The 72,089-nt window shown below is 47.8% G+C and overlaps 2 protein-coding genes across 13 annotated transcripts in view; one reads left to right on the plus strand and one right to left on the minus strand.

The window, feature by feature from the left end:
* The first annotated feature begins 20,564 nt into the window (after nt 1-20,564).
* Nucleotides 20,565-32,899, plus strand: srp14 (signal recognition particle 14). The gene is made up of 5 exons (XM_038784124.1): nt 20,565-20,679; nt 22,107-22,179; nt 27,141-27,253; nt 27,634-27,666; nt 31,796-32,899. The coding sequence occupies exons 1-5, from the start codon at nt 20,656-20,658 to the stop codon at nt 31,883-31,885; spliced, it is 333 nt and encodes a 110-aa protein (XP_038640052.1). The 5' UTR covers nt 20,565-20,655; the 3' UTR covers nt 31,886-32,899.
* A 14,988-nt stretch (nt 32,900-47,887) lies between these two features.
* LOC119956761 (pleckstrin homology domain-containing family G member 3-like) overlaps nt 47,888-72,089 on the minus strand; it is a 299,355-nt gene continuing 275,153 nt past the window's right edge. For 9 of the 12 annotated variants that reach the window (XM_038784155.1, XM_038784182.1, XM_038784138.1 and 6 more), the window contains 7 exons: nt 70,525-70,626; nt 68,502-68,540; nt 66,177-66,187; nt 60,993-61,328; nt 58,215-58,325; nt 51,568-53,374; nt 47,888-49,256 (listed from right to left, as the gene is read on the minus strand). In XM_038784155.1, coding sequence (XP_038640083.1) covers nt 48,112-49,256; nt 51,568-53,374; nt 58,215-58,325; nt 60,993-61,328; nt 66,177-66,187; nt 68,502-68,540; nt 70,525-70,626 — 3,551 coding nt within the window. In that variant the 3' untranslated portion in view covers nt 47,888-48,111. The remainder of the gene's footprint in view (nt 49,257-51,567; nt 53,375-58,214; nt 58,326-60,992; nt 61,329-66,176; nt 66,188-68,501; nt 68,541-70,524; nt 70,627-72,089) is intronic. The other 3 variants (XM_038784145.1, XM_038784165.1, XM_038784216.1) reach the window with 3 other exon arrangements.

The raw sequence follows: 72,089 nt of genomic DNA on the forward strand, positions 1-72,089 counted from the left end.
TCCATCTGGATCACGGAGAAATTTGCCACCCTTACCTGGTCTGGCCTACATGTGACTCCAGATCCACAGCAATGTGGTTGACTCCTAAATGGCCACTCGGTTCAATTAGGGATGGGCAATAAATGCTGGCCTAGCCAATGATGACCACATCACATGAATGAATTTTTAAAAAATCAGATTGCTCTTTCAACCGAGTGGCCTCCTTCTGTGCAGTTTAATTTCCTTTCCTTTGTCTTGTGGGTGGTTATTTTCACTTAAACACATTGGCCTCAGAGCCCTGCATTTAGGCAGATGAGCTGCTGGTGCCTGAGAAATTATACATGTCCGGCAGCAAACTAGAACAGCAATCATTTTGACTTTGGGCATGAGTGTGACTAAGGTTTCCAACCCTTCAGGATTGCCCTGGCATCCCAATGTGCTGTACTTTGAAGTGTAGTCACTGTTGTAATGCAGGAAATACAGTAGCTAATTTGCACACAGCAAACCCGCCCCCAAACAGCACTGTGATAATGATGAGATAATCTGTTTTTGCGATGTTTATTGAGGGATAATTAGTGGCCAGGAGACCAGGGCGAACTCCCCTGCGCTTCGTCAAAACAGCGCCGTGGGATTTTTTACGCCCATCTGAGAGAGAGCAGCCAGGGCCTCGGTTTCAACAGCCCATCAGAAAGAAGACACTTCTGACAGTGCAGTGCTCTCCTGGATTGTGAGCCTGGCATTCTCACCCAGAGTCAGGCTTGAACCCAGAATCTTCTGATGCAGAGATGCGACTGCTACTAATCGAGCCAAAGCTGACAAACAATAAGGGACTCCAAGATGTTGCTGAAAAATCATATGAACACTTCAAAAGTTATGTTTTTTAAAATATATTTTAGTCATAAAAAACAAATTGGACAAATGGGAAGAAGGGCTGTTTGGCTGTCGTTGAGAATCATCCAATGAGTAATGAAGAATCAGTTTGCTTTTCAATTGATGGTGGAAGGTTCCTGGGCATCATGGGTCTTGGCATGTTGGTCAACCAACGGTGGGAGCACAGGGCACTACAATACATGAGGTCATGTGGCAAGTGGTGTTAGATCTGATCGGTTGTCCAGATTATATTTCTCCCATTGACTTCAATGTAAATTAAACATGGGACAGTTGTGCAACAGGCAGCTGATTGAATCTCTCCTTTTATACTGTCACCCAAAGTTAGAATGATCCTAAATGAGTTTCAAACACACGTGTGGATGCCAAACACACCTTTCCCTTATCACACCACCGCTGGCGTCAGCTGTGCGTCACTGGGTGGCACTGGCCTTGAGACAGACTGGCAAGGGTTCGATTCCCAATCCGAACACTTCAGCACAAAATCTAGACCAGCACTCCCAGTGGGGGACTGATGGAATGCTTCACAGCCAGGAGGTGTCACCTTTTGGGTGAGGTGTATGACATTTGTCCGCTCAGGGGTGGTGGTGAAAGATCCCACAGCACTACTTCAAAGAAGAGCAGTAGGGCGTTCTCCCCATGGTGAACTTCAACCAATATTGCTGAAACACAGAGGGTGACCTAACCAACTAAAACAGAGTGCCGGTATGGGCGGGATTAATGGGGTCATTCCTGGTGCCGTTATCTACTGGCATTCTGTCCTGTTTTTGGAGAACGTCCCGCCGAGTACGCACTTGGCCGTATTTGCTGCTCTGAGAAGCTCCGACGAGAGGAGCTCCTTGGTGCACGAAGGGATCAGGATGCCATTTTTAAATGGCACTCCAATCTCACAACCCTCTGGCATAACCCCCGCACCCCATCCAGTGCCCCAACTCACCTTTGTGGGGGTCCTCGGGCCACACACACCCCACCACATTTGGTCAGGGTACCCTAGGGCCTGGTTCCCTGCATGGGCACAATGCCAGCTTGACACCTTGGCACTGGCACCCTGGCACTGCCAGGCTGGGAGTGCCATGGCACCTGTGTAGCACCAGCAGTGCCAGGGTGCCATCCTACCCAGAAGCCGACCACCCGATCTCCTGGGAGACCCACACCCCCACCCCCCAGGTACAATTCTGTCTAGTCCCCATTTGTGGGGACCAGTACTGAACGGTGCCTGGCTGGGGCCTCCGTGTGAGGCGGTAGATGCTGGCTGGTCGTTTGATCCGGCAAAGTCAGCCTCTAAGATTTTTTTAAAATAAATTTAGAGTACCCAATTCTTTTTTTCCAATTAAGGGGCAATTTAGCATGGCCAATCTTTGGGCTGTGGGGGTGAGACCCACGCAGACACAGGGAGAATGTGCAAACTCCACACAGACATTGACCCAGGGCCGGGACCGAACACGGGCCCTCAGCGCCGTGAGGACGCAGTGCTAACCACTGAGCCACCGTGGCACCCTTAGCTTCAAAGCTGACTTCATTCTGCGAGACTGGATGCCGCCCACTATGGGCGGGATTCAGAATGCAACGTTTCGCGAGATGTGGCTGGATCTCGTGAGGCGCCATGGCTGTCGTGAAGCCCGGGGCCGGACTCTCCTGGAATCTACTGGCTGCGTCGCGCCCCTGTTCGGGTGCAACGAGGCCGGTACATCGCACCCAGATTTTATGGTCATTGTCATGTTACTTTAATGTGTGGGACCTTGCCCTGTGTAAATGGGCTGCCATGTCACATTACAGTAGCGACTACATTTTAAGGAAAAACTTAATTGGCTGTAGGGAGCTTCAGAGATTCAGAGAAAGGTGGAATCTAAATGTAAGCTTTCCTTTCTTTGATAACATCCTTTCTCACTTTCAATCGCACCTTCCCCTCCCTTCCAGCTTGATAGCTGAAGGAAAATTGTGAGCAGCTCGTGTGTAAATCCAATATAAATGGGGTCTTGAGATCAGGACGTGCCAGTTCTCCATCTTCTGCTTCTGCAACATCTCCATTTGCATGTCGCCTGCAGCCATGGCATCACAGCGTCAACAGGTCTTTCCCGGCATTCACATCGGGGTTCTAATCAGAAGGAAAGCAAATTCCTTTGAACTAGGAACTGCGCACAACTCCATGTCGGTCACCTCCCTGTCACCATGTGGGCCAGAGGCAGCCTGACTGAGCACAACAATTGATATCAAATAGGATTGCTAACGAACAGAGTTGTCTGTGGGCATTATTGGTGGCCAGGGGTCTCTCATATTGAGCAGCACTTGGAGTGCCTGCACCAGTATCAACCCTCCAGTAAATCTCCTGGGAAATGAGAGTTGCTGTCCTGGGCATTAGTCCAAAAGGTGGAGCCGACAGTCCCTCAATCCTGTAATGAAGTGTCATCTTGGATTATGCCTTATCCTCAGTGTTAAATAAAGACTTGTATTTATGAAGTGCCTTTTCTAACCTCAGGGTGTTTCAAACCAATGCAGTATTTTTGTTACAACGTAGGAAACACAGCAGCCAATTTGCGCGCAGCAAGCTCTCCACAAACAACAATTAATGACCATAAAATAGGCTTCTTCAAACAATATTGGCAAAGGGATAAACGTTATAGACACAAAAGAATTGACTTGGGATTTAAATCTGATGCAGTGTAAAAAATAGGTGGCTGATTAGTGCTTGTTGGTTTTGCCCGAGGTGAATTTGATGCCCCAGAGATTTCTATTCATTCTTGGATTTGACAGGTTGGATCACGCAAGTCATCTGAGAGTCAATGAAAGGCAACATCTCCATCTTGTGTCAAAACTTAAAACTGCACATCATCCACAAAGTTCCAGCAAAGGCTGACAGTGTCCAATGGTGCACATTTTAAACAAACATAGAGATGGCTGCATCAAAGCATTTGCCCATTTTGCCCGCACTGATGCCAGTGTTCCTAGTACATTCTGCCTTTTACAAATATGTTCCAATCCTATTTGTTTCCCAACAGCTCGCTGTTTGATTCACTGCTTCTCCAACCAACTCACTTGGGTTAGATCCCCTTTCACCCCGATAATTGGTCCAGTCTAATATTTTTTTTTGGACCCTTTTTGTTTCTCTGTTTGTAACACAAACCCCATTATCTTCCAGTTACTAATTTCCAGATACCCACCTACCTAAATTGAAAAGATAACTTACCCGGAATGTGGCGACTAGGGACTTTTCACAGTAACTTCATTGAGGCCTACTCGTGACAATAAGCGATTTTCATTTCATTTCATTTCATTTTCATTTGCACAGCAACTTTCATATTGCATTTTGTGTGAAGGACAGTGGGCGGGATCTACTGGTCGCGCTGCACCCGAAAAGCAGCCCGGTGTGGCGCAACGCAACCGGTAAATGCCACTTCTGGGATCATCCCTGCTTGCCACGCATCACAGGATCTAATGCAATACCGTGAGATGTTGCAATGTGAATCTTGCCCATTGTGGGAGGGATCACTTTCTGGCAATTCTGCATATTAGAGTGAGATAGCTAGTCTCACTATGATGAACATTCCTTTTTTTTTCTTTTTAAAAAATAAATTTAGAGTACTCGATTCATTTTTTCCAATTAAAGGGCAATTTAGCGTGGCCAATCCACCTACCCCGCGCATCTTTGGGTTGTGGGGGCGAAACCCATGCAGACATGGGGAGAATGTACAAACTCCACACGGACAGTGACCCAGAGCCAGGATCGAACCTGGGACCTCAGCGCCATGAGGCTGCAGGACTAACCCACTGTGCTACCGTGCTGCCCATGATGAACATTCCTGAGATCTACCCAAGGTGTGGGATTTACCTCTCTTGCCCTGGAGACCTCAGGTGAGCACCTTTAGTATGGGTTTCCTATGCTGCTGGAAGGTCATCAACTCGGTGAAAGATGTTCTTTGGTCTGCCCTAAACTTGCTGATCTTCCAGTGCAAAGAATTGTCCTCGACCGAGTGTTGCCCATTGGTACATTCCAAGGTCCAGGACTACGTGCTGAGGGACGCACTCAAGCTTGGGGAGGCTGCCGCCAAGGTGCAATGGGGAAAGACCACTGTGTAAGGGCTCACCAGCAAATGTACACCGAGGGGTGGGTAACAGTGTAAAACACCTCGGTCCGGGTCTTCAATACTCCAATGTATAAAAGAAACATGACAATGTAAATATTTAAGAAAGAATTGTAACGCGAAGAGGGATATGTGTGTAATGTCATCCCAATTGAATGGAATAAAGTCAAGGGAATGTGTAATCTTGATGGAAATGTACAGTCAAGACAATTAGGAATGCTCTGTAATGTTTATTAGAGCATTTATGAATTAAGTATATTTTTTGAAAAAAAAATGGGCCTCCTCAAATGGGGGCCAGATGGAATTGCACTCATGGGGATCTCCCAGGGGTTTGGAGGCCCTCTGGTGCTAGCCCTCTAGGCAGGGTGATATCCTGGCTTGCTGGGCCAGCTGGCCACCCTAGCAGTGCCAGCCTCCATTTGCATCTTGCCTGTAGCTGTGGCATTCCAGAGTCAGGTGGCGCTGCCCAGGTGGCACTGCTAGGTGCCAGGTTGGCATTTTGTGTGTGGTGGTGATTGGGCTGGGGGTGCCCTGTGTGGGTGTTGGGGGTGGGGTTCCTGGGGACCCCTATATAGTGAGTTGGGGCTTGGCGGAGTTCAGAGGTCACTTCAGGGGCTCGAGAGACTGGGGTGCCATTTTTAAATGCGTCCCGATCTCTCACTGCACTGAGTTCCGGCGAGCGAAGCTCCTCAGTGCAGAAAGCAGGGCTAAGTGCAGCCTTATCGGGGAGTTTCCTGCTGAGGTCTCCGATCTACCCAGATGTGTGTTGCATAGCGGGGTGTTTCTGGGCGCTCCAAGCGCCGGAAACACCCGGCTAATCTCGAACACTACGGGACTCTGACCCTGTTAGGTTAGACCATGCCCAGTATTTAGTTATTTTTTGAGACCAGAGTTAATCTGATGCATATCCAGCACTTCACTGTAGTTGTACAATTTGCATTCTGTGAATCCCTCCCTATTCAGACCACAAATCCCACTCTCCTTTGGGTAGTCATTGCAATACTGATTCTACTGCCAACTTCTTTAAATTGCAGATCAATTGCTTCCTCAATTTCTCTCTGGCATTTTCATGATCTATAATGTGCTCTCAATATAATAAGTATTATAATTTAAGTAAACATAGACAGGGGTGCTGGTCAGCACAGCTAGCATGTGGTTCAGGATAGCATCAGCAGCATGGGATTTGTTCCCCTACCAGATGAGGTAGGCTTGGGGCCTGCCTCCTCAAACTGCCCCAGGACAGGATCACACGAACATACCAATTAGCAGCATGGCTGATGTATTGTAACCTCAACACTACATTCCTGCTGACCCCTGATAACCTTTCACTCCCTTGCTAATCAAGAATCTATCCAGCTCTGCTTTAAAAATATTCAAAGACTCTGCTTCCGCTGCCTTTTCAGGAAGAGAGTTCCATAGACTCACGACCCTCCGAGAGAAAAAAATTCTCCTCATCTCTGTCTTAAATGGGCAATTCCTACAGCGGGATTCTCCGACCCCCCCCCCCCGCCGGGTTGGAGAATCCCCAAGGGGCGAATCCCGCCCCACCGCCTCGACGCTGGCTGCAGTATTCTCCGGCGCCGCTTTTCGGGCAGGGTTCACGCCGGTTGGGGGCCGTTGGCTGTGCCCCACCCCGGCAATTCTCATCCGTTTTTGGCCAGTCCCGCCAGCGTGAATCACTCAGCTCATGTACCGGTGTGACCTGACAGGCAAGTCGGCTGGGGCGGTCATCGGGAAGGGGGGGGGGGGTGGATCCAATCTCGGGGGCCGTGGGGACACTCCAGCCCCTGTAGGGCTCCGCCATGGCCAGCGCGGAGAACAGAGAACCCCCTGCGCATGCAGCAAAACAAGGCGGCGGTTCCGCGCATGCACGAGACCACGCCGGCCCTTTGGCGCATGCGCGAACTCGCACAGTCCCTTCGCCGCCGGCTAGAGCGCCACCAACCCCTCCGCCGTCCAACTAGCCCCCGGGAAAGTGGAGGTAAGTGGAGAATTCCTCACTCTAGGGGCCCGCTGACGCCAAAGTGGTTGCCGCCGGTTTTCCCGCCGGCGTGGGGACTTAGTCCCTGGAAAGGAGAAACCCGGCCCTTATTTCTAAACTGTGTTCTAGATTGTCCGACAAGAGGGAACATCATCTTCACAGCTACCCAGTCGAGCCTCCTCAGTATCTTATATGTTTCAATGAAGTCGCCTCTTTCTCTTCTAAATACCGCAGGTCCAAGCCTATCCAAGCTTTCCTCATAAAACAATCTGCCCATTCCTGGCATTAGTCTGGTAAACCTTCTCTGAACTGCTTCCAACACATATACATCCTTCCTTAAATACAGAGGCCAAACAGTGCTCCAGATGTGGTCTCACCAATCCTCTATACAACTGAAGTATAACCTCTCCGCTTCTGTGTTCAATTCCCCTCACAATATTAGTTTTCCTAATTACTTGCTGTACCTGCATATTAGCCTTTTGTGATACAAGCACTAGGATACCCAGATCCCTCTGCATCTCAGAGCTCTGTAATCTCTCACCATATAGGTAATATGCTTTGTTTTATCTTTCCTGCCAAAATGGACAATTTCACATTTGTCCACATGATACTCTTTGCCTTCTCCCCGTGTCTGCATGGGTTTCGCCCCACAACCCAAAAATGTGCAGAGTAGGTGGATTGGACACGCTAAATTGCCCCTTAATTGGAAAAAATAATTGGGTAATCTAAATTTTTTTTAAAAATGATACTCTTTGCCCACTCAACTAATCGATCTATATCCCTTACAACTTACTTTCCACCTAACTTTGTGTCATCAGCAAATCTAGAATCTTCAGTCCCTTCGTCCAAGTCATTTTTATAGATCATGGCTGATTATTGAAGCCCTAGCCCTGAGCCTACTGGGAAATATGGCAAAGTTAAAAGAGACACTCTAGCCTGATGGGTATTCAGAAATGACCCAGCAAAGTGAAGACACCAGCAAAGCCTGATGGTTAAAACGGCTAACTCTGTATCAGCATAAAAAGTGGGGGTCTGTAGTGAAGAACAGAATGTGCAGTCAGGGAATGAGCAGAGGACTGATTGGACAATTGCTCTTGCTATGCCTTGGACAGACAGATTGAACACAGACCCTGTGTGTCATGCTCCTGAGGAGAAATACAACCCCTGAGTGAGTCAAAACTCTTTGAACATTCGTAACTAGAAGACATTGATTGATCAGTGTTGTCCTGTGAGCACATGACGAGAAGCATGAGATCAGTGCCTGCAAGATCGGTATAAGGTGGAGAGCCAAGGGCAGCACGGTGGCCTAGTGGTTAGCACAACCGCCTCACGGCGCTGAGGTCCCAGGTTCGATCCTGGCTCTGGGTCACTGTCCGTGTGGAGTTTGCACATTCTCCCCGTGTCTGCGTGGGTTTCGCCCCCACAACACAAAAATGTGCAGAGTAGGTGGATTGGCCACGCTAAATTGCCCCTTAATTGGAAAAAATAATTGGGTAATCTAAATTTATTTTTTTTAAAAGATGGAGAGCCAAAGTGATTTTGCCAGGGAAACCTTGAGGATCAACACCACAGAAGGAAGAAGCCTCAAGCCTCCAGCTTGAAGACGGAGTCCGATTCCCACTTGTACTTAGTCAAGTGCGATTGGGTAGTGACATCCTCCACAAATCCACTACTAGAAGTTAGATAAGTACGAACAATTTAACCTATGCTTGTGAACTTGTAGTGGTAGCAAAGGAAGATAGAATCATTTATGTGTAGGATAGAACCTCTTGCGTAGTTATGTTAAACATTGGGATCTTATATTGTGTTCAATAAAGATATGATTTGATTTGAAGATAAAGATTTTGTGTCTATCAATTGACTGGAGCAAGGATCCCGATCAACATTGTCTACCTCAATGCTACAGAAACAATTACTGAGTCAGCGTACAAAAGAACATTTAGTTCAAGTCTAATTAATTTATTATAGTATAATAAACTGTGGGTAGGAAACTAATGCTCTAAAACTGGAACGAATGCAAACCCGACTGACCACAATGACTCCCCCAGGCTAAAGTGTTACTTGCCTGACACCCACTGGTCGGAGACTATACATATTTACACATGCACTTGTTAATGCATATCACTACACTGCCCTGCACATCTTTGAGTTGTGGGGGTGAGACCCATGCAAGCACGGGGAAAATGTGCACACCCATATGGACAGTGATCCAGGGCCGGGGTCGAATCCTGGTCCTTTGCGTCGTGAGGCAACGGTGCTAACCACTGAGCCAATGTGCCGCCCTCATCTGGCATGTTTATGCATACCTTTACTGAGACAACTTTTCACCTCCAGATTATGGAGAGGTTATATTTAAGAGGGTAGAGGATAGCCAGATGAGTATTAGATAGAGGAACCAAAGGAGCAGGCATTCTGGTAGAGCAATTCCTCAGAATGAAAAGTGTTTTCAAGAGGGCAGAATGGGAAAACCTTCGTAATAGAATTAGACAAAAAATGGTGAGTTAGATAATGGTACAGAATCCCTATGGAGGTCTTGTGGCGCAGTGGGAGCCTCCCTGTCTCTGAGCCAAAAGCTCCGAGTTCGACTCTCACCTCAAGACTTGATGGCCAAGGAAGGTGTCTTTGTAACCCGGTCAAACAGTGTGTCAACCTGAAAATCCTTGCAAACACGCCAAAGACTGGCGGTAAGACCGGGAGAGATTCCTGGTCAGCCACATTTGATCAGCCTCTGGTGACAATTACTAGCTATGAAAACAGACAAAACCACTTGGTGTGGGTAGAGAATTGGAATTGGACAGAGTCCCCATGGACTTGGGGAATAATGGATGCCTGGGATCATGGTGGCAAATTTGGGAGTAACTGCAATGTGCCTTCATCTGAGAAAACATAAAAATAAGTCAATGAAAATACTGGGCCCTTAAACATGTTTAGACATGTATAGTGCGGTGCAGCCTACATATACTGTACACAAAGAGCTGTATTGTACCAGACGTAACTGAAGTACAGCCTGTTAAGATAGTAAGAGGATAATAGAAAACTCAATGGCACATTGTTGTGCTAGTTTGTTCCTTCCTTAATGCTATTTACAAAGGTTTTCCCACTCTGCTCTCTTGAAAACACTTTTCATTCTGAGTTGCTCCACCAGAATTCTTTCCTCTGGTTCCTCCATCTAATACTCATTCTCCACATGTAATGACTGACAACTGACAATTCCTTCACGAGCTGTATCGCCCTCATCTGATGCTCACCCATGAATGCTTTTGAACTGGGGAGCAAAGGTGAGCAGAAGCCCTGGCAGGATCTGTTGCTTTACCCTTCCCAGCCCAAAGGAAATGAGGGTTTACACTTCATTTGAATTGTGAGTTCAGATCAGGACTTTCAACAAATGATTATCTAGCAGATCAAACAACTTTGCAATTGAGAGGGGATTATTAGCAGCAGTAGTGACTAAGTTGGGAAATAAATGAGCAAGACAAAGCCACACAATCATTGGTTTGAGCTAAGTGGACCTCAGTAGCTTTGGGTTGGGGAAGTTAGGTGGGAATGTAAGCTGTGAGGAGGACACATAGGGCGCGAGTCTCCAGCCTCCTTACGCTCTCGCTCAAGCAAAACAAGGCCGGTAAATAGCGGGAGAAACCAAAATCGTGAACTGCGCCCGGCCCTAAATAGTTTGCGTTGCAACCGACACACTGTAGGTGAAATCGGGATCTTGCCGCATCGTGGCGGGAAACCAATTATCACCACTTCAGCCCCATTTCCACACAATTAACAAGAGCCACCCCATATCCAACGGCCTCCCATCATTCAGCAGCTTCCCCAGCAAGTGGTCACCCTGGTGCTGATTAGTATTCCTTTTGACAAACGTGAACCTGGCGGAAGTGAGGAGGTGGGTAGCCATTTTTGCTCAGAGGTAAAGAGACTGGGAGTGCCGGTCTTGCCACCCCGAAGCTTGGTGAGGGGTGGGGTACCCTTGGCTGGGGGTGGGGGTCCCTCCACAGGAGTGGGCCACCATGGGAGGGTGGGGGGTGCACTGGGGAGGGGAACCAGGGGGCAACAGCTCATGGCATCACCATGCCAATCCCTAGATTATGTGTACCCGTCCCTGCCTGTCTGCCCCACCGACCACCCATAACCACCACCGACTGCTGAAGCCTCTGGCCATGCGGCTGAAGGCTATTGCTTATAGGGAATTGGCAATAATGATCACTTCACACAACCCAAGTGGATTCATGTGGGTGGGCAGGCCATGTAGCATGTGGGAGTTATTGCCAAGCCTCCCAATCACATCTTGATGCATGGACACTGTGAAAATGAAAATGAAAATCGCTTATTGTCACGAGTAGGCTTCAATGAAGTTACTGTGAAAAGCCCCTAGTCGCCACATTCCGGCGCCTGTCCGGGGAGGCTGGTACGGGAATCGAACCGCGCTGCTGGCCTGCTTGGTCTGCTTTTAAAAGCCAGCGATTTAGCTTGGTGAGCTAAACCAGCCCCTGTGGGAGGCAAAACCACAGACGCAACATCTTAACACCCAGGGGATGGAACACAGCTCCGGGGACATGTCCATGATGGGAGTGTGGGTGGATGCAATGGGGAGGGGGAGATGCCTAGAGAAATGGGCCAAAGGTTCGGAGGTCAGCCCGCATTGCGGAAGAAAGTGACAGAGGCATCATATTGGTTGTGCACAAAGGTGTTTATTGTGTTCAACAATTCCCCACCCTCCCGAAGGTGGTGTCCCCTCCCCCACCTCCTCACCCCCTACCTATCCCTCCGCACCTGTGCCCTTCCTCCCCCAGTGCCCTTCCTCCCCCAGTGCTCTCAGTGATCCTCGATGTGCTTTGCTCTCCTATGTCTATGTCACTATATCTAGGTGTGACCCCAGGATGCATATCTAAGGTGGAGTGGGAGCTGCTTACCATGTCCCGTGGCCTTGATGTTCCTGGCAGGCGTCCTCTGGTGGCCAGAGGCCTCGGCTCACTTATCGGGGGCACATGGAAAGCCGTGCCACCCTGTCCCATGTGCTGGCTACGAGATGCAGCCTCATCAGATGGGTGGAACTCAGGGGTGCTAATGGCCACCATCCCCATTCCATTGGAAGGGTCTGGTTTAGCACTCAGCACCCCCTCCTCCCAGTCGGTGCCCATAGGGCCCTGGGGTTCACCTTCAGATGGAGGGGAAGCTGGTTCGAGCCCCGGCTGCCCCTGCATCATCTGGCTCTGCCAGCCCTGGTGGTTCCCCATGTCAACGCCCTCAGCGATGATCCTCAGTGACTGGGACATGTTCTGCAGTGACTAGGCCATGCCCATCTGAGAGCGGGACATGTCCCCCATTACCTCATCAAAGTCAACCTAGCACTGGGTGACATCCCTCAGTGAGGCGGACATTCTGTCGAGACCCTCAGCCATGGCCATCAACAACTACACGATGCCTTGGACACTTTCACTAATGGTGCTGATGTCGTGCACCAGGCTCTCGACTGCGACCACCACCCTGGCAGTGTTGGCCTCAGTGCCACATATTGCCGGCGAAATCGCTTTCTCCTGTAATCTCTGGGACTTCTCTAATCGGCTACGGGCCTGCTGGAGTGTTGCTGACATCTCACTCTGAATGTCCTCGGCGCTCTCTATCGTCTCCATCAGCTCCGGGTAACCCACTTCCAGAGGCTCAGCACCAGGCTAGGACCCAGCTGAAACCTGGGGTCCAGCAGCCCTCTGACTGCTGTCTCATCTGGGATTCCACCTCCACCTGATGTACATCAGCAGCTGTGCGGTGCTCACCAGATTGTGCCCCAGATGCCTGACCACTAACATTTCGCACTGAGGTGCGTGTATCTGCGCTGTTGGAGGGTGCGGATGACAGCTGTGACGTGACTATTGTGGTGGCATCCTCAGAGCTCTCCTCCGAGGTGGTCTCTGAGGAGGCTGGAGAGGGAGTTGCCCGGGATGGGCCGGTGCCGTTGGCTGGAGGACCTGCGGGAGAATGGACATGTGGTCAGTGGGAGGGATGGGTCAGTCAGTAAGGGAATAACAACTCACGTTTGACAGGTCCTCTGGGTGGTGCCATCCTCTGTGTTGGTGACTGCTCTGTCCTTGGCCATACCGGTCACCTCCAGGGCACGCCACTGCCCGTCTGGGCCCTCTCCTGGCAATTGTGGGAGAGCTTTTTCTGAGGAGACAATGAGAGGGCATCGTTAACCACACGTGTGGTTCACAGTGGTGGGAGGCAGGGGTGTGTAGGAGGGGTTGGGTGTTTTGAAAGGGGAAGGGCTGGGGGTTGAAGTGGGATGGGGGTAGACACTCGGTTGGGGGCGGAAAGGTCTCACGGTGGGTGAGGATAGATCGGAGATGATCAGCAGCACCTGAGGAGGCATTGCTAAAGGTGAGGCAGAGGCTTCTGTTGGAGTTTGGGCTGGTGTCCATGGGAAAGGTGGTGGGGTAATTGTGTAGAGCCGGAGGGGTGGTATAGGAGTATGGGGAGAAAGCCAGCAGGATCCTTGCACATCAGTTGAGGAAGCAGGGAGTAACGAGGGAGATTGGGCGGATGAGAAATGATAGGGGCATGATGGTATCGGAGCCGAAGAAGGCGAACGATGTTTTTGAGACTTTTTACTGGAAATTGTGTGATTCGGAGCCTCCGGTGGAGGATGAATGGATGAGGTGGCTTTTGGAGAGATTGGAGTTCCCGAGGGTTAAGGAGGTGAAGGTACAGGGGTAGGGGTCTCTGATTGGGCTGAGGGAGGTAATGGATTGCATGGGATCCGTGCAGGTGGGAAAGACCCCTGGTCCAAATGGGTTCCCAGTCGAGTTATGTAAGAAATCTGTGTTATAGCTGGGCGCCCTGCTAGTGGTGATATATAATGAGTTGATGGTGAGGAGGTAGCTTCCCTCCATGCTGTCTCAGGCTTCAATATTGTTTATTCTAAAGAAGAATAAGGACCCAGAGCAGTGTAGTTGTACCACCTGATCTTCCTGTTCAATGTAGATGCAAAGTTGTTGGCGATGGTGCTGGCGATGCGGATACAGGATTGTGTGCCGGGGGTGATAGGCAGGGACCAGATAGGACTTGTGAAGGGCTGGCAGTTGTCAGCGAATGTATGGAGGTTGCTTAATGTTATAATGATGCTCTCGGAGGGCCAGGAAATGAAAGCGGTTGCGGCAATGGGCACGGAGAATGCATAGAAGCATAGCATCGAATTTACAGTGCAGAAGAAGGCCATTTGGCCCTTCGAGTCTGCACCGGCCCTTGAAAAGAGCTCCCTACTTAAACCCACACCTCCGCCCTACCCCCGTAATCTCACCTAACCTTTTTGGCACTGAAGGGCAATTCGGCATAGCCCATCCACCTAACCTGCACATCTTTGGATGTGCGAGGTAACTGGAGCACCTGGAGGAAACCCACGCAGACACGGGGAGAACATGCAGACTCCTCACAGTGACCCGAGACCGGAATTGAACCCGGGGCCCTGGAGCTGTGAAGTAGCAGTGCTAACCACTGTGCCACCGTGCGTACAACTGTGTTGAGTGCACGTATTTGTTCGAGGTGGTGGGTGATTTTGGTATAAGGAGCCCAAGGCGCATGTTCAGATGAACAAGGTCAGTTTGGAGTATCTTGGGTTGCACCGGAGGATAAGGCAGACGTGTCTGCTCTCTCCTCTGCTCTTTGCCCTGGCAATTGAGCTGCTAACAGTGACACTTAGGGGCTTGATGGAGTGGTAGGGTGGGGGATGAGCACGCGGGTAGAGCACCGAGTTTCTTTGTTTGTGGATGATCTCTTGTTGTATATTTCGGATCCAGTCAGGAGCTTTGATAAATTCTTGGGCATTTAGGGGGAGGTCGGTTGCTTTTCGGGGTACAAGCTTAGTATAGGGAAAAGTGAGGTATTCCCAATTAATGCATGGGAAGAGAGGAAGTGGGTGAATTGCCGTTTCTATTGGCGGGGCAAGCTTTCGCTATCTTGGGATACAGGTGGAGCGAAGTTGGGTCCAGTTGCATAAGGTGAACTTGGCACGGCTGGTGGAGGAAATGAGGGCAAACTTTGAGAGGTGGGACATGTTGCTATTGTTGTTGGCAGATCGGGTCCAGATGGTAAAGTTGACCGTGTTGCCAAAGGTTTTGTTTGCGTTTCAAAAACCTCCCGATCTTTGTACCTAAATCCTTGGTTAGGAAGGTTAATGGGATGATCTTGAGGTTTGTGTGGGTGGGGAAAGCTCCACGGATTTGGAGGGTGTTTTTGGAGAGAGATTGATGTGGGGTGGGTTAGTGTTGCTGAACTTGCTGAACTACTACTGGGCAGCGAATATTGAAATGGTTTGGAAATGGACGGTGGAGGAGCGGCTGGTTTAGAGGCGGATGGAGGCAGCCTCGTGTAAGGAGATCAGCCTGAGGGCACTATTGATGGTGTCCATTCCGTTCTCGCCCATTAGGTACTCCATGAGCCCGGTGGTGGTATCAGCACTGAGGGTTTGGAACCAGTGTTGGCAGCATTTTGGATTGGAAGGCATGTCTTTGCGGCCGCCAATTTGCGATAATCATAGGTTTGTCCCAGTGGGGTAGGATGCCAGTTTTGTTGCCATCGCTGGGAGAAGCTGCAGATTTCTGTGGAATGACAAGGTGGATGAAAAATAATCATGATGCTCTCCTCTTCTGCTGCTCTTTGTGGCGGCTTGATCCAGACTCACTACTACATGGAATCTTACAGCACAGGAGGCCGTTTAGCCCATCGTGTCTATGCCGACTTTATGGCCAAAATTCTCCATCCTCATTCGCGGCTGGGAATGCAGCTGACGGTGAATGGAGTTTTGGCTGGAGCACCAAATTTTCCGTTCTCACTCGCAATGGTCCCACCACGGACCAGGCCGGAGACTCCCACCCTTCGAAAGAGCGAACCAAGTAGTCCAAAAAAAATTTTTTTCCAATCGTTCATTCAATCAATGTGGGTGTCATTGGCAAGGCAAGTAATTGAGGCCAATTCCTACCTGGTCTCGAGATGGTGGCGCTGAGCTACCTAGTAGAGCTGCTGCAGTTAAGCGATGCCGGCACTCCCTCAGAGTGTTCAGCTAATTCCCCACAGCTCTCTTCATTTCCCCTTTTCAAGGATTTATCCAATTCCCTTTGAATCTGTCTTTGGCATCCTTTCAAGAAGTGGACGTGAGATAATTTGAAATAATTTCTTCTCATCTCCCCTGCTTCTTTTGTTAATTATCTTAAATTTGTGCAGCCTTAGTACCAAGCCTACAGTGAGCAGAAACAGTTTCTCTTTCCTGCTCTATTAAAAACCGTCATGGTTTTGGACACGTCCATTAAAGCTCCCTTGAACCCATCCTGCTCTAAAGATAGCAATCCTTTCGTCAGGAATCTACATCCGTCAGGTATATTTTAATTATTTACTGATGAGAAAGAATAAGTATAACGTCAGTAGCCGTAATTATCTCTCATATCTTAAAGGGACTTTCACATCTGACTGACGTCCTTGTAATTAAAACAAAAGCAGTCCGTGCATATATCGTGGTTTAATAGGACCAAGAATTTCAACGTGAACTACCAAGCAAAATTACATTGAAAGGTTATTAAAGTTCATGAGGTGCATGTTGGGATTCTTGTTGTTCTACTTTTGCCCCTTTCTTCCCCTGTGGGAGCTGACTCATGCCAAAGTCTGGTTTTGCAATTGCTAACAGCACCACTGCACCACACCCAGGTACCTGTTCTCAATGGTTCGACTGCTTCCATCAATCCTTGTTTTTATAACAGTGGCTTTAAGGTCACTTTTCAGGCAGTTGGGATTCCAAGATACTGATTGTCAATCCTCTGGGATCCTGGAATCCCCTGTATTAAAGATTACTCGGACACCAGTGTGAACAAACGGTGGTGGGGTGGGGGGGGGGGGGGGGGGGGGTTGGTTGCGTGGATATCACAGGGGCGTTAAAAAGATGGTACTTGGTTATTGTGCTACCTTGAATTGTTTTTACTTGTCAGTTATAAAAATATCAGCATTGAGCGGTTCGGTAATTCACGAGGTCATGTGATGAAGCGGCCAATGTCCAATCAGAGGGGCAACTCTGAAAGGGTGAAGAGTCACATTATAACTCCATGGCCTGCAACAACCAGATATTGGCCAGGGCTGCAAGAGGAACTCCACTAGAAGAGGAGCATCCTCTACATCAACTGAAGGAGAGAAAAGAGACCAGAAAGTAAAGGCTTGGTGTTTATTTGGTGTTTTTCATGGCCTCATGGTATCCCAAAAACCTCATGGCAATGCAGTGCTTTTAAAGTGTAGTCATTTTATAATTTATCTATGTTTTAATGATTGTCTATAACCATGCTATGGATTAATATTACTTTTATTTATAACGTCATCAAAACACAGCACCTGCTGCAATGATTTTTTTCAATAAACCAATTTTTAATCTAATTATCTAAATGGTTCAATTGAAGTGGCATAACAATGAACAACAAGGAACTTATCATGCCGTCCTTATTCCATCCTCAACTAATACCACTCAAAACAGCTAGATCACATGGATGCTAGGTGCATAACGTAGGCTCACTTAAATATGTTGCAAACTGACAGACAAAGTCAGCCCCTAGTAACCTAACATTAATACCATAAACCTTAATCCAAAACATACCCTAACACACACAAAGCCTAATGCACTAACAGGAAGCTTAAACCTAACCCAAACCCAATCCTAAACACCTTAACCTAACCCTAAACCGAACTTAACTTCCAATAATAAACACCCTGACCCTAAACCTACAACTCCAATAATAAACACCCTGACCTTAAACCCTACTCCGATAATAAACACCCCGACCCTAAACCCGACTGCAATAATAAACACCCTGACCCTAAACCCCACTGCAATAATAAATACCCTGACCCTAAACCCCACTCCGATAATAAACACCCTGACCCTAAACCCCACGCCGATAATAAACACCCTGACCCTAAACCAGACACCGACAATAAACGCACTGACCTTAACCCCGACTCCGATAATAAACACCCTGACCCTAAACCCCACTCCGATAATAAACACCCTGACCCTAAACCCGACTCCGATAATAAACACCCTAAACCCGACTCCGATAATAAACACCCTAAACCCGACTCCGATAATAAACACCCTGACCTTAAACCCCACTCCGATAATAAACACCCTGATCCTAAACCCGACTCCGATAATAAACACCCTAAACCCGACTCCGATAATAAACACCCTGACCCTAAACCTGACTCCGATAATAAACACCCTGACCCTAAACCCGACTCTGATAATAAACACCCTGACCCTAAACCCGACTCCGATAAGGAACACCCTGATCCTAAACCCGACACCGATAATAAACACCCTGACCCTCAACCCCACACCGATAATAAACACCCTGACCCTAAACCCGACACCGACAATAAACGCACTGACCTTAACCCTGACTCCGATAATAAACACCCTGATCCTAAACCCGACTCCGATAATAAACACCCTGACCCTAAACCCGACTCCGATAATAAACACCCTAAACCCCACTCCGATAATAAACACCCTGATCCTAAACCCAACTCCGATAATAAACACCCTGACCCTTAACCCGACTCCGATAATAAACACCCTGACCCTAAACCCGACTCCGATAATAAACACCCTGACCCTAAACCCGACTCTGATAATAAACATCCAGACCCTTAACCCGACTCCGATAATAAACACCCTGACCCTAAACCCGACTCCGATAATAAACACCCTGACCCTTAACCCGACTCCGATAATAAACACCCTAAACCCGACTCCGATAATAAACACCCTGACCCTAAACCCGACTCTGATAATAAACATCCAGACCCTTAACCCGACTCCGATAATAAACACCCTGACCCTAAACCCGACTCCGATAATAAACACCCTGACCCTAAACCCGACTCCGATAATAAACACCCTGACCCTAAACCCGACTCCGATAATAAACACCCTGACCCTAAACCCGACTCCGATAATAAACACCCTGACCCTAAACCCGACTCAGATAATAAACACCCTGACCCTAAACCCGACTCCGATAATAAACACCCTGACCCTAAACCCGACTCCGATAATAAACACCCTGACCCTAAACCCGACTCCGATAATAAACACCCTGACCCTAAACCCGACTCCGATAATAAACACCCTGACCCTAAACCCCACTCCGATAATAAACACCCTGATCCTAAACCCGACTCCGATAATAAACACCCTAAACCCGACTCCGATAATAAACACCCTGACCCTAAACCTGACTCCGATAATAAACACCCTGACCCTAAACTCGACTCCGATAATAAACACCCTGACCCTAAACCCGACTCCGATAATGAACACCCTGATCCTAAACCCGACACCGATAATAAACACCCTGACCCTCAACCCCACACCGATAATAAACACCCTGACCCTAAACCCGACACCGACAATAAACGCACTGACCTTAACCCTGACTCCGATAATAAACACCCTGATCCTAAACCCGACTCCGATAATAAACACCCTGACCCTAAACCCGACTCCGATAATAAACACCCTAAACCCCACTCCGATAATAAACACCCTGATCCTAAACCCAACTCCGATAATAAACACCCTGACCCTTAACCCGACTCCGATAATAAACACCCTAAACCCGACTCCGATAATAAACACCCTGACCCTAAACCCGACTCTGATAATAAACATCCAGACCCTTAACCCGACTCCGATAATAAACACCCTGACCCTAAACCCGACTCCGATAATAAACACCCTGACCCTTAACCCGACTCCGATAATAAACACCCTAACCCGACTCCGATAATAAACACCCTGACCCTAAACCCGACTCTGATAATAAACATCCAGACCCTTACCCGACTCCGATAATAAACACCCTGACCCTAAACCCGACTCCGATAATAAACACCCTGACCCTAAACCCGACTCCGATAATAAACACCCTGAACCCTAAACCCGACTCCGATAATAACACCCTGACCCTAAACCCGACTCCGATAATAACACCCTGACCCTAACCCGACTCCGATAATAAACACCCTGACCCTAAACCCGACTCCGATAATAAACACCCTGACCCTAAACCCGACTCCGATAATAAACACCCTGACCCTAAACCCGACTCCGATAATAAACACCCTGACCCTAAACCCGACTCCGATAATAAACACCCTGACCCTAAACCCGACTCCGATAATAAACACCCTGACCCTAAACCCGACTCCGATAATAAACACCCTGACCCTAAACCGACTCCGATAATAAACACCCTGACCCTAAACCCGACTCCGATAATAAACACCCTGACCCTAAACCCGACTCCGATAATAAACACCCTGACCCTAAACCCGACTCCGATAATAAACACCCTGACCCTAAACCCGACTCCGATAATAAACACCCTGACCCTAAACCCGACTCCGATAATAAACACCCTAAACCCGACTCCGATAATAAACACCCTGACCCTGGCGCCGATCTGAAGACTCTGATTTAAATACCCAGGTGTCAATCACCACTATGACGCCATAACGCGGCTGGCTCTGCCCTCTGGTGTGCGGCCGGGCTCAGAAATCTGAAAATTGTTGCGACCCCAAGAAAAACACGGGCCGCTGCTGGGCCGCGGGGTTGCTCGGTCGGGACGTGGGTGTGTGACGCTTTTCCGGCGGTGGTGCAGCTTCCGGTGAAGAGGCTGAGCTGTAATACTGAGACAGATGGTGCTGTTGGAGAGTGACTCGGTGAGAGATTGGGGAAGCGGGAGGTAGCACTGGGGAGTGGGGTATTCTGGTGCTGGATAGTTATATGCGCTGGATGTTAACATTATGACACTGGGGAATGGGAGTGTGTAATGTGGCTTGTGCTGATGTCTCACAGCTCCAGGGTCCCAGGTTCAATTCCGGCCTTGGGTCACAGTCTGTGCGGAATCTGCACGGAATCTCCAGGTGCTCAGGTTTCCTCCCACAGTCCAAAGATGTGCAGGTTAGGAGGACCGCTAAAATTGCCCCATAGTGTGCAAAAGGTGTCCAGGTTAGGTTAGTGCAGACTCGATGGGCCAAATGGTAACTTTCTGCACTGCAGGAATTCTATGAGGAGGTGGGGGAGGTTGACAGTGGGGGAGGTTGACATTGGGGAAGTGGGGATGAGGTTGTCATTGGGGAAAGGAGGGTGATTAGCGTTGGGGAAGTGGGGTCATGAGCGTCACAGATAGGGTAACACTGGTTTTAGGGGTTGTAACATTGTGCCAGTGGGAATTGATGCAGGAAATAATTGGGGCTGTGAGGGCCTGGGGTGGGTGGCGTAACACTGGCAGCGGGGGTGTAGAACATAGAACAGTACAGCACAGAACAGGCCCTTCGGCCCTCGATGTTGTGCCGAGCAATGATCACCCCACTTAAACCCACGTAACCCGTATTACCCGTAACCCAACAATCCCCCATTAACCTTACACTACGGGCAATTTAGCATGGCCAATCCACCTAACCCGCACATCTTTGGACTGTGGAGGAGGAAACCAGAGCACCCGGAGGAAACCCCACGCACACACGGGGAGGACGTGCAGACTCCACACAGACAGTGACCCAGCCGGGAATCGAACCTGGGACCCTGGAGCTGTGAAGCATTGATGCTAGCTACCGTGAGGCCCCAGATACGGGTGAAGTAATTGGGGATTTGGGTAGATGGGAGTGTATTAACTCTGGAGTGGTGGAAATGGGAGGATGTGGGATGTGGTAGCACAGAGCAATTTTTCATGTGTTCTTCATTCTGACCTAGCACGGTACGATTGTACTGTGAAGCACAATTGCTTCACAGCTCCAGGGTCCCAGGTTCGATTCCGGCTTGGGTCATTGTCTGTGCATGCACATCTCCCCGTGTGTGCATGGGTTTCCTCCGGGTGCTCCGGTTTCCTCCCACAGTCCAAAGTGCAGGTTAGGTGGATTGGCCATGATAAATTGCCCATCGTGTCCAAAATTGCCCTTAGTGTTGGGTGGGGTTACCGGGTTATGGGGATCAGGTGGAGGTGTTGACCTTGGGTAGGGTGCTCTTTCCAGGAGCTGGTGCAGTCTCAATGAGCTGAATGGCCTCCTTCTGCACTGTAAATTCTATGACCTCTGATGCATGGTGCTCGTGTAGCGAATTGATACTGATCACTTTCTATCCCCTCTAGTTTCTGACTGAGCTGACCCGGCTTTTCCAGAAATGCCGAAACTCTGGGAGTATTTACCTCACCATGAAGAAATGTGAGTTTAAATGTGCACACGGTTTGCTTTGTATTTAAACAGCAGGAGGTGATTCAGTATTAATTGTATATTAACTTTATAGATTTACCAGGCTGCTGCCTGGTTTGGAGGGTAGGTCTTATGAGGAAAGATTGAGGGAGCTAGGGCTTTTCTCTTAGGAGTGGAGGAGGATGAGAGGCGACTTAATAGAGGTTTATAAGATGATGAGGAAGATAGATAGAGTTGACGTTCAGAGACTATTTCCTCTGGTGGATGTAACTGTTACAAGGGGGCATAACTATAAGGTTCAGGGTGGGAGATATAGGAAGGATGTCCGAGGTAGATTCTTTAATCGGAGAATGGTTAGGGTGTGGAATGGACTGCCTGCTGTGATAGTGGAGTCGGACACTTTAGGAACTTTCAAGCGGTTATTGGATAGGCACATGGAGCACACCAGAATGACAGGGAGTGGGATAGCTTGATCTTGGTTTCGGACAAAGCTCGGCACAACATAGAGGGACGAAGGGCCTGTTCTGTGCTCTACTGTTCTATGCTCTACTGTTCTATGTTCTATGTGTTAACTGGGGATTCACCAGTCCCCCTAATAATAATCTTTGTTAGTGTCACAAGTTGGCTTACAATAACACTGCAATGAAGTTACTGTGAAAAGCCCCCAGTCGCCACATTCTGACGCCTGCTCGGGTACACAGAGGGAGAATTCAGAATGTCCAAATTACCTAATGGCACGTCTTTTGGGACTTGTGGGAGGAAACTGGAGCACACGGAGGAAACGCACGCAGATAGGGGGAGAACGTGCAGACTCCGCACAGACAGTGACCCAAGCCAGGAATCGAACCCAGGTCTCTGGCGCTGTGAAGCAACAATGCTAACTACTTTGCTACCGGTGCGCCGTATAAGTCGACACACATTGAAACTATGGTTATTGGGTTAGGAGATTTACTTATGTCTCACTTTGGAAATGAATCTTGAAAGATGTATGTAAAGATTAGTTTCAGTTCAACTTTGGATTTGAACATTCAGCCGCTTGATCCTGCTCCGCCACTCAATTTGATCATCCAGATTCACACCGCAACTCCACAATACGTGCGTATCCTGTGATGTTACAAGTCTAGCTTTTCCCTTTGAGGGACTGGTTGGTCAGAGGAGAGAAAATGTGTTTCAGGTTACCACTGCCTTATGTGTAAAAAAAATTCCTCTTGTTTTCCTGAACCGGCTAACTCTTATTTTCAGATTGTGCTCCCTTGTTCTGGATTCCCCCACTGTTATTCACTGACGACGCAAAATATTGCTGCAAGGTAAATAAGCTGCAGCGGTGCCCATTCCAAGCTAAGTATAAGCTCCAAACTAGGAACAGGAGCAGGATTCAGCCCCTCGAGCCTGTTCCGTCATTCAGTAAGATAATTTCTGATCTGATTGTGCCGTAAGTACACTTTGCTGCCCCCCCCCCCCTCCCCACCCCCCCACCCCCAATTACTCTGCACTCCCTTGGCAGTCAAAAACCTGTCTAATTCCGTCTTGAATATATTCAGTGATCTAGTGTCCATTGCTCTCTGTGGAAGAATTTCTAAGATTGCGACACGGCACGGGAGCACAGTTGCTTCACAGCTCCATGGTCCCAGATCCGTTTCCTGGCTTAAGTCACTGTCTGTGTGGAGTCCGCACGTTCTCCCCGTGTCGTGTGGGTTTCTTCCGGGTGCTCCGGTTTCCTCCAGCAGTCGAAACGTTAGGTGGGGTTACAGGGATGGGGTGGAGGTGAGGGCTTAAGTAGGGCGCTCTGGTGCAGACTTGATGGGCCGAATGGCCTTTGCACTGTAAATTCTCTGATTCTATGGCGATTAGCCTGTGGGAGAGCACAGGTGAGAGGATATGGGCCTCAACGGCGTTTATCCAACATACAGGGTCAAGCTTGTTGGACTCTAAAAGAAAGACTGGTCTTTATATAGGAGCTTTCACAACCTTTGTGCCAAAGCACTTTGCAATCAATTAAGCACTTTTGAAGTAGAATCACTAACACTGGAGGTGACCAATTTGCATACAGTAAGACCTCACAAACAGCAATGTGATAATGACCAGATCGTCGATTTTTCTTTGAAACAGTGCCATGGAGGACTTTGGTTTACTGTGTTATCTGAAAAACCTCACCCCGACAGCGCTGCAGCCACTCAGCGCTACACTGAAAGTGAGCCTAGATTGTGTACTCAAGTCTCTGGTGCGGAAGGTTCTTTACTCAGAGAGTAGTAAGGGTGTGGAATGCCCTGCCTGCAACAGTAGTGGATTCGCCAACATTAAGGGCAGTTAAATGGTCATTGGATAAACATATGGATGATAAGGGAATAGTGTAGATGGGCTTTAGAGTGGTTTCACAGGTCGACGCAACATCGAGGGCCGAAGGGCCTGTACTGCGCTGTATTGTTCTATTGACACTCTGAGAGAATAAATTTCTCCTCATCGCTGTCTTTTTTTTTAAACCATGGCTCTAACTCTAGATTCCTTAATGTGGGGAAACATTCTCCCAGCATCTATCCTGTCCTGTCCCCTCCAATCTTATTCAATAAGATCACCTCGCATTCTTCTATTTTATTGAGTCATTTATATATTTACACAGTAAACAACCATAAAACAAAACAAAAGCCAACAGGGCTGCAAATATACAAACCAACTAAATACCTAACACCCCAGCATCCCGCCTCCCGCTCCCCAATTCTGCTACCTCCTTTTTTAATCCCCCCACCCTGTTGACATCTTAACTGTTCTCAAAGAAGTCGATGAATGGCTGTCACCTCTGGGCAAACCCCTCCACAGACCCTCTCGAGGCGAACTTTTATCTTCTCCAGCCAAAGAAACTCTGCCATACCCCCGGTTTCGGCAGCCCTGAGTCCCTCCATTCCAATAAGATCCGTCTCCGGGCTACCAGGGAGGCAACAGCCAAGACATCGGCCTCTCTCGTCCCTTGTACTCCCGGCTCGTCTGACACTCCAAAGATCGCCACTTCTAGACTTGGAATCACCTTCACCTTCAAGACCTCCGACATAACGTTGGGGAAACTCTGCCAGAATCCCCCAAGCTTCGGACAGGCCCAAAACATGATTTGCAAGCCCACCCGTGCACCGCCCACACCTATTCTCCATCCCTTCAAAATACCTGCTCATCCTGGTCACAGTCAAATGTGGCCTGTGGACCACCTAATCTGTATAAAGCTAAGCCTTGCACACAACGAGGATGCGTTCACCCTCCTCAGAGCTCCCTCCCACACCCCAGCCTCCACCTCCCTCCCCAACTCTTCCTCCCACTTAAGCGTCACTACCCCTATCGTGGCTCCCTCACAATCCATCAACTCCTCATAGATTTCGAACACTTTACCCTCACTTACCCCTGTCACCTCACATTCTTCTAAACTCAAATGTGCATAGATCCAACCTGCTCAACCTTTCTTAAGACAACCTCTGCATCCCAAGAATCAGCCTAGTGAATCTTCTCTGAATAATAATAATCTTTATTGGTGTCACAAGTAGGCTTACATTAACACTGCAATGAGATTTCTGCGAAAATCCCCCAGTCGCCACAGTACGGCACCTGTTCGGGTACACAGAGGGTGAATTCAGAATGTCCAATTCACCTGACAAGCACGTCTTTTGGGACTTGTAGGAGGAAATCGGAGCACCCAGAGGAAACCCGCGTGCAGGGAGAAAGTGCAGACTCCACACAGACAGTGACCCAAGACGGAAATCGAACCCGGGTCCCTGATGCTGTGAAGCAACAGTGCTAACCACTAACTGTCTCCAATGCAAGTCTATCTCTCAAAGGTTATCAAAGCTGTACACAGTGCTCGAGGTGTGGTCTCATAAAGCTCTGTACAGCTGTAACGTGCCTATGTTTGTATTCATTCGCCCATGCAATAAAGACCAATATTTAAGTTACATTTGTGATTACTTGCTGTACCTACATGCTAACGTTTTGATGCAGTCACAAGGACAGCCAGATCGCCTCTACCACAGAATTCTGCAGCCTCTCTCCATTTAAATAAAATTCTGTTCTTTTGCCAAAGTTGACATGTTCACATTTTCCCCCACTATGCCAGATTTTTTGCCTACTCAACCTATCTGTATTCCTTTGCAGACTCTGTGTCTACCTCATAACTTTCTTTCCTACCTATCTTTCTACCATCAAAGTCTGGCTATAATACAGTTGGTCCCTTTATTAAAATAGATCGTAAGTAGTTGCAGACCCAGCACTGGTCCCTGTGGCACTCCATTAGTTAAGTTCAAAATGGCCCATTTATTCTGACTCCCTCCCTGCAGCATGGTAGCATAGTGGTTAGCACAATTGCTTCCCAGTTCTTGGGTCCCAGGTTTGATTCTCGGCTTGGGTCGCTGTCTGTGCGGAGTCTGCATGTTCTCCCCATGTGTGTGTGGGCTTCCTCCGGGTGCTCCGGTTTTCTCCCACAGTCCAAAGATTTGCAGGTTAGGTGGATTGGCCATGCTAAATTGCCCTTCGTATCCAAAATTGCCCTTCGTGTTGGGTTGGGTTATGGGGATAGGGTAGAGGTGTGCGGTTGGGTAGGGTGCTCTTTCCAAGAGCCGGTGCAGACTCGATGGGCCAAATGGCCTCCTTCTGCACTGTAAATTCTATGTAAGTGAGCCAGTCCTCTATCCATGCTAATACAACACCCCAACATCATGAGCCCTTCTCTTGTGCAGTATCGGATGCCTTTAGGAAATCCAAAACATCTACTGGTTCTCCATTATCCACCCTGCTTCTTACATCCTCAAAGAACCCCAATACATTTGTCAAACATGACTTGCTTTCAAAAAACCCTGTTGACTCTGCCTGATTGTAATATGATGTGGAAGGGGCCAGGATTGAAAGACCAGAAATCTTGAAGGGCTGGTAGGGAGAGGCATAAACTGTGGAATATATGAATCAAAGAGACTGAGCAAAATGTAATAGCTACATTTCTGCAGATGATGGTCGGACAAAGCCAGTTCCACGGAAAGGAAATCCTGATACCTTTGACCCCGCTGACAACAAGTGTCTACTGAGGGCAACTGATGGGAAGAAGAAGATCAGCACAGTGGTGAGTAGTGAGAGAAGGATGACCAACTGGCTAACTTTACCTCATATCTGAATAGGAGAAAGAGGCTGCTCAGGCCTGATTTTTCCCCCCACGCCCCTCCCCTCCTCCACGCCCCTCCCCCCCCCCCCCCCCTCCCCCCCTCCATGACCCCCCCCCCCTCATTCCCTCTGCTCCACGACCCTTCCCCCCCCCCCCCCTCCCTTCACCCTCCCCCTCCACGACCCTTCCCATCCGCCTCCCCCATTGTTTATGTGCTTCGGTCTGGAGCTGATTACCCAGATTGAACTGTTCAGGCTGCAGTACAGATTCGGTAGTTGGCAGTAACTGTTCCCTGGATAATACATGTTTGCGTATTTAAATTACTTCTTTTTAACTTCCAGATAAGCTCCAAAGAAGTGAATAGGTTCCAGATGGTAAGTCTGTAAACTCGCTCTGTGCATAGTGTTCCATTGCAGTGATTACTTTATTGGCGCAAATCCTGAATGCATGTAATTTGAAAGGCTAACATGGCTAATGCACTAGCTCTTTAACAAATGGTGAGAGTCACAGCTATGGATTATTAACCTCTCCTTCTCACAAACTCCTGTCTTAAACGGACTGTATTGAAAGCTTCAGAGGTTGCAGTGGGGAAAAGAATGAAGTTCGGAACAGTCCCTCAAATAATCTGCTATAATCTCCCAGGGTTTTACCAGCTGCAGAATGTCTCGATGCCGGAGACTGTCCCTCTAAACTGAGACCGATATTTACATTGCAGTACAATTGGCCATTTTGATGCGATTGACCCAACAAAACTTTATGCACACACTGTTCTTCAGTCTTGTCTGCCTAATGAAACACTTATTAGCTAAGTTGGCCAGCAACCTTTGGTAACTCTAATAGGAACAGGTGGAGACTGTTCAGCCCCTCTAACCTGTTCTGCCATTCAGTTAGGTCACAGCTGATCTGTGCCTCAACCCCATTTACCTGCTCGGGATACTTTTGGTAACTCACCAAAAATATATCTAAGTTTCGAAAACCCGTTATTTTGGCCTTTTGAGCAAGAAAATTGCATACTTCCATTGCCCTTTGTGAAAAGTACTTCTTGATTTTACTCCTGAATGGCTTAGCATTTTGTGTCCCTTGTTCTGCATTCCTCACCAGAGGAAACAGTTACTCTATATCCACCCATTCAATCCCTTTATCATTTTAAACACTTCAATCATCTAAATTCAAAGAAATAGAATTCAAATGTTTATGTAGCCGGTCCTCATCCTCTGCCCAAAGCCCTGGTATAATTCTGGTCAATCTGAACTGCAACCCCTCAAGGCCAGATGTCGGGCGGTATTCTCTCTTTCCCCCCCCCACGCAGGGTGGGTGAATCGGCGTACGAGTCGCGCCACACCGCCCCCAGAATTGGTGCGCAAATCGCGCCACGCCACCCTGACACCCACACGCGATTCTCCCCCCCCCCCCCCCCCCCGAAACCAGCGGCGTGCAAATCGTGCCGGGCCGCTCGGAGAATCGCCGCAAACAGAGGATCCCACTGGCACCGTCCACCCCTGGTTGCTGCCAGCGGGAACTGTGCAGGAACGCTCGGCGGGGGGGGGGGTGGGGGGGTGCAGCTTGTCGTGGGGGGGGAGGGGGGCTCCTTCACCAGGACCTCCAATCGCGATCGGGGCCCACCAATTGGCGGGCCCGCCTCTTTTCTCCTCTTCCCCCCCCCCCGGGCCTACCTCCTTCCACGGCCAGCCCCAGAACACCGCCACCACGTTGGTGAGGGGCTGGCACGCGTAAGAAGTTCCCCGCGCATGCGCAGGAATTAGCTGCCCCAACTGCACAACTGGGTTGGCGTGGCGGTAAGGAGGCTGGAGCGGTGTGAACCACTCCAGCGCCATGCTGGCCCCCTGTGGAGGCCAGAATAGGTCATGCCCGGGCATTTCACAAATTATAAACGTAATTTTTTCCAATTCAGTGGCAATTTAGCGTGGCCAATCCACTAAGCCTGCACATTTTTGGGTTGTGGGGGTGAACCCCACGCAAACACGGGAAGAATGTGCTAACTCCACACGGACAGTGACCCAGAGCCGGGATGGAACCTGGGACCTCGGCGCTGTGAAGCAACAGGGCTAACCCACTAGGCCACTGTGCTGCCCCTCCCTACCTAATTTTGCATAGAAACTATCAACTCAACTGGCAATGGTGAATGAAATGAAATGAAAATCGCTTATTGTCACGAGTAAGCTTCAAATGAAGTTACTGTGAAATGCCCCTAGTCGCTGCATTCCGGCGCCTGTTCGGGGAGGCTGTTACAGGAATCGAACCGTGCTGATGGCCTGCTTGGTCTGCTTTCAAAGCCAGCGATGTAGCCTGTGCTAAACAGGGCTAAATCAGCTGCAAACCAGCATGGTCTTTCCCTGGTCTGTTCTGAATTACCTGAGTCTAGCCAGGGTCGGGATACCTCTTGATTGGGAGAGGAGAATAGACCAAGGTGTCTGCTCCTTATCAGTTGATGATCATGGACATCTGGTGAGGGTGAGATTAGACGTAGCAAATTTGGGTGTTTGTTTTTCCCCCCTTTTCCTGTTGGTCTTTCTTGGGATGACGCTGGCAAAAGATGAACAATGTACAGTACTATTGCACACCACTTGATGTCGCCATGCCCCCTCTTCTGAGATGGCCACTATTTGGAACTGAAATGTTTCTTTGGCCGGTTTGCTTTTCCACAAGCATTTTCCCATTTTTGATTGCTAATCATTTAGAATAATGGAAGAGCTACCTTCCAACCCCTGTATGAGATGTGAAGTTTAATGCGGATGTAAATCCATAACAACCTGCATTTTATAGCACCTTTAAGGTTCCAAATCGCCTCAAGGCGCTTCACAGGGCAGAGTTGACACACACGGCCCAAGACAAACATTAGCAGAGTTGGCCAAAAGCCTGGTCACAGGTAGGTATACGGAACTTTGTAAGATGGGAGATCGAGCCAGGAAGGTTTAGGGAGAGAATTCCAGAGCTTAGTGCCCGGGTGGTTGAAGGCCTGGCCAGCATTGAAGGATGTGAAATTGGACCAGAATTGGGCGTGCAGTTTGAGGAAGGAAGTGGTGGAGGTGGTTACAGAGATACGGTTGGGGGTTGGTGGTGGAGAAAGACCTTGGGGAGATGGTTCTAATTGGAATACAGGATAGAATGCGTGAAGATTGGAGGCTTGCCGGGGAGCATTGGAAAAAGTGAGTCTGAAGCAAAGTAAAGCATCAGTGGCCATATTATTCCTCTTTGTGCTTTCATTAAAAACAAACTACTGTCAAGTTTGGGTCAGAGTTTAAAATTTGAACTTGGAAACTGAGAAGTCTGTTTGATTCCAAGCACTTATCATTGGTCTCATTCAAGATGTAGGAATTTTGAATAGAGCCATTGAAATCAGATAAACTGTTAAACAACAACCTCCATGGACTCCACACCCCAATACAATATGGAAAGAGATACACAGATAGTCAACAGTAGCGCCCTGAAATCAGCCAAATGCCTGGTTGTGGGGTATGCACTTGCCAAGTCTGTCACATGGTTGACTTGCTTCCTATTGACCTTTTCCAATGGGTCACTTTGCAGTAGAGAATTGGTGATGATTTGACACTTTGAATTCCATTTATTGCAGTGTCAGCCTAGGCTCTGGGTGGTGAAGTAGAATTTCACTTCTGACACCATGTGGTATGTTGGTGGAATAATTGCTCTGACTTTGGTATGTTCAAACAATAACTAAACTATGTACAGCTACTCATAACCAGGTTGTTACAGTGTTGAAGCCATGGACATTCTCCTTCTCGACTCAGTCATGTATTCTCTTACATCATCATTATTGTATCATGTGATGTCCCACACATTAACGCTTACAAACCCTATTACTACAGGTGGCACTTTTAGCCGGAGTCAGAATGTAATGTGTTCAAGGCCCATTTGAAACTTCAGCACATAATCCAGCCCGACACTCCTAGAGTCAGCATTGAGAGAGTGCTGGATTGTTCAGTGTCATCTCTTGGATGAGATGCTAAACCCAGGCCCTACGTGCCCCTCGGTTGAATGCAGATGGAGAGATCTCCCTGGTGTCCTGGACAATATTTTGCCCCTCAACCAATACCATTAAAACGCTTGATTTGTTCATTATATCTTTTATTTCTGAGAGCTTTCTGTGCATAATCTATTGCATTCCCTACATTGCAACAAATGACTACACTTCAAAAGTACTTAATTGGCTGTAAAGCGATTTGGGACTTTGTTAAAAGTGTTATCCAAATGTTAGTTTTGTAGGTCAATACTATTAATGAGCAGTATTGATATAGCCCAGAAACCGACCCATAAAGAACTCCACGCACACAAGGTCTGTCAGTGCTGCCTTTTAGGGAACTGCTTCTAAGGGGAAGTTGGTGTCAAGCCAAATGACTTTGATTCATTATTTTCTTCCCTCCCCAATGATTTCGTTCATTTAGCTAGAAGGATTAGGAGCTGTCTTTTGCTTTAGGTTGATATATATTGTCCATGGTTTATTTTAACGGTTTCTGTTTCTTTCAGGCGTATTCCAATCTGCTACGGGCGCACATGGATGGCTTGAAGAAGAAAGACAAAAAGAGCAAGAGCAAAAAGACCAAGGCCACACAGTGACTACATTGTTGGCATAGCGATGGAGGGTGGTGGTTGAGGAGCTATTTTCCTGCTGCTGTGGGGGATAAGGGGTCACCTTTTCCTGTACCGATATCAGACCCCAGTGAGCTGCAATCGACTTCAGCTTCTCACTCTTTTTTCTAAACTTAAATCACATGGTGATGTGGAGAATTTGGGTGTATGGAGGAGGAGGAATTCGCTTCAGTGGGGAATTTAATGTAAACACACTATTGTCCTGAGGTGTGACTGATACCGATATCCCAAATAGCATGTCCAGAATTGCATGATTTTGTTTTCTGCAGTTATTCATGGTTGTGCAGGCATTTATTATGAAGTATTGTGGGAGGTGACCAGAAAAAAAAGATCAGTTCCATTTGCGCCTCTTTTCCAAGGATCTTGCCTGTTTTACATCATGGGGAAAATGACCCCTCTCTGCACAAAAATCTTGTTCAATCCTTGACCTTTTCAAAATATTGTTTCTGTGGGTATCAGTGATCTGCCCAGATTTCGGGCAATCGATAAATTTGTGCTTTTCCCCTCTGTTGCTACATTTTTATTAGACCCTGAATCTCTTACAATCCTCGATGCTAGAACAAGCTGCGATGTGCTCTGATGTTTACGAATGAGACCAAGCCCTTGGCAGAATGGATTGCTGAGGGTAACACCCCATAACTTCAAGACGAGACTCCTATCTTCCCTGCCCTGTCCTGCCCTTCGCAAGAAAATCCAATTCCATATAACATGTCAGCAGAAACCAGTCAGAGGGAAACACAAGTCTTCAAATGTCAAAAAGAGGCAACAACCTTTTATCATTATCAATTTAGAGTTTTGACCTACTCACATGACTGTTTAATCCTTTTAGTCAACTAGTGCATGGTTGAGGATTTTTTAAAGTAAAAAATCACAGCACTGGAGCTGAATGGGTTTCACACTGGAGCAGATTGTGTTTTCAAACCGGTTATATATTGACAATTGTTATAGCTGTAATAACTACAATAAATTGCACAAAAAGGCTTTCTGAACTGTTTTATTATACCAAGATTATTTATATTTGATGATATCATTCTTGAAATAACTTGTAGGTAGAACATTGACATTGAGTTAGGAAGTTAGAGATTTAATCCAACTAGTACTACACAGACTGAGGCCAGGGTTATACTGCCAGATGTAGTTTTTTGGATGAGATGTCAAACTGTGGACCATCTATCCACTTAAGTCGACATCAAAGATGTAATGGCACTTTTTGAAGGATGGGAGGGGGTGGAATTTCTGTCAGATCGTTCAACCAACAACGCCCAAGTCATTTTCTGGTCATTGACTTAGTGTTGAATGTGGATCCTTGCGATGTGCAAATTGGTTAGCTTGTTTCCTAAATTATCAAATTGACTATACACTTAAAAGTACTTTATGGTAGACATCTGATGGTGGCATGTAGTAGAAGTCCTTGTTTTTTTTTGTAGTTTTTTTGCACAGGTTCCTGGGGAAATTGGTTAACAAACCTGACTGTCTAATTCTACTTCAAGAAAGAATGTAAAAGGTCGCAAAAAAGACTTGGAAAGAAGGGTACAAGTGGTAGAGTCCTTCCACAGAGCCAGAGAAAGTGCAAAGCTCGCTGGGAGGAAGAATGGAGGGGGTGACTGACAGGAGTGGCCGCTCCCTTCACAGTAGAAACGCTGACTGGGGTAATGGCACTCCAAGTTGAAAAACAATTCGGGAAGCACTTTGAAAGGCAAGGAAGGGAGATGATGTAGATCCTCAAAACGTCTGTTGAGTTTTGGTTGATCGATGAGGAAGTGCTGGGCCCGATAAGAGAGTTGGGAAGGACCTGAGGCCGTAAGAGAGCATGGAGAGGTGGAGCAGACCTTGTTGCAGCATAGCAATCAAATAGCCTCGCTAGAAGCCAAGATACTGGTGGTGGAGGAGAGGAATAAAGCCCTGAGTGGAAGGTTGACCTGGTGAATTGGTCGAGGAGACAACATCAGGATTGTGGAATTGCTGGACGTGGTGGAGGACCCAAAGCCAACTGAGTACTTTGCCCAGATGTTTGCAAAGTTGTGGGGTGGGGGTGGGGGTGGGGGGGGGGGGGGGGCGGTTGCTGAGCAGGTGCCCCCTCTGGAGTTCGATAGGGCCCACCGGACACTCCGGCAGAGGCCCAGAACGAATAAGCCACTAGGGCTGGTGATAGTCTGTTTCCACAGCTAACAAGAAGGAACGGGTCTTAAAATGAGCCAAAGGGAACCGGGACATGTGGGCGAAGGGAACAGTCTCTGAATTTATCATGGCACTGAGGCAGGCTTGCAATAAATCTTTAATAAGGTGAAGTTGGTGCCGTATAAAAATGGTGTGTTTTAGTGTGGCGTACCCAACGAGGTTGAGAGTTACGCATAACCCAAGATTTTTTGAGGCGAAGGTGTTCGTCAAGGACTTGGACTGAATTGAAAGGGTTTGAATGGAACTTTTAATGGGATTGTTTGGGGATGTATCTGTATTTTGTATATGTATTTGGTTAACTGGATTTATTGCTCTGTATTAGAGTATATGTTATTTGGGGTGGGCGGCCAAAGTAATTGAGGATAATAGTTAAGGCAGCAATGTAAACAATATATGGCCCAAGGTGGGATGTTGAGAACTGTAAAGACTTTGGTCTCGGTTATTCTTTTACAATGGGGGAGGTCGGGGGAGATTTTGTCTCTTTGGGAGCGGGGAGGTAACTTCACTAGCAGTTAAGATTTTAGCTAGTGGTTGGGAGTGAGTTCGGGAGAGGGGCTGCGGCCTGTTGGGACAGGTTCCGATGTGCTTGCATGTTTGTTTGGTGGGGGAGGATGGTAAGGAGGGAGCATTGTTCAATTGGAGGTAGTTTATAATTTTTGAGTGTGTGTGGGCGGGGAGGAGGGGAGAGGGTAGAATGTTTTCTTTTTACTTTTTCTGAGTTACAAAGCCAGGGCTCAGTGTGGTCAGGGGCGAACCCCTATTCCAGCTCCTTGCCTGCTCCAAAAACCAATTCAAATTTAATCCAAATCATAGTCCCCACAAGGGAGACATACCAGATCTGAGCCGAAAGGCCGAGAAGCAATGAGAGGGTAGAATGTTGATGGTGACCAGAAGTTTTTCTTTGTCTTGCCTTTATAGGTGGGGCTGCCGACCACCTTGAATGGCCTTGGTTCCAGGATCAGGATCTTGGAACAAAGAGGGGATGATCCCCGACGGTAGAAATGGTTGACCGTGGGGGGATTGGGGAGGGGGGGGGGGGGGGGGTGGAAAGAGAGACCCCCGAACAGATTACTTACATGGGACGTTAGGGGGCCCAGTGAAGCGTTTGCGAGTTTACTCTCATCTGAGGAATTTAAGAGCCAATGTGGTGCTTCTCCAGGAGACCCACCGGATCTGGCGGATGCCGGATCAGACGAGGCTCTGAAAGGGTTGGGTGAGCCAGGTGTTTCACGCTGGCTTTGATAGCAGGGCCTGGGGGGTGGGCAACAGAATTAGCATAAGGGATCATTTCCTGTCGGAAGGTTGTCGTGGATCAAGCTGGTATGTGATAGTCACTGGAAGGCAAGTTAGAGATGGTGGTGAATGGAAATGCCCCAAATTGGGACAGTGTAACATTCATGAGGGGATTATTGGCCGCAATACCAGATTTGCTCTTGACCGGTTTAAGCAAAAGTTGTTGTCCGCTTCCGGGTGGCGATGGCGTTATTACTGTTTATCGAAGAAATGGGAGAAGCAGACCTCTGGGAGTTTACGCATCCTGGGGGTAAGATATGTGTTTTTCTCCCCGGTCCATAAAGTATACTCGAGGATAGATTTTTTTTTTTCCCTGGTGAGGAAACCTTGAGTATTCAACAATAGTCTTTCTTTTTTTAAAATTTAGAGTATCCAATTCATTAGACGATAGTCATTTCTGACCACGCTCCATATCTAGTAGATTTGGTATTAGAAGTAGGTTCAGTTTAGCAGCCGATATGGAGGCTGAATGTGGGATTATTGACAGAATTGGGGTTCTGGGGACGGATAGCGAGGACAATAGATAACTAAGTGGTGTTTAAGTCACGAGATCATATCACACAGGGAGGCTAGGGAAGAATGCCAAAGGTTGGTGGATGACATACAGGAGGTAGACCACAGGCACACGAATGACCTGAGCCGAGAGCTCCTGGCAAGAAGGAAAAAGCTGCAGATGCAATTTAACCTGGTATCCATAGATAAGGTGGCACAGTGGTTAGCACTGCTGCCTCACAGTGCCAGGAACCTGGTTTCAATTGCATCACTGTCGGTGTGGAGTTTGCACTTTCTCCCTGTGTCTGCGTGTGTTTCCACCGGATTCTCCGGTTTCCTCCCACAGCCCAAAGATGTGCAGGTTAGGTAGACTGAGTATGCTAAATTGCCCTTAAGAGTCCAGGATTGTGCAGGTTAAGTGGGATTACAGGTTTGCAGGAACCTGGTTAGGGTACTCAGTTGGAGGGTCGGTGCAGAGTCGAAGGGCCAAATGGCCGCCTTGACTAGTGATTCTATAATTCGAAGGCGTGTGCCAGTTGTGCCGCTCGAGTGGGGTTACGAATATGGAGGGAAGGCCAGCCGTCTCTTGGTTTGCCAGTTGAGGCAGCAGGCGGCCTCTCGGGAGATTATCCAGGCCACAGACTCGGGTGGTAGGTTGGTGTCCACCACGGACAAAGTTAATGGAGCATTTGAACGTCCTATATAGGAAGGCAGTGCAGGTGTCCCCTTCGGTCATCTCCCTGCAAAACAGATATACCGCTTTGGATACTGTTGAGGGAGATGGCTCACCAGGGGACGGCAGCAACAGCTGGGTTGATGGCACCGTGGCTGGCTCTGCTGCGCAGGAGGGCAGGAAGAAGAATGGCAAGGCTATAGCGATAGGGGACTCAATCGTAAGGGAAATAGACAGGCGGTTCTGCGGACGCAATCAAGACTCCAGGATGGTATGTTGCCTCCCTGGTGCAACGGTCAAGGATGTTGCAGGACATTCTGTTGGGGGGGGGGGGGGGGGGGGGGGAAGAGGGTGAAAAGCCAGCTGACATGGTGTACATAGGCACCAACAAAATAGGTAAAAAACGGGATGAGGTCCTGCAAGCTGAATTCAGGGAGTTAGGAGTTAAACTAAAAAGTAGGACCTCAAAGGTAGTAATCTCAGGATTGCTACCAGTGCCACGAGCTAGTCAGAGTAGGAATGTCAGGATAGATAGGATGAATGTGTGGCTCGAGAGATGGTTCAAGAGGGAGGGATTCAAATTCCTGGGGCAATGGAACCGGTTCTGGGGGAGATGGGACCAGTACAAACCTGACGGTCTGCACCTGGGCAGGACTGGAACTGATGTCCTAAGTGGGGTGTTTGCTGGAGCAGTTGGGACGGGTTTAATGTGGCAGGGGGATGGGATCCAATGTGGGAAGTCGGAGAGAAGTAAAACGGGGCCAGAAACAAAAAGCAGTAAGGGGGAAAGTGTAAGGCCGAGAAGCCATAGTCAAAAATCAAATAGGGCCACAGTACAGGGTACAGTGACTGAGGAGAGTGTGAAAAGGGAGGTGGCCAATGCAGGATTGAGGGTGTTGTACCTAAATGCACGCAGTATACGGAACAAGGTAAATGAGCTTGTTGCACACATTGAAATTGGCCAGTACAATGTTGTGGGCACCACAGATGTGGCTGCAAGGGGATCAGGGCTGGGATCTAAGGATCGATGTCCTATCGAAAGGACAGGCAGATGGGCAAAGGGGGTGGGGTTGTTAGTAAGGAATGAAGTTAAATCGATAGCAAGGAGCGATATAGGATCAGAAGGCATAGAATCTTTGTGGATAGAGTTGAGGAATCGCAAAGGTAAAAAGACCCTAATGTGAGTTATGTACATGCCCCCCAACAGCAATCAGAATGTAGGGCAGAAAATAAGTCAGGAGATAGAAAAGGCAAGTAAAAAAGGCAATATTACAATAATCATGGGGGACTTCAATATGCAGGTGGACTGGGAAAATCAGGTTGGTAGTGGATTCCAAGAAATGGAATTTGTGGAATTCCCAAGATGTTTTTTTGGAGCAGCTTGTGACAGAGCTTACCAGGGAACAGGTAATTCTGGATTTGGTGATGTGTAATGAGGCAGACTTGATTTGGGAACTTAAGGTGAAGGAACCCTTAGGGAGCAGTATCCACAATATGATAGATTTACCCTGCAGTTTGAGAGGGAGAAGCTGCAATCTATTACAATTAAATAAGGGTAACTACAAAGATATGAGGGAAGAGCTGGCCAGAGTTGATTGGAGAAGGAGCCTAGCAGGGAAAACAGTGGAACAGCGATGGCAGGGGTTTTTGGGGGTTATTAGGGAGGCAGAAATTCATCCCAAGGAAGAGGAAACATGCTAAGGGGAGGACAAGGCATCCATGGCTGACGAGGGATGTCAAGGACAGCATAAAGGCTAAGGAAAAAGCATACAAAGTGGCGAGGATTAGTGGGAAACCAGAGGATTGGGAAGCCTTTAAAAGCGAGCAGAGGACAACTAAAAAAGCAATAAAGGGGGAGAAGATGAAGTACAAGTGCAAGTTAGCTAGTAATATAAAGGAAGATAAGAGGAGATTTTTTTCAATATATAAAAGGTATGAGAGAGGCAAAAATAGGCATTGGACCGCTGGAAAATGTGGCTGGAGAAGTAATAATAGGAAACAAAGAAAATGGCAGATAAATTGAATAGTTACTTTGCATCAGTCTTCATGGGGGAAGACACCAGTGGGATGTCAGAGCTCCAGGAGAACCAGGGGGCAGAGATGAGTTCAATGACCATTACTAAGGAGAACGTTCTGGCAAAACTGAAAGGTCTGAAGGTGGATAAGTCAACTGGACCGGATGGACTACACCCCACGGTTCTAAAACAGATAGCTGAGGAAATTGTGGAGGCATTAGTCATGACCCTTCAGGAATCACTGGAGGCAGGAAGGGTCCCAGAGGACTGGAGGTGGCTAATGTAACACCACTGTTTAAGAAGGGAGGAAGGCAGAGGATGGGAAATTATAGGCCGACAGCCTGACTTCGGTCATTGGTAAGATTTTAAAGTCTGTTATTAAAAAAGAGATCGCGAAGCACTTGGAAGTGCATGGTAAAATAGGACTGAGTCAGCACGACTTTGTCAAAGGGAGGTCGTGTCTAACAAATCTGTTCGAGTTCTTTGAGGAGGTAACAAGCAAGTTAGACAAAGGCGAATCAGTGGTTTATTTGGATTTCCAGAAGGCCTTTGACAAGGTGCCGCATAGGAGTCTGTTAAATAAGTTAAAAGCCCATGGTGTTAAGGGTAAGATCCTGGCATGGATAGAGGATTGGGTGACTGGCAGAAGGCAAAGAGTGGGGATAAAGGGGTCTTTTTCAGGATGGCAGCCGGTGACTAGTGGTGTGCCTCAGGAGTCTGTGCTGGGACCGCAACTTTTTACAATATACATTAATGATCTGGAAGAAGATATTGAAGGCACATTTGCTAAGTTTGCAGATGATACAAAGATCTGTAGAGGGACAGGTAGTATTGAGGAAGCAAGGGGGATGCAGAAGGACTTGGACAAGCTAGGAGAGTGGGCAATGAAGTGGCAAATGAAATACAATGTGGAAAAGTGTGAGAAGGAGGAATCTAGGCATAGATTATTTTCTAAATGGGGAAATACTTCGGAAAGCAGAAGCACAAAGGGACTTGGGAGTCCTTGTTCACGATTCTCTTAAGGTTAATGTGCAGGTTCAGTCGGCAGTTAAGAAGACAAATGCAATGTTAGCATTCATGTCAAGAGGGCTAGAATACAGGACCAGGGATGTACTTCTGAGGCTGTATAAGGCTCTGGCCAGACCCCATTTGGAGTATTGTGAGCAGTTTTGGGCCACTTAACTAAGGAGTGATGTGCTGCCGTTGGAAAGGGTCCAGAGGAGGTTCACATGAATGATCCCTGGAATGAAGAACTTGTTGTATGAGGACTCTGGGTCCGTACGCGTTATAGTTTAGAAGGGTGAGAGGGGATCTTATTGAAACGTACAAGATACTATGAGGCCTGGATAGAGTGGACGTGGAAAAGATGTTTCCACCTGTCGGAAAAACTAGAACCAGAGGACACCATCTCAGATTAAAGGGACGATCCTTTAAAACAGAGATGAGGAGGAATTTTTTCAGCCAGAGGGTGGTGAATCTGTGGAACTCTTTACCGCAGAAGGCTGTGGAGGCCAATTCACTGAGTGTCTTTAAGACAGAGATAGGTTCTTAATTAATAAGGGGATCAGGAGTTATGGGGAGAATGAGGATGAGAAAATATCAGCCATGATTGATTGAATGGCGGACCAGACTCTATGGGTCAAGTGGCCTAATTCTGCTCCTATGTCTTATGGCTATGGGGAGAAAGCAGGATTAGGCTATTGAGCTAGATGATCAGCCAGGATTGTGATGAATGGTGGAGCAGGCTCGAAGGGCCAAAAGGCCTCCTCCTGCTCCTATCTTCTATGTATCTATATGGACATTGTGCACCGACAAATACGTTCTTATCTTCTCTCTCACTTTTTTACCCTTAGGTGAATCGTGGGGAAGTGCTGGAAGGATTCCTGAGCTGATTTTGAACCGCATCATAGTACCATAGAATGTATAGTGCAGAAGGAAGCCACTCGGCCTATCAAGTCTGCAGCAGCTCTTGGAAAGAGCACGCTACATAAGCCCATGCCTTCACTCTATCCCATAATCCAGTAACCTCAGCTAACCTTGTTTTTTAGACACTAAGGGCAATTTATCATGGCCAATCCACCTAACCTGCATAGCTTTGGACTATGGGAGGAAACCAGAGCAGCCGGAGGAAACCCACGCAGACACGGGGAGAAAGTGCCAACTCCACACAGACAGTGACCCAAGCTGGGAATCGAATCTGGGAACCTGAAGCAGTAAAGCAACTGTGCTAACCACTGTGCTACCGTGCTGCCCATCGTGAACACTCCTTCAATGCCAACAAGTCCTGGTGATGGACTTGAACCCGGAGTTCTGGTCCTAGATATAGAGGTGCTATCCACTGTGCCATAAGACCGTTACTTTATCGGGTAAGCTGACTCTATAGCCACCCTGTATATTTAAGGACTCCTGCAGTTTGTATAATCAGGTCAGCAGTGGTCTGAAATATCCACACTTGTGCTTACCTTCACCTGTGATGTGTAGTTTTTTTGGTGCCAACTGTCTCTACCTCTCACCCAGTTGACTATTCTCCATCTTTTGGAGAATGCTGCTCAACCACAGTGTGCATCATACCTGAGCATTACCCAGCTCACATGTACTTCACATAAAAGTAGGCCATTCAACGTATCAAGCCTGCTCCGTAGCTGATCATCCACCTCAGTACCTTTGGCTGGCATAGCAGCACAGTGGTTAGCACTTCAACAGTGCTTCACAGTGCCAGGTTCGCTTCCCAGCTTGGGTCACTGTGCAGAGTCTGCACATTCTCCTCTTGTCTGTGTGGGTTTCCTCCAGGTGCTCCGGTTTCCTCCCACATGCCCCGAAAGACGTGCTTGTTAGGTAACTTGCACATTCTGAATTCTCCATGTACAGGTGCCGGAATGTGTCGATGAGGGGCTGTTCACAGTAACTTCATTGCGGTGTTAATGTCAGCCTCCTTGAGACAATAAAGATTATAATTTTCCTGCACTATCCCCATAATTCCTTTATGCCATTGGTATTTAGAAATATATTAACCTGTGTAAAACAAATTCAATGGCTGAGCTGCCGTGGCCCTTGGGTAGAGAATTTCAAAGATTCACAACCCTCTTCTCCTCATCTCAGTCCGAAGTGGCTTCCCCCTTCCAGGATAGCGAGCAGCAATCTGAATTCTGACTGATTCTCCCGCTCCTTCAAAATGTAGTGAACCTAATTGTATAACTTCAACAACTTGCATTTCTATAGCACCTTATAAGATAGTCAAGCAACTTTATAGGAATTATACCAAACAATCTGACAGAGCCACTTGAGTTCTGGAGCATGCATGTTCACCAAACCTTGATCAAAGAAGTGGGTAATTAAAGAGCATCTTAAAAAAGAGAGTGCTTTAGTGATAGAATTCCAGAGCTCAAGGCCGCAGCAGCTGAAAACACAGCTGCCTATAAAAATGAGAATGTGGAAGAGGTCAGGATTTGATGCCAGCTATGGCTCAGTGGAATTACTGTGCTGTAAGTCAGAAGGTTATAAGAACATAAGAACTAGGAGCAGGAGTAGGCCATCTGGCCCTTCGAGCCTGCTCCGCCATTCAATGAAATCATGGCTGATCTTTTGTGGACTCAGCTCCACTTTCCCGCCCGAACACCATAACCCTTTATTCCTTGATTCTTCAAAAAACTATCTATCTTTATCTTGAAAACATTTAATGAAGGCACCTCAGCTGCTTCACTGGGCAGGGAATTCCCTAGATTCACAACCCTTTGCTTGAAGATGTTCCTCCTAAATTCTGTCCTAAATCTACTTCCCCTTATTTTAAGATTATGCCCCCTAGTTCTGCTTTCACCTGCCAGTGGAAACAACCTCTCCGCATCTATCCTATCTATTCCCTTCATAATTTTACATGTTTCTATAAGATCCGCCCCCGCCCCCCCGCGCATCCTTCTAAATTCCAACGAGTACAGTCCCAGTCGACTCAACCTCTCTTCGTAATCCAATCCCCTTAACTCTGGGATTAACCTAGTGAATCTCCTCTGCACACCCTCCAGCACCAATACGCCCATTCTCAAGTAGGGAGACCAAAACTGAACACAATATTCCAGGTGTGGCCTCACTAACACTTATACAGTTGCAGCATAACCTCCCTAGTCTTAAATTCCATCCCTCTAGCAATGAAGGACAAAACTCTATTCACCTTCTTAATCACCTGTAAACCAACTTTTTGCGCTCATGCACTAGGACACCCGGGTCCCTCTGCACAGCAGCATGTTTTAATATTTTATCATTTAAATAATAATTCCATTTGCTATTATTCCTACCAAAATGGATAACCTCACATTTGTGAGGTTGGCTATTTGAGCCCCAGTCCAGAGACTTGTGTGCACAACGCAGGGTTCAGCTGATGCAGTACTGAGATAGAGCTACACCGTTACTCGCTGACCTCGGGTGCAACTAAAAGATCTCCTAATTCTAATTTTAATAAGAACAAGGAGTTCCTGACCAATATCATATTGCTGTTTGTGGGAGCTTGCTGTATTTCCTACATTACAACAGTTCGGATGTGAAGTGGGATGTCCTGTGTTTGTGAAAGGCACGATAGTAAGGCAGGCTTTTTCATACTAATGGTTCATAGTTCATACTAGTTCTCAGTGCACCTCCCTGCCACAGTGCTGCAATTGGTTGTTAAATTGTACTTGTAGACATCCTGAGGTCATCAAAGACGTGACATAAAGGCAAGTTCTTTAATTTCTTCTTCTCCACCTTTGTCTGGATAAACATTTTTTTTTTAAAGTATTTTTATTCCAAATTTTCAAAATTTTTACCATTTACAACAAACAAATGCCCCCCAACATATTAAACCCCCACCTTTCCCTCAGCAGTCAATGGTAACCAACTCTCCAAAATGAACAAACCCCGAGTATTGTGGAACCCATCACTCATCCCCTTAAGAGCAAATTTCACTTTCTCCAGGGCTAAGAACTCCAGCAGTTCCCCTGCCACGCCAAGGCACACGATGGAGAAGCCAACCTCCACCCCAACAGGACCTGCCTATGAGCAATCAGCGAGGTGAAGGCAAAGATATCTGCCCCACATGCGTCTGCAACTCCGGCCTGTCCGACACCCCGAATATGGCTTCTAGGGGACCAGGTTCCACGTCTACATGCAGAACCCTCGAAATGCTGCTGGAAACCACACTCCAAAAACTTTCCAGCTTCGGGCAGGATCAAAACATATGCACATGGTTCGCAGGACCCTTCCCACATCACTCACAGACGTCCTCTACCCCTTGAACATCCTAGACTTTATCATGCAGGCCCTGTAGCTATATCAGCCCCAGCCTCACACACGAATCAAAGCATTCACCCTGCGCAGCACCTCACAACACAATCCCTCCTCCAGCGCTGCCCACAGCTCTTCGTCCCTTCACCTTAACCCCCTCCATGGACACCCTAGCCTCCTCCAAAATCCTTCCCTAAATCATCCAGACAACCCCCCCCCCCCAAACTACCTGATAGAACCTGCCTCCTCGCTGTTGGAGGTGGTCCTTTTTGGAAGACCTTCCTCACAAGGTCCCGCACTTACATATACCGGAAACTTTCACCTGCGCCAACCCAAACTTTTCATTCAGCTCCTCCAAGCTTACAAACCACCCTTCCAGAAACAGATCCCTCATCTCCTAATCCCCTTCTCTTCTCATCCCCAGAACCTTGCATCCATCCTCCCAGCTCAAACCCATCATTTCACCTGATCGACATTGCCCCGGCCCTGCTCTCAACCTAAAATGCTGCCAAATCTGCCTCCAAACCTTCAGCATGGCAACTCACAAAATACTTCCCTAGGGCCATCAGGAGCGGTGCCGTTGCCAGTGCCCGCAACCTCGACCCCCTACGTGAACCCACCTCCAACATCAACCATAAAGCCCCCACCTCCCTATTCCATCCCTGAACCTTCTCTGCATTCGCTGCCCAATAATATTACATCAAATTCGGGAGTCCTAACCGCCCCCCCCCCCCCCCCCCCCCCAACCCACTCGCTGTCCCCTCTGCAGTATCACATTCCTTAAACTCGCCACCTGCCCAGCCCTGACAAACGAGATCACCTTCCCTGAAAAATGCCTCAGGCAAAAAGACCGGCAGGCACTGAAACAAAAACAAGAATCGCGGCAAAACATTCATCTTTACTAACTGTACCCCGCTGCCACCTCAACAAATCAGCCCTCACCCTCCCCACCATGCTAGTAACATTAAACTTCCGGAGACCTACACAATGCCGGGTCACCTGCACCCCCAGATACTTAAAATGAGATGCTGCTAGACAAAATGGCAGCCCCCCCCCCCCCTCCCCTCCCCCACCCCAGCTCCCTACTCTGGAGAGGAGACCATAAAGAACTCACTTTTCCCCACATCCAACTTATACCCAGAGAACGTCCTAAATTTCTGAAAAAAACTTATTATGTTCCCCACCAAAGAGCCCAGCTCTGAAATATATAACACGTCATCCGCATACAAGGACACTCTATGTTCCATTCCACCTCCCTTCCACAACCCCGAGCTCCTCAGCGCAATGGCCAGTGGCTCAATAGTCAATGCAAACAGAAGGGGGGACATGGGACACCCCTGCCTTGTCCCCTGGTGCTATGTAAAATACCCTGAATATATGTTATTTGTGCGCACGTTCACCATCGGCTCCTTATACAGCCATGCCACAAACCTTGGCTCAATCCCAAATTTCTCCAACACCACCATCAAATAACTCCACCTGATCAAATGCCTTCTCCACATCGAATGCCACCACCACCTCCGTCTCCCTTCCCTCTGCCGGAGAAAGCATCATATTCAGCAGCCTCCTCACATTTGATAACAACTGTTGCCCTTGACGAACCCCGTCTGATCCTCCCCAATCACCCTCAGAAGGCACCACTTCAACCTTAACGCCTTTGCCAATATTGTGGTGACCACATTCAGTGGAGATATGGGCCTGTACGGCCGGATCTTCGTCCTTCTTAAGCAGCAACGAGATAGAGGCCTGTCCCATCTTTGTCAGCAACCCCGCTGTCCATAATGGCCTCAAACATTTCCACCATCAAAGGCACCGGCTTATCCTCAAATCTTTCATAAAATTCGAACGGGAATGTATCTGGCCCCACCACCTTTCCTGCCTGCATCTTCCCGATTGCCACCTCCACTGCCTCCATCCCCATCGGCTCCTCCAGCACTGCCGCCTCCACCTCACCCAAACTCGGTCATTCTAACACCCCACCCCCCCCCCCCCCCCCCCCCCCCAGAAACTCCCTCATCTTCCACTCACCCTCTGGTGGCTCCTACTTGTACAAGTCCCTATAAAACTCCTCAAACACCTTATTAATCTGTTCTGGAGCCGTCACCAACTCAACCATCTTATCGCCCTCGCCGCGTCCTCCCTATAAAGCTGACCTGCCAACATACGGGCCTCCCCACATTCATAAACAGCCTCCACTGCCCTTCTCAACTGATACACCGCATTCCCCGTGGACAGTCGGTCGAACCTCTCCTGCAACCTCTTCCTCTTTGCCAGGAGCCCCAGATCTGGGTCCCCCGCATGCCTCCCAACCACCTCCCAAATCTCTTCTACCAACTGTTGGCATTATTCCGTCTCCTTCCTATCCACCTTGGCCTTAAACAAGATCACTTCTCCCCTCACCACCACCTTCTGAGCCTCCCAAACGCTGACTGCGAGACCTCCCCCCCACCCCGGGCAATTGGCCCCACATACTCCTCAATCTCCTTCCCTATCTTGTCACAGAAACTTTGATCCGCCAATAACCAGTCATCCAATGTGCAGCGTGATTGAAGATCACAATTGCCAAATACTCTGCCCTCTTCACTTCAACCAAAAGTGCCTTCCCCGCCACAAAAACGTCAAGGCTTGTGCACCGGGAAGAACAACGAATACTCCCAGTCCCTCGGGTATACAAATCTCCACACTTCAACGCCACCCACCCATCTCCCTCATGGGCCTGGCCAACACCTTTACTGCCAACCCCCTGACCCTCTCTCTGAATACCCCATCCATTTCCTCTTGCAAGCACCCCACCCAGTATCGATCCTTGGATCAACATTTCTTTTTTTTTTAATATAAATTTAGATTACCCAATTCATCTTTTGGGTTGTGGGGGTGAAACCCTCACAAACACGGGGGGAATGTGCAAACTCCACACGGACAGTGACCCAGAGCCGGGATCGAACCTGGGACTTCGGCGCCGTGAGGCAACAGGCTAACCCACTGCGCCACCATGCTGCAACATTTAAAAACAAAAATAATTTAGAGTACCCAATAATTTTTTCCAATTAAGGGGCAATTTAGCATAGCCAATCCACCTATCCTGCACATCTTTGGGTTGTGGGGGTGAAACCCACGCAGACACGGGGAGAATGTGCAAACTCCTCAGGGACAGTGACCCAGGGCCGGGATCGAACCCAGGTCCTCAGTGCCGTAGGCAGCAATGCTAACCACTGCTGCAACATTTCTTGATGATCAACCACCACTCACCCTGGCTTTCTCTCTTCCTCAAGGCTAGATCTGGAACTTGGAAAAGAGCTGGCTCAAATTTATACATTACCCTGGTCATTCGATTTTGATCAGGGACAGAAACCCCAGGCTAGATTGGACTCTCCAAAATTTGGGGCACATTGAAACCAATTATAACAACCAATTATAACAACCAACCCAACACAGAATGAGGCACTGAACCCAAATATTTCACACAGGACATTAACCCATGGAACTACTCAAGCAGTTCCCAGGCACTGAAAAGTACAGAACAACAACTTGTGTTTATGTAGCACCTTTTAACATGGTAAATACTCCCAACTTCCTTCACAGAAATTATGAGGTACATAAAGGCATATTAGGGCAGGCAACCAAAAGCTTGGTCAAAGAAGTAGGTTTTAAGGGGGGTTTTAAGGAAGAGAGAGAGTGAGAGAGACAGAACAGCTTAGTGAAGGAATCCCAGAGATTAGGGCCTAGCCAGTTGAAGGCATGGCTACCAATGTTGGATCTAATATAACTGGAGAAGCTCCAAGAGACCGGAGGTGGAGGATTCAGAGATTTTAGAGGCTTGCAGGTTGGAGGAGCTTACAGAGGTCAGGATGCGGTCATCAACCTCGTGAAAAGATAATTCATGTAAACGAGGAGAAGGGGGAAAATGCCAAAGCTCTTTCTGGAAGGAAGGAAGTTGATAAGTATGAAGTCACATCAACGGAGGCTTAGCAAGTTTGAATAGGTGTGGACTGGAATTACCAGGACAGTGACCATGGAATTTTAAAAGAGTACTTAATTTATAAATTAACACAATTGTGCACAAAACACAGATCTGTTCAATTAAAAATTTATTGAGGATTGATAAATAAATTGGCTAAGCATCGGGACACCATTTACTAGTTTCAGTTTCTAGACATTTCAGTAAAGGTCTGGTTAATATTCTAGGCCTCCTGTCAAAAAGAAATACCACATCTTGAACAATATTTTACACCCATTTGACCAGGTACAGTGGTTTGATACGCAATAAGCATCTGAGAACGAAGCCAGCTTAAGCTTTACCTGGCCGAACTCAGGCTTTGAAACTTGTCTCTCAGGTTTTTCACCAGGCCTTGTTGACCCAGGTCAGTCCTCCTGCTCTGCTGGCTCATCTCCTTCCTTGGTTCTGACAGCTGCTTGGTCGAGGAGGCCTCCTTCTCAGCTCCCTTCGAACTACGGTGCTTGGCCGTTGAGTTGGCAGGCCCTTGCCTCCAGCTCATACCCTCACACTCTTGCCTCATCTTGTATTCCTCCGACTCTTGGTAGGCCCTGCACCTTTCCACAACCGCCCGAATGGAGATCTTCTCTTGCGACGTGGGAGACCTGATTTGGACATGGCCCACACCGCTGCCGCCTTTGGTAGTCTGATCATTCCTATGGCTGCTCAAACCATCCCCGGCACATGGCAAGTTCTCCAAGATGATGACTTTCTGATCGTCTTGCAGTGTGAACTCTGAAGAAACATAGTGAGTGCTTTCAGCATCTTCAGTAAAGTGGCAGTGCTTGCTGTCTGAACTCGAACTTTGTTCAGCACATCTAAAGTCCGGTGAAGCAGTCCTCGAGCACGTCACATGGTTTCTGAAGGAACTCTCGGGCGCTGTCTGCAGAAGATACTGGATGGAAGAGTCAGAATGTAACTGTTTCCTCACCCCAGTTCCGGGAGCTGACTTGGACAATAGAACTTTTGCACTGGATGGTTTAGAACTGTCCTCGTGTTCCGGAGAACTGAAATTGGACAACCTGCCTTCCATCATTCCATTCGGCATGGACATGCTCTTGATGACTCGGCCCAGTTTTGAGTAGGCACCCTCGGCCGGCCTCAAGAGGTTTGCTGCGGCTGCCCTTTGCGTAGCCATTTTCGCAAATTGACCATCCACGGAGGCATACTTGGAACGGAGCTCCCGAACATCGGGCCATAGGAAGTTTTCCATTTCAGTAGGGCTCAAGGGACTCCTGGAATGGAACCTCGCCGGAGACACTAAATTTGGGCTGATGACAGAACGTCGAGGGGAAGGGATCCTCGTGGAAAATGGAAGGAATACTTGCGAATCCTTGCTTGGAGATGGGGTACTGGGTTCTTCCATCAAAGGCGCCAACAGCATCTGTTCTTGAATAATGACATGCTCGTAGCGAGGCAAGGACAGTGTCATCTTTGGCTCATCTGCTGGAGGTTAAAGAGAAACAAATAAATTCACCAAAAAGAACAATTCTTGGTGACTAACAACTGCAGCTACAGTGGTTTAAATATTCTAATCTCAGTTCAACTGCTTGGAGAAGGTGCAGAGGAGATTTACTGGATTGGCACTAGCCAGTTTAGCGTAGTTAGCTGGGCAGCTGGTTCGTGATGCAGGGCGGGGCCAGCAGCGCGGAATCAATTCCCGTACCGGCTGAGGTTATTCATGAAGGCTCCGCCTTCTCAACCTTGCCCCTCGCCTGAGGTGCGGTGATCCTCAGGTTAAGTCACCACTAGTCAGCTCCCCTCTTCAAAAGGGAAAGCAGCCTATGGTCAGCTGGGACTAAGGCAACTTAAGCTAATAGTTAAGCCTACAATGAGGGATTTCAAACATGCTGAGGGGCTGGAGAAACTGGGAGCATTTTCCTGAGTGAAGCAAAGCCCGAGAGGAGATTTAATAGAGCTGTTCAAAATTATGAAAGGTTTTGACAGATTAAATGAGGAACTAGGGTGGCACAGTGGCGCCGTGGTTAGCACTGCTGCCTTATAGCGCCGAGGACCCGGGTTCGATCCCGGCCCCGGCTCACTGTCCGTGTGGAGTATTCACATTCTTTTCGCGTCTGCGTGGGTTACACCCCCACAACCCAAAGATGTTCAGGGTAGGTGGATTGGCCAAGCTAAATTGTCCCGTGCAAAAATATAAGAAACAAAAATGAGGAACTGTTTTTGCTGGGAGGAGAGTTGATAATCAAAAGAAACATTTCAGATAATTAGGGAGGAGGGGAAACGCAGAGGGAGAATGAATTCATGAAGCAATTGGTGTTTTCTGTCTGTCGGTTTTGTATGTGGACAAAATTATTCTACTACAAGCGACTCACCCAGAACCTGTCCACCATCTACAAGGCATGAGTCAGAAATGTGATGGAATTCTCTTCACTTGCCTGGATGAGTGCAGCTCCCACAACGCTCAAAATAATCAATACCACCCAGGACAAAGCAGCTCGATTGATTGGCACCCCATCCACAAAATTTCACTCCCTCCACTACCAATGAATGTACAGTGGCAGCCGTGTGTACCATCTACAGGATGCACTGCAGGAACTCACCAATGTTCCTTAGACAACACCTTCCAAACCCATGACCTACCGTCCAGAAGGACAAGGACAGCAGATATAAGGGAACACCATCACCCGGAGGTTCTCATCCAAATCACCTGCCACCATGACTTGGAAATATATTGCTGTTCCTTCACTGTTGCTGGCTTAAAATGCTGAAACTCCGTCCTTAACAGCACTGTGAGGTATACCTACACCACATGGCATGCGGTGGTTCAAGAAGGCAGCTCATCACCACCTCAAGGGCAGTTAGGAATGGGCAATAAATGCCGGCCTAGCCGATGATGCCCACATTCTATGAATAAGTACAATAAATAAGTAAGGAGATATTAAGACAGGTAGCCAAAAATGTGGTCAAAGAGGTAAGTTCTATGGTATGCCTTAAAGGAGGGAGAAAGGTAGGGAGGTTGAGTGGTTTACAACGGGAATTCCATAGCTAAGGGTTGAGGCAGCTGAAGGCATGGCCACAAGAATTGGAGGAGCTCTGAGATCTCAGAGATTATTCCATATTCACCTGACAGATCAACATTAATTCCCAAACTGTGGACAGAAGGTTGTGCAACACTTGCTGTGAAAGAAAGCTCATTATAGCAAATGTATTCATTTTGATTATTCCAGTGCCTTCATGGCCAGCCTCCCACCTTGCATCCTCTGTGAACTCCACCAAAACTCTACTGTCCAAACCGTACACGGCCCAAGTCTCATTTATTCTTTGCTTGCTGGCTCACACTGGCTCCTGGTTCAGCAATGCCTTGATTTTAAAATCCTCATCCTGGCGTTAAAATCCCTCCACAGACTCACCCTCCCAATTTTTATACATCTCTGGCCCTCCAACCCTCTGGGATCTCTGTGCACCTCCAACTCTTGCCTCTTGTCCTTCTCCAATTTACATCACTCAAGCATTGGCAGCCATGTCTGCAATTCTATCTCTACAAACATCCACTTCAAACCTTTCATTCAACCTCAAAGTCTATATCTTTGACCAAGCTTCTGGCAGCTTGGTCTAGTAGCCCCTTATGTGGCTCAATGTCAAATTTTGTTGGAAAGCATCTTGGGACATTTTATGTTAAAGAGACAGTATAAAGTTGTTTTCCTGAGTACAGAGATCATATTGTAGTTGTTAGTAAAACGAGCCAATATGAAGTGTTTGTAGGTAATAACAATGAAAATAAGAAAAGAGCACTCACCAGCAACAACCATTTCCTTCTGGTCTTCCTGAAGATCTGGCAACTTGGCCATTTCATTTTCCCTTTCCTCTTCATCGTTCATCAGCTCCTCCTCCAAGTGCTGCCTTCTCTTTCGAACCACTGGTTGGCTGTTTTTAATTCGCTGACTGTATATCCTGGCCAGTTGGTAGACCTTGGTCTTCATTTTTTCGGTCACCTCTCTCAGCAGCTCTTCACTCTGGGCCCTCGTCTCTGCCTGAGCTACGTGCGGTCTCGTGCTTGGAGCTACACGGTCGTGCCTCTTCTGAATAAAGCTGGAACGGGTGTGTGGCGGTGCGGTTTTGTTCTCTGATTCTGAGCACTTGGGCAGCTCAGGTGCCTGAGACAACGAAGTAGATTTGTGGACAAACAACAAATCTTCCACATTCTTACTGTCGCCAGTTTCTGCAATACTCTTTGGTCTTCCTTGCAGCCCACTTTCACAAGCAAAGCTTGCTGGAGAGGAAAGGGGTGACTCTTCCTTTATGGCACTTAGATCGCTTTCTTCCACAATAACCAATGGCTCATTGAAGTCCAGGCCAAAAATGATTCTGCCGTTGCTGAGTTGTTTTATTTGGCATTGTTCAGGGTTCTCAACTTCCCTTTTCTTCAGCATCTCAGAGTTAGGCTCAAACAGCTCAGGTTTTAGCGTTGCCTCATGTTTCTGCTCCACCCTCTTTGGAGGCTCTGCTGCAGTGTCGGGCACGTTCTCCATCATTTGCCAGATCTTGATCATTTCCACTGAAGGCCGGAATTCATTTTCTACAATTGGGTCCTGGGAAAGGAGGTTGGTGTCCCTCGAAAACTCCAAAGGTGGGCTTTCCTCCACAGGGTGATTGGAAGCTGGCTGCCGAGGTTCTGAAAGTGCACTTGATCCTGGAGAAGAGGAATGGGAGTTTCTTTGGGTAATTGGCAGGTCAAGCAAGGTGCACGTTGATGTGCCATTACCAAAGGGGACAGCAGCATTGGAAGCAGCAAACCGTTTCCTCAACGTGGCCTCTCTCAAATCCTCTTCCTTGTTTTGACTATTTAATCTGGAGATGGAGTTCCTGACCAGGCCTGCTGGGATGTAGGACAGGCTTTCTCGCCTTCTGATACTGAAGTTGGCATCTTCATGCTCTGCATTATCGTAGTAACTCTTAATTTTCTCAATGAGCAGGCGATCCTGCCTGGACAGCGTGGAGTCCCGTCTTCTCGGAATATTCCTATCCACCTCTGATGACACATCCTCTAGGGTGCTGAGGTTGGGCTCATCAAATTGCTTCTCCTGGCTATTGTTTGTTTGAGAAACACTCACTTGGCAGTCGGAGCTCGTGTCAACCGTGCCACTGTTCCACAGCACTTTGTCGCCGTTCTCGAGGCTACTTTGTCTGCTCGTCACCTTTGGTGTCGGGCAGCCGTACGGCCTCCCATCATCTGCTGCCAAACTATTACGCCTTGACCGGCTATTCATAAAGTGACCTGCAATGAAGCTGGCCTGCCCTAGCACCGACGGTGGGAGAATGCTCCGTGGATTGCGTTCTTGCTCTTCCTCGTCTGTCGACTCTTCGCTGCTGAGGTGTTTTGGTTCCTCACCTGCCTCGTTAAAGGAGCCCTCTGTGGCAGACTCCACGGCCTCCCGCACTGAATCACTCACTTCAACATCGACCTGCTCCAGGACTTCAGCTACCTCCTTTGTTTCCTCTGGACTACGTGCAGCCTCAGAGTCAGACTGGATCTCCTCAAGGGCAGACTGGCAGGCTTCAGTGACCATCTGCTGAACAGATATTGGTTCCACACCAGGAGCGAGCTGAGGATGACAAAAATATGGAGACGGTGATCAGGGCAACAGAGGCATATACAAATGACAGGGTCGCACTCTCCCCTCTGACCCCTCTCCTCTCCTCCCCCCACTCCTCTCCTCCCTCCCTCTCCCCCCTCCAACCCCCTCCTCTCCCCCCTCCCCTCCCTCCCACTTAAGATAGTGAATGATACTGACAGATGCTGGTAAATTCATCCTTGTTCGCTGTGCAGTGCCCAAAGGCAAGTGTAGCTTAGAGATGGGCTGCAAGACCAGTGCTCTTCCTCCTACTTCCCATTCCCTTTGTGCACTGAATGAGACCATTCCATTCTTATTTGTCTTTGGGAGTCTGCAGAAAATAAACGTCACAAATCCAAAGGGCACAACCTGCCACGGCCAAATAAGCACACATCAATCTATGGTTGAGGGGACCACTGATTTAGTCTCAATGAGCAACAAATGCTTTCCGATTGGTAAACAGGTCATTGGAGTTCCATTTCGCTATTTGGTGAGAATGGATTTTTCAGGGTGGTTATGATTCAAGCCGTCTGCATCATCCCTGCTGCTTTCATATTTCATCCAATCTCTTCAAAGTGAGGGCTCTTGTGTTGGGAAAGGAATGCCCGGTGTGTAGGATTTGTGAAGTGAAGTGGAATGAGAAAGATGTGAGGAAGGCTAGAGCACATGTAGTAAGCGGGGGGCTAGAATGGGACATGACGAGCAGAAGGGATGCATGAAGAGAGGCAGAATAGGAGCAATGAGAAGCAAGTGGTACAATGGAAGGTATGAAGAGAGGGAGAATGGAATGTGTGAAGAGGAAGAGAAATGGGACCGCTAACAAGAGAATTGGAATGGGATATGTGTGAGTAAAAGTGTGACATGAATGGTTAGAGCAGAGATGGATTGGGACCAGTGAGTGGTGAAGATGAAATGAGACCTTCGAGACAAGGGAGAGTGGGAAGAGAGCAATGTTTGCTTTAAGATGGTGCACATGCAGCAGTTTGGGATGCACCGTGCATTGAATTAATAAGACAGTTCACAACTTTTGTGGAGGTTCAGCAACTTTTCAAATACAAACTGCTCTTGGAAAAGAAAGTCGTACTCAGAGGAGTTTGTAGCCCACCCATTACAAAGACAATTTAGAGGCAACACTGATCAGTAAGCAGAAGGCACAGATTTAAGATAATTGGCAAAAAGCACCGAAACAAGTGGAGGAGAACTTTTCTTACTCAGCAAGTTATGATGATCTGGAATGCATTGCCTGAAAGGGTGGGGGAGACTGATTCAAAAGGGAATTGGATAAACATTTGAAGGGGAAAAATCTACAGGGCTATGGTAAAGCGCCGGGACATGGAGCTAATTCACTCTTTCTGGGTGTGGCACAGGTACAGTCGGCCGAGCAGCCTTCTGTGGCTCTACCTTTCTGTGGTTCTCTGATTCCGCTTCAGAGCATTGTTGGATTGGAGGTGGTTACGGAGACTGTACAAGCCAAAAGCCTTTGTCTATATTGAAAGATATCTGTGGAGCACCCATTTCCCACTCTGTATTCATATCCGCATTCAATGCGTATCAGAGTTACGGCTGCCAGCAGCACATTGTTGACTATCTAACTTTTTTGCAACAGGCTAAGGGGTTGAATGGCCGACTCCTTTTCCTATGTGGTAACGTTCATATAAGTCTTGCTTTTTTAAGATAGGAAATCATTGAATTAGCTAGTGTTCCCGATCAGTAACGGCTGACACCTGTTGTTAGGTATATAAGTGAACATTAGGAAAAAGTCAGTGTTGAGGTTGGCTAAAACCTCCCTTTCTGACACTCACTGTCCAGGCTCAGTTAGGAAAGGGCTTTTTGAGGGAGGTACTAGGGCATCTGCTGTAGGTAAGAACTAATCACAGGCAGGGTAGCACTCTCGCATCGGAGTCAGATGTTTGTGGATTCGACACCACTCCAGCTCAAGGATTTCCGATCTTGAGGGGCAGTTGTGTCACTGTGAAGCCCAGGAGGGATGAGAGTTTCCGGGATCATTCGTTCCAGCAGGTGGCCACCCCTCAGGCAGTGAGAGGTCAGGACTGTAGCTGGGTGGCCACCCCGAAGAGTAGGAAGAGGCGGGAAGTGCAGGAGTGTGCGCCACGCTCAAATAAAAACTCAATATCAGAGACAACCGAGAGTGACAATATCCTGAAAGAGTGCAGTGCAGACCACGGCACCAACGGTCAAGGAACTGCACCGGAGGGAGCAGCAAAGAATAGAAATGCAGTCTTTGCAGGAGATTCCATAGTCAGGTAGACAGACGGGCATTTCTATCACATCAGCATGAGTCCCCCAGTGCCATCATGGAGAAGGTGCGGAATATTCTGTAAGGGGAAAGGGAGTGAGCCAGAAGATGTAATACACATAGGTACCAACGAGACAGAGGGGTCCGGTACTGAGGTCCTACAGTCAGATTTTCAGGAGCTCAGATGAATTAAAAAATTAGGACTTTGGCGGTAGTAATCTCTGGATTACTCCCAGTGCCACGTGCTGGCCAGAGTACAAATAGGAACAGAGGAAGGACAAATGTGTGGCTTGAGGCTTGGTGCAGGATGGAGGCCTTCAGGTGGCAGGGGCACTGGACCAGTTCTGGGGCAGCTTGCCCCTGTTCAAACAGGACAGGTTACCACAATAGGATTGGGACCAATGTGTTCTCAGGGAGGTTGACTAGTGTGGTTATGGAGGGTTTAAACTACATTGGCAGGGGTTGGGCAGCAGCATATCGAGGAATAAAGTGCCGAAAGTGAGTGTGTTGGACAATATTAGACAAGGGTGTAATTCCATATTAGACAGAGGTCGACAAAAGAATGTGCAAAGACAAGATTATGATGGATGTATGTGTAAAGACAAAAAGTGTGCTGAATAAAGCAGGTGAGCTACAAGCACAAATAGCCCTGGGGGAATATGATATAACGGCAACAGCAGAAAGGTGAATTAATATGATGAGAACTGGGTTAATATACAAGAATATACATTATTCACAAAAGATAGAGACGGACAAAAGGGAGGTGGGGTAGTAGCACTGATTAGGGAAGACATTGTAGTGTTGAAAAGAGGGAACACCCTTATGGGGACAAGGACATAATCTATTCAGTTAAGAGTTGAGAAGCAAAAGGGGATGATTGCACGGCTTGGATATTCCGTAAAAACTCCAAATGGTGGGACAGTTAGAGCAAATGTGCAGGGAAATCACAGATGTGCATGAACTATAGAATGGTGATGTAGAAACTCTACAATGCAGGAGATGGCTATTCGGCTCATTGAGTCTGTACTGACCCTTTGAAAGAGCACTCTTATCTGGGCCCAATTCTCCTAACCGTTGGACATTAAGGGGCAATTTAGCATGGCCAAGCCACCTAACCTGGTTTAGCTCAGTGGGCTAGACAGCTGATTTGTGATGCAGAACAAGGCCAGCAGCACGGGTTCAATTCCCGTACCAGCTGAGAATTCTGAATTCTCCCTCAGTGTACCCGAACAGGCGCCGGAGTGTGGCGACTAGAGGATTTTCACAGTAACTTCATTGTAGTGCTAATGTTAGCCTACTTGTGACAATAAAAAGATTATTATTATCTTTGGACAGTGGAGGGAAACCGTAGCACCCGGAGGAAACCCTCGCAGACACAGGGAGAACATGCAACCTCCACAGTCACCCAGGGCCGGAATTGATCCCGGGTCCCTGGCGCTATGAGGCAGCAGTGCTAACCACTGGGCCACTGTGCCGGTGAATCTGTTCTCCTTGGAGCAAAGGTGATTGAGGGGAGATTTAATGGAGGTGCACAAGATTCTGAAGAGTTTGGATTGGGAGATTGAACAGGGGAGTGAGATTGACTGGACTGCTCCACGGAGAGTTGGCCTCGATGGATTGAATGGCTTTCTATGCTGTAAATCAGTCTTACAACACCAGGTTAAAGTCCAACAGGTTTGATTCAAACACGAGCTTTCGGAGCGCAGCTCCTTCCTCAGATTCACCTGAGGAAGGAGCTGCGCTCCGAAAGCTCGTGTTTGAATCAAACCTGTTGGACTTTAACCTGGTGTTGTAAGACTTCTTACTGTGCTCACCCCAGTCCAACGCCGGCATCTCCACATCATATGCTGTAAATGACTGTATGCCACACTCCCAGGCTGACTCTCCCATGTACTGAAGTGCTGCATTTTACATGAGACATTAAGCCATCAGCCATCTCAGCTGGGTATAAAAGATCCCATAGCACCATTTGAAGAAGGGGTGTCCTAGCTGATATTTATCCCCAAGTGACATCGCTAAAGCGGATTACCTGGCCATTAGCATCCTGCTGGTGGTGGGATCGTGCTGTGCACAAATTGCCTGCCACACTTTCCACATTACAACAGTGACTACACTGGTAGTTAATTGACTGCAAAGTCCTGAAGTCGCGAAAGGTGCGATTCAAAGGCTCTCCTCTCCATTGATACACACTCCTCTCCAGAGCGTATCACCTGATGAACAATGTCCAAGGGCATCAGGAACCTTGCAGTAGCTTGGCCAGCTGTTTGCTCTAGAAGAGCCAGCCACTTCAGTATTGGCCAATTATTCTACATAGGGAGTAGCATCGCCTGTGAAGGTGGTGAACGATAGGCCACTGAAGCCTCGTCTTTATGCACACACAGGTTTTTAGTTAATTAAGTCATGCATTGAAAATCATGTACCCCCATCAAACAACTCCACTTTCAATCTGCTAATCCCCAATTAGGACCCACAATCTGAATGCAATTAACACCCGACTGATGTACCGTTATCACAAGTTGTTCCATTTTAAGCAGAGGATTTGATGGTTTTTGCTCCACTTTTTAATGCACATACCACTTCAGAGACATCAATGTCCCAGCCCCTGCGCTTCTCCGCATTTCCAGAGGGCTGGCTGTTTTGCCGCTTGCACCCTTTGACTTCCTGCAGCACGACAGGATCTTCAGTCTAGTGGAGCAAGACATCGCATTAGATGAGCAAGAGACATTGATTTGTGAATAACGGTCAAAGGCAGTCGCCCTCCATCTCTCCCACCCACCTCCAAGCCATCTCAGAATACCAAACACCAGGTGAGCAGCCTCTTTAGCCAGTCTGAACCCCTTCCTATCGCGTTGATCGTGCTCCCAATTCACGTTGATGAGCAAAACCCAATAATTAGATTGTGTTGTTGAATGCGGTTACAGATTAACAGCTCCAGGTTAGCACCTTCAAACATGCAAATACTGACTGAACATGATTCCAGTAGCATTGACTGGGGCGGTGACTGCATCGTAAAGAGGGCAAGTGACTTGAGAGGTAACGCTTAGATCACATGATCCGCTGGACTGAGTTCAGTCATCTGAGAGGGCGTCAGGGAGAATTTTTTCCCCCCCTCACTGGCCCTGGAGTCTTTTGCGGGACATCAGATTGGTCCGTCCACTCATCACAGAGTGAATAAAGGCTGAAGGAAAACAAGGAATTTGGTACAATTTAGAAGGAGGTGTTGAATAAACCAGCCAATCATTCCTTTATACAAGTAATATAACCTTTAAATTCAAACTCCTAACAAACGAAAACCCAGTATGACAAGTGTTATGATCTAAAGATAAAGGAAAAGGTCAGTATTAAAAAACTAAAACACTGAAAAAGATGAGAATCAGCAAGCTGAAGCGAGGTGGTCGGAGAAATTGACCCACGGACATTTTAGTACAAGAGGGAGATACATTTAAGTAGAGATTGCAAAGGCACAGAGTAAGGAGATTCCAAATGGGAGATCATTGGGCAACACGGTGGCACAGTGGTTAGCACTGCTGCATCACAGCAGCAAGGAACCGGGTCCGATTCCGACCTTGCGTGACTGTCTGTGGAATTTGCACATTCTTCCCTTGTCTACGTGGGTTTTCTCCAGATGCTCTGCTTTCCTCCCACAGTCCAAAGATGTGCAAGTTAGGTGGATTGGATATGCTGAGTTGTCCCTCAATTGGGTTACATGGATAGGATGGCGAATTGGGCCTAGGTTAAGGTGCTCTTTCAGAGGGTCTGTACAGACTCGATGGTCCAAATGGCTTCCTTCTGCACTGCAGGCATTCTATAATTCATTAGAGGGGAGATGATGGGGACAGTCGTAAAGTTAGAGTACTGTGTGCAGTATTGGGATCCACACGATGGGAAAGATATAGGAGAGATAGATGCAGTAATGGTATTATCACTGGACTGGTCATCTTAAAGTTGCCATAGTCCCCAAAGACCATAGGTTGCTCTCCCCTTTTGAGAGACAGAGGATTGGTGGTGATCTAACCTGAGGATCACCACACCACAGGCGAGGGGCAAGGTTGAGAAGGGGGGCCCTTCACGGATAACCTCAGGTGGTACGGGAATTGAACCCGCGCTGTTGGCATCGCTCTGCATCACAAACCAGCGGTCTAGCCAACTGAGCTAACCGACCTCCACTGGTCACCTACAGGCCCAGTCTAATGCTCGAAGGACATGGGTTCAAATCCAACCACAAATTTAAATAATAAATCTGGAATTATAAAGCCAGTTTCAATTATGGTAACCATGACAACCACACTGATTGTTGTCCAAACTCATCTGGTTCACTAATGGAAAGGAAATCTGCCGTCCTTACCTGGTCTGGTCTATATGTCATCCCAGACCCAAAACAATGCGGTCAACTCTTAGCTGCCCTCTGGCAAGCCACTCAATTCAAGTGCAATTGGGGATGGCCAACAAATGCCGGCTTGCCTTAATAATGTCCTTTGAGGGTACAATTCAGATTAACTAGAGCTCTACTTGGTATGAGGAATTACAAATATGCTGTCAGATTTAAGCAATTGAGACTTTTTTTCCATTAGGGCACCACAGGCTGCTGAAATACAACAGAAGAATTACAAGTCGGCCACGTGGTAGACAGACTGTTTGAAGAGTGAAGAATAAGAGACAATAGCTATAAGATTGAGAGAAGAGTATGAAAAGCATTTTCACGCCAAGGGTTGAGAGACTCTGGAATTCTCTTCCGGGGTAGAGATTCAGGCGGAAACAATATCAATATTCAAGCTTTGGTTGGATTGATGGATGAAAGGACATGGGATTAGGGTGGGTAAACATGATTAGGACTATTAATGTAGAAACAGGTCTACTACCAGAGTCTGGACTGGACGTAAAGGAGGTGTAAAAGGATAGTTTGCTAATTCATTCAGCTATTCTATCCCTAACCACACACTGAATTGACACCTGGATGGAAGAGGACTTGCCTTTTCAGATGAACCTGGATTGAGTTCCATTCTCAAAATAGACCAGTAACCCCAAAGAAGTAATATCACACGTCCAGTCAACTGAATCAGCTTCTACCAGCAGTTCATGGGTTAATGGCGTCTTGACTTGACATTAGTGTTGAGTATTGATCAAGGTCCCTAGGCAGCGGCATGCAATTCTGCTCAATGATCCAATGTATTCCTCATCAAAGCAATCAGAGCCCCAGAGCATGCTGGAATAGCAGCAGCAGACACAACAGGTGAGTATTAAAAAGTTAGTGGTGCAGCCACTTTGAACTGGTTCAAACCAGTGGAGCAGGCGGCCAAGGCTTTTTCCATGCAGAGGGCGGACAGAGAGAGAGACAGAAATAGAAGCGCTCACCATGGAGAACTTAGCAGAAAGCAAAGCCCTGGCTCTATAGTGCCAACAGGAGATGGCAGCCAGTAGTGAACTGGCAAAGTCGGCTACCTGGTCGCCCTCTATCATTAATTCCTCTTCTGGCTCCAGGCCTTCTCGGACATACTCTGTACCTCTCGCCGTTTCCTCTGAGTCGCTTGCATTCAGGAGCTCCAGGGAGTCTTTGCTCTGGGCCAGGTTGTTCTCAGTGTCATGCCTCTCGCTCTCTGGCTCGCTGGTACTAGACCCAAGAGTACTGACACCCATCATTGAATTCAAGGAGTCCTTATTGCCCAGAAGCTCTCCATCGCTGCCTGCATGCTGTTTGAAGGGGTCAAAGGGTTTAGTCATTGGGACAAATGCGCACCAAGGCAATCTATAACTTTCAAGCACTCATTGACCACTTCCAACAATGACCATCTATTATAGACCAACTGTGGCAAAGTTAATTCCCTTCATGTAACCAGCCCTGCACAATACTTTAAGTAGCTGGGTCAGATTGTAGCCATATTAAATTGGTTGAAAGCAGGTTAAAGCCTATCCAGGTAGACTATTTCCTGGTCTGAATAGCAAACGTTTGTGTCTGTGTAACCAGTTTGTTTTGGGGTTCCTGTTATTTTCTGAATAGAACATAGAACATAGAACAGTACAGCACAGAACAGGCCCTTCGGCCCTCGATGTTGTGCCGAGCAATGATCACCCTACTTAAACCCACGTAACCCATATACCCGTAACCCAACAATCCCCCCATTAACCTTACACTACGGGCAATTTAGCATGGCCAATCCACCTAACCCGCACATCTTTGGACTGTGGGAGGAAACCGGAGCACCCGGAGGAAACCCACGCACACACGGGGAGGACGTGCAGACTCCACACAGACAGTGACCCAGCCGGGAATCGAACCTGGGACCCTGGAGCTGTGAAGCATTGATGCTAACCACCATGACTTTCATTCCATTTGAGGAAATATATAAGACTGAGAGCCAATGACGTGTTCTCATCCTACGTGGTCATGTGGCTTAACGGGTATCCTCATGCCTTAAGACTGAAGATTGTGGATTCAAGTGATATTATTCATCGCTCAGTCAACACCACAGATTCTCTGGTTGTTAGTGCGTTTGTGGAATCTTGCTATGCACAAATTGGCTGCCACATTTCCTACATTTTAACTGTTGCCTACACTTCTAAAGTCTTTCGCTGGCTCCGATGCAGTTTGCTATGTCCCAAAATTGTAAGAGGTGCTCTAAAAATTCAAGACTTTTTCCAATGGTTCAATAATTATTGACCACCATCTCACTGATAACTAGGACTGGGCAACAAATGCTGTCATCACCCAGCTTGATTCCAGTCCTACATTAATACAACTGATTTTTAAGTGCCCTGTGAAGGTGTACACTGAAGCGGTTCAATTGCATCAAACTATTATCTTATCAGCAGCATTCACATCCCGAGAATAAATTTGAAAATCATTTTTTAAAAAAGATTCAGAGCCTATTGGAGGACATAAACAATAAACAAGCTTCAATATCCTTTGATCTTCCCATCTTTCCCTTACTATTATAACAGGTCTCTGAAGAGATTGGTGTTGTGATATTTGTCTGGTTTGCTTCAGTAGTAGTTGGATTGATGGAGATAGATTTTGGATGGTTGGGTATGAAGGACATTGGGGGTGTTGGGAAATTTGTCTAAATTGAAAGTATCAGTGGGTTATTTGAAACACAGGATGAGCAGCCCGATTTGTTCTTTCACAGATACAAGTTCCCTTGCGCCTATATCAATGTACAAGCACGAGTTAATACATTTAGAAATAGGCAGACATCTTAAGACAGCTTTTTTTAAATGGAGTTGGCCATATGGCGCTTGTAGTGACAGGGCAGTAAAATCCCACACGCCATTTTGAGGCCATGTTAACACCAGGGGAGGGGACTCAAGATCAGCAAGAGATTTGTAAAGCAACTGGTCTATCCCATACGAGGGTCCACCTTTGGCCGCTAGTTTTCCTCCTGTGCATTTTGTTTAAACTAATTGAGTGAATACATCAGCCACAACATCAAATCTGCCCAGACTTGGCATTACCCTCTGAAAGAAGAAATTCCTCCTCTTCTCCGTCTTAAATGGGCAATCACTTACTCGGAGATTGTGCCCTCTGGTCTTAGACTCTCCCACTGAGGGAAACAACCTCTCAACATCTAACCTGTCAAGCCCGCTGAGAATCCTATATGTCTCAATAAGCTTGCCTCTCACCCTTCTAAACTCTAATTAACACAAGTCCAACCTACTCAACCTCTCCTCATAAGAAAATCCCTCCATACCCGGGATCAACCTAGTGAACTTTCTCTACTACCGCCAATGTCAGTATATCTTTCCTTAGATAAGTGGACCAAAAGTACTCGATTTCCTTTGATATAAAGGCCAACATTCTATGTGCCTTCCCTATTACCTGTTAAAAGAGGGAAGATTCCTCACAGAGTGATCCAGCCAGGAATCGAACCTGGGACCCTGGCGCTGTGACGCAACAGTGCTTACAATTTACATGCAATTTGTATTTTTTGGCACTCCCTCTCTCACTCTCTCTCTTCCCCCCCCCCCCCCCCCTCCTCCCCTCCATCCTGTTATTTTGGGGCTTAGGCCCTTTCCTCCGATGGATTATTTACCGCCCATTTTGTTCTCAAGGCTTTGTGGGGGGATCCTCTGGCCCTCTCGTCAATCTCTCCCTGGGTACTGTCGTGCAGTTTCCTTGGGGCTCTCCCCTGTTGCCGGCACCCCCCCCCCCATTCCTGCCTGCTTTATGTGGCCCTAGTGATTCCTGTACATCCCCGCACCCCACCCCCTCCCTTTCTCTCCGTTATTGGCTTCAAACAGGTCTTGGAACAGGCTGATGAATTGCCTCACGCTTTGTGGAAGCCTTCATCTGACCCTCAGATGGCGTATTTGATCTTTTCCAGGTGGGGAAGGTCTGCCGGCTAGTCTGAAGCTGTGAGTGGTGCTGCTAATCACTAGCCGAGCAGGATTCTCCGGCGTGCGATTAGGGAAGCAAAGGCAAGGGTGTTGGCCCTCTTCCCCGTATGTAGTTCTGCCTGGTCCGATACCACTTTCGGGCAAGGCTCCACCCTCACCCCCACAATCTTGGGAATCTCCTTGAAGAAGCCTGTCCAGAACCCGACAAGTCTGGGGCAGGCCCAGAACATGTGGGTGTGGTTGGCCAGGTCTCAACCCCCGGGAGGAACCTGCTCATTCAAATCCTGGTCAGGTGCGCTCTGTGCACCACTTCAAAGTGCATGAGGCTGAGCCTTGCGCAGGAGGAGGTGGAGTTGGCCCTGCTTAGTGCTTCGCTCCAGATTCCACACCCTACTTCCGTCCCTAGTTCATCCTCCCACTTCTGCTTTGCTCCATCCAGTGCTGCTCTTGCCCTTTCTAAAAGTCATTCATATATATCCCCACAGTTCCTTTCTTTCGTACTGTCCGCGTCTAGTAGTTCTTCCAACATTGTGTCTCTCAGGGCTCTAGGATACCTCATCGTCTTCTTGTGAAGAAAGTGTTTGATTTGTCGATGTTGGAGTTTCTATCCGTTCAGTAGTTCCAGTCTATCCGTCAGCTTTTCTAAGGTCGCAAGTCTGTCCCCCGTGTAGAAGTCCTTAATCGCTACTGTCCTCCTGTCCCGTCTCCACCTCTTAAAGGTGGTGTCAAGCATGGCTGCTGGGAACCGTGGTTGCCGCAGATTGGGGCCATGGTGGACACCTCGGTTAAGCTGAAGTGTTGTCTCATCTGGTTCCAGGTTCTAGGGCTGCTGCCACCACTGGCTGGATGTGTGTTTTGCTGGCGGGGCTGGGAGTGCCATGGATCCTCTGGACATAGCCTGGAAATTGGAGAATCCAGACCCTGGTATTCTCTCCCCAGATGGGGTCAGTATCACATTCAGCAGCTAACTGATATTCGCAGTTAGTTGTCTACCCTTGACAAAGCGTGTCTGGTCCTCTGCGACCACCTCTGGTATGTAGTTCTCCAGTCTCTTGGCCAGGACCGTTTGTGAATATTTTGGCGTCTACGTTCAGCAGCAAAATTAGTCTACATGATCCACATTCCGTCGAGTCTTTGTTATTTTGGGTTTCAGCAATATTGTAGCCTATGTTAGTGTTGGAGTCAGGATGCCACTCGTGAACATCTCCCGTAGGTGCGGGGCAAGAGCTGGTGCAAATATTTTGTAGTAGTCCACCAGGAACCCTTCCAGTCTCAGCACCTTTCCTGCCTGCATGGAGTTGATACTCTGCATGACCGTCCCCAGTCTTATTGGTGCTTTCAGCTCCACCTGTCTGTTGGCCCCCCAAGACTGGCATGTCCAGTCCATCGAGGTACAGTTTCATTCCCAAGTCCATGTCGGGGGGTTTGGAGGTGTACAGTCCCCGGTAGAAGGCCTCAAATGCTTGGCTGACCTTTTTTAGGTTCGGCTACCAGACCGCCTCTGCTGTCCTATACCTTGGCTATCGCCTTTGTGGCCGCCTGCCTTCTCAGCTGGTGAGCCAGCAGGCAGCCAGCCTTCTCTCCATGCTCATTAAAGGTCCCCCATGTCTGGCGGAGTTGGTGTACTGCCTTCTTGATGGATAGCACAGTGGTTAGCACAGTTACTTCACAGCTCAAAGGTTCCAGGTTTGATTCCGGCTTGGGTCATTGTCTGTGCGGAATCTGCACGTTCTCCCCGTGTGTGCGTGGGTTTCCTCCGGGTGCTCCAGTTTCCTCCATAGTCCAAAGATGTGCAGGTTAGGAGGATTGGCCATGCTAAATTGCCCTTAGTGTCCAAAAAAAAGGTCATAAGGGGTCACTGGGTTACGGGGATAGGTTGGAAGTGTGGGCTTAAATGGGGTGCTCTTTCAAAGGGCCGGTACTGACTCAATGGGACGAAAGGCCTCCTTCTGCACTGTAAATTCTATGAAAGTCGATTTGTAGCTTTTTCTTCTACGCCAGAAGCTCAATGGTCGGGGCCTTGGAGACCAGGATGGAGTCGATCAGTTGCTGCCTGGCCGCCCAAAAATAATAATTGGGTACCATAAAAAATTTTTAAAACGACCGTGCCATCCCAGTTGGGCATGTGCATGTTCACCAAGACTACCGGGACTCAATAAAAAAATGACCAGGATTACAGTGAAATGAAAGGAGAGGTGTTCTTCTTACCTTTAGAGAAACTGCAGCATTCGGGGGCGCAGCCGTCGTGTTGAAAGGAATGAGTGTGGGAAAGGAGGAAGAGAGAAAGGGAGAGAACATTAGATATGAAGAATCAGGAGGCCTTCCCAACGGGGGAAGGTATGATCAGTCTTAAAGAGGGGAGATGGAGAAACCGCCACCCAGCCCCCCAGCTGATGACACCGCATGTTGTGCAGTGAGAAAAGGTGGAGAGATGGGAGAAACCAATCAGTTGGCAGGAAGGAAAGATGAGCATTTCTCTAATGCCTTTCATGACCCAAAGTACAGTACAACCAATGAAATACTTTCTGAAGTGTAACCACTATTGTAATGTAGGAAATGTGGCAGCCAATTTCTCCAGCACCAGCAATGTGATAATGACCAGATTTCTTTTTTTTGTGATTGTTTGGGGGATTAAAAAAAAATATATAAAGAGTGCATTGGGATGTTTTAATACATCCACCTGAGAGGGTGACTGGGACTTTGGTTTAACAATGTCTCCAAAAATGGGCACTTGCAACAGTGGGATGTTTCCTCAGTGCTCCCTTGGATTTTGGCCGAGCATTTGTGCTCAGGTCTCTGGTGCGGGAGGTGAGCCCACCTCGTTTTGATTTCAACATCCCTTGGGATTCAGCCCGCCATCAAACCGCTAATCCAGCCTCCTCAAACCCCCCACCCCCCCCAAATAGAGGTTGTGTGAATAAAAGGCGAGTGGAGAAATCAGAATGGTAAAAGTCAGCGGTGTCACCCTTGCTTCTTGAGTCAGACGGTCATGGGGTCAAGTTTCCACACCAGAGACTTGAGTACACAATCTAGGCTGATGTTTCAGTGCAGCGCTGAGTGGCTACAGCACTGTCAAGGGTGAGGTTTTTCAGATAACACAGTAATCCAAAGCCCTCTCAGTGTAAAAAAATCCCATGGCACGAAAAATCGACGATCTGGTCATTATCACATTGCTGTTTGTGAGGTCTCACTGGATGCAAATTGGTCACCTACAGTGCTAGCGATGCTACTTCAAAAGTGCTTAATTGATTGCAAAGTGCTTTGGCACAAAGGTTGTGAAAGCTCCTATATAAAGACCAGTCTTTCTTTTAGAGTCCGACAAGCTTGATCCTGTATGTTGGATAAACGCCGTTGAGGCCCATATCCGCTCACCTGTGCTCTCCCCACAGGCTAATAATAGTCCACTGGCATTCCTAGTCTCCACGGTGGATTGAATTATCAGAGGTGTCTAAGAAACCACTATCCCAGGAATGGACCAGCATTTCAGGGCAAGGAGAGGAATTTATTCCGTGTCAGACACCAATGTTTTATTTTTCCAGTTTGCTTCTGATCATCAGCCTTCATTTCTCAGACTTTAATCTTTCAGGAGCTATTTTTAGATCTGGAAATAAAATATCACTCAAAGTCTTGAGATTGACTATAATTTGGAGAGGGAATTACTAACATTTGGAGATATTGACCATGCAATATGCGGGCTAGAAGGGCTTAATTATAAAGCATGAGATGCACAGACTAGGTTTGTACTGCATCGAGTATCAAAACTTAAGGGGTAATCGATTTGAAGGATTTATGATGATTCAACTATTTGATAGCATGGATGGACAGGAACTATTTCCTCTTTTGGGGAAATCCAAAAAGGGGCAGAAGTTCAAAATTAGAGGTAGTCCAATTTGGGGTGATATCAGAAATCACTTCTTCACAAAAATGGTGGTGGAAATTCACAACTCCCCTCCCCAACATGCTGTCCGGGCTCAATTGAAAATGTCTAAATTGAGATTGGTAGATTTTTGTTATTTTAGCATGTGGAAGAACTAAGGCGCAAGGCGGCGGATGCAATTAAGGTGCATATCAGCCATTATCCAAGTGAACTGTGGACCAGGAATGGATGGCTGACTGGCCTTCTCCTGTCTCTGTGTTCTGTAGCTGTGTGCATTATATTTTCAGTCATGAATCCCCCTCCCCCCTCCGCCCGCCTAGCATTCACTAAGTGGAGCTGGTTAGGGGGGGTTTGGGAGACGTGGGGGACAGGGATGAAAGGTGAAGAATGGACCCCTGGATGAAATACTGCCTACACCCGTGCAACTGGTCCACTATAAGAGGTGGCACCTTCAGTGGAGAACAACAGGGAATAGAGGAGCATCAGAAGCTCCAGGGCCGGGGTTTTCTGGTACGGGAAATTTCACCCCGAAATAGACGCACCTTTAGCCAGTCCGTAAGATTTTCCGTTCCGCACCCAGGATGATTCCCGCTGCAAGCAGGAATGGGAAATCCCTGACCAGCTATTTATTATTCTTTGGGAGTAATTTCACTCACCGCTCTGCACCAGAGATTTCAGGATCTGTTTCGTCGGCTCTGCAAGGGGAAAAGGGAAAAAAATACATTATTGCCACCCAAATTGATGGGCCCTTAATGCATGTCCTAACATTCCTGTCACCTGACTTGTGAAGATTCCAGTTCAGAGCACGGATGAGCACATTAACAGTTGTTTCATGTTCTCTCCATTCAGGATCACTGTGGTTTTCAGCACAGTGGGTTTGCAGTGGTTGCGCACTTCAGCAGAAACATTTCCGACCCAACTATCCCTTGAGAACTGCACTCCTCCCAACTCTGGTTTTGCATTCCCTTTGACCCACCACTGGTGGTTGTGGCCTTAAACTCTGGAATTTCCTCCCTAAACCTCTCTGACTGTGCTCCAAGTGCCTCCTAAAAAGCAATCCCTTTGACCAACCTCATGCGATTCGGTAACAGGTATTGTCGGTTGGCATTCCTCCGAAGCAGCTTGCGATGTTTTACTACATTAAAGGTGCTACATAAATGAAAGTTGTTGTTGTTATTGTTGTTTACAGTCTGTGGAGTGGAGTTCCTCTTGCATTTGAATGTGCCACCTGTTCCTCTTGTGCACAGTGTAGAAAATCAAAGTGAGTCTAATGCAGCCTATTTATGATGCAGTGCCCAAGTTTGACAGTAGGCCTGGAAAACAATGTAGAAGCGCTCCAGTTTCTGAGGGATTGAGATGATTTTCAGCAGCACCCGTGAACAAAGCAAGCTTATGCCAGCATTGTAAATGGTGCCTCTGGCGGCCCCAATGTTTATGGATGTCAGTGAGCTGAGCCACTCGTCCAGGGGTACCTCAAGCCTAAATGCATAGGCCGACTGCCTGAGACTCCCCTTGGTTCCTGCTTAGTGAAATGCTGAGAGTGATGGAACTACAATTGAATGAGGATTCCTGCTCCCTAATCAAGGTCAGCTTAAGGGGAGATGGTGACATCGTGGAAATGTCACTGGGCAAGTAATTCAGAGGCCCATGCTCTGGGAACATGGGTTCAAATCCCACTGCGGCATCTGGCGAAAATTCATAAAATCTGGAATTGAAAACTAGCCTCAGAAATGCTGACCATGACAATTATCATTGTCGCAAAAAAAAATCTGGTTCACGAATGTCCTATCAGGATTGAAATCTGCCATCATTACCTGCCGTGGCCTACATGTGACTCCAGACTCTTAGCAATGTGATTTACTCTAATTGTCCTCTGAAATGGCCCAGCAAGCCACTCAATTCAAGGGCAATTAGGGATGGGAAACAAATGTTGGCTTTGCCCACATTGCATGAAAGAATTAAAAGTGCAAAAAAAAAAGCTCACCAGGTCTTTAACGATAATTGATGTCAGCACCAATTAAAAGGTGGCAAGGGCCTCCTTCTTAAAAAAAGATGCAACCCTTTAACTGGAACTTCAACGAAAATAAAATTTAAAAAATCAAATTAAAATTTTACTTTTCGGATTGATAAAGCATTCCAAAATTCCTCTGATGCCCACCAGTTGCAGAAAGCCTCAAGCACAACCAGGTGCAAATGTATCCATTGGAGAGAGTCGGGCAATCAGGCCGGAAAACCCTGCCCCTTTCCTGAATGCATGCTGCCTGAACCTTGGCCAGGCTCAGCCTCCAATATGCTCACTCTCTTCTGCATTGGGTGGCCATTGATCAGGAACCTGGGACTGAAGTTTAGTCAGAAACTGAGGAGCAGCCCCTTCAGCTAATGGAAGAGGGGCTGCAACCTCGCACTCTTAAGGAGATATGAAGAGAGGACTTCTCCAGGCCACTGAGATTGCAGGCAGCCTGGGAGTCTGAATCTGCTTTTTAAAAAAATGTAGCACGGGACTGGACAGGCCGAATGGCCTCCTTCTGTGTTGTAACCATTCTACAACTGCTCTGTATAATCCTCCCCATGCCAATTCCCCAGTTAATCAAATGGGGTTAGGCTAAGATGGGAGGGGAAGGATATATTCCAGCTCACACTGTCCGTTGCTTGCATGTCCGGCTCCAGACTAGGCCTTACCAGACTGCCTACGACCCCTGCGGCAGCTCAAGAATTCCTCCGTCGATTGAGTGGATATGGATTTTTTTGACCGTTCTGGGCTGTAGCGGTACTTGGAAGGATCTAGAGGGATCGCAGTAGGAAAGGCAATCAATTACTCATCGACCATCCATCACAATATTTAGGAATAGCTAAATGAGAAAAGACTAAGGTTCACCAAGGTCAGAATTTTCTGGCTGTTAGGATCTTCTGGTCCTGCCGGCAGCTCACCCCCACCCATGGGTTTCCTGGCAGCATGGGGTGGCTTCAATGGGAAATCCCATTGACAGCGGCGGGAGCAGAGAATCCTGCCGTCAGCGACTGGCGCACCGCCTCCCTTCACCAAGCAGCACATGGCTGGAAAATCCTGCCCCTAGTTTTCCCACCATTCTGTTAGTTGCCTAGTTCAGTAATAATGAATTTGTTGCCCAATTATATTAATTAGTCTAAAATAGTCTCAAGCATGGGTCCAAAGTCACCTTTTCCTCCCAGACATCCTATCATTACCACATGTCAAAATACTCATATACCGATCCCAAAATATTTTATTCAGAAAGTAATCAATCCAACTTGCATTTTTATTTAATCAGTGCTAACTGTTTCCACTGTCTACCACTGGATTCCATTCCATTGGTTGAGCACTCACTGAAATATAGTTTTCAATTTTCTTGACTTCACGAGAGGCCTGTGTCCTCTGGGATTAATGTTGTGAATAAGATGAAACGTTATCTAGTCTCTTTGGAATGCTAACAATAGGGAACAATTGACTTTTGTGTGGGTTGCCCTTTGAAGAAGGGGTGGGTAGACCGACGAGCCAGGCACTTAATGCGAGCTGTCCCAAGCTTGTTACACACAGTCAGCCCATCCCTGGGCACTGGTGAAGATTGTTGCATTCTGGAGTCTGCTTCATATGTTCCCAGGTGAAATGTTGAGCCAAACCTCTCTCTACTCTACCCCAATATTCAGCCTCAGCTCCAACCCCAATACAAATCCCCTTTACTGCACCAGCCCAGTCTCAATTCTCATACTAGGTATCCTTGTGGTTGCTCTAGGTGTAATGGACCATGCAGTGCCTGATTTGGGCAATTTTATACTGGAGACTTGTACCTATTATGAGTTCACCGAACCTAATTTCACATAGAGATCCTGACACTCTCCCTATCTGTCTGGGATATATTCAAACTCATGCTGCAGGAGTTTTCAAAACCCTTAAGGCTCCACTCTCCCCAGCCTTTTAGTTTTGATAAGGTGAGACAAAGAAGATGTAGATTTCCAAAGGAAATATTTAAGGCAATATAACAATTTATCAGAAACAAAGTGCTGGGAGCAGCACGGTGGTGCTGTGGTTAGCACTGTTGTCTCATGCCCCCCCCCCCTCCCCTCCCCCACTCCCTCCCCTCCCCCCCTCCTCTCCCCCTCCCCCTCTCCTCCCCCTCCCTCCCCCCCTCGCCCCTCCCCCCACTCCTCCCTCCCCCTCCCTTCCCCCTCCCCCTCCCCCTCCCTTCCCCCTCCCCCTCCCTTCCCCCCTCCCTCCCTCCCTCTCCCCA

This window comes from Scyliorhinus canicula, chromosome 2 (genome assembly GCF_902713615.1).
Source record: "Scyliorhinus canicula chromosome 2, sScyCan1.1, whole genome shotgun sequence".
NCBI classification, from domain to species: Eukaryota; Metazoa; Chordata; class Chondrichthyes; order Carcharhiniformes; family Scyliorhinidae; genus Scyliorhinus; species Scyliorhinus canicula.

Coding starts and splice junctions, on each gene's coding strand:
- srp14 (XM_038784124.1), top strand. CDS start 20,656: ATGGTGCTGTTGGAGAGTGACTCG. Junction 20,680..22,106: donor TGCTGTTGGAGAGTGACTCG/GTGAGAGATTGG, acceptor TATCCCCTCTAG/TTTCTGACTGAGCTGACCCG. Junction 27,254..27,633: donor AGAAGAAGATCAGCACAGTG/GTGAGTAGTGAG, acceptor TTTAACTTCCAG/ATAAGCTCCAAAGAAGTGAA.